The sequence below is a fragment of the Dreissena polymorpha genome, chromosome 12, assembly GCF_020536995.1.
Source record: "Dreissena polymorpha isolate Duluth1 chromosome 12, UMN_Dpol_1.0, whole genome shotgun sequence".
NCBI lineage: Eukaryota > Metazoa > Mollusca > Bivalvia > Myida > Dreissenidae > Dreissena > Dreissena polymorpha.
This window is the reverse complement of record NC_068366.1, coordinates 69,570,709-69,642,797: the sequence shown is the minus strand read 5'-3', so window position 1 is coordinate 69,642,797 and position 72,089 is coordinate 69,570,709. Positions and strand designations below refer to the sequence as shown.

The window sequence follows — 72,089 nt, the reverse complement described above, 5'->3', positions numbered from 1 at the left end:
CTCCGGACTCACAAAAAGCATTTTTTAAAGATACAAAGGGCCATAACTCTGTTATTAACAAATGGTGTACTATGCCATTTGGCGTGCATGGTCCTATTATCCATGTATATACTCATACCAAGTTTCAATGAAATCTGCAAAAGCACTTCCAAGATATGGCTCCGGACGGACGGACGGACGGGCGCACGGAAAGACGGACGGACGGAAGGACGGACGGACGGAAGGACGGACGAACAACGCCAAAACAATATCTCTCCGCCTATGGCGGGGGATAATAAAGTCTTATATTGTGTCCTGAAACACGAATGGAGAGTGTTGAGCAGGAGATTAAACGTTTGTTGATGGTGCATTAGAGTAGAGCAAAGAGGGTGGAAGATCGGGTTTCACGCCAGGATAATAAGGTGTTATTTTGTTAGCTATTTGAAATCAAAATCCATTCATGATAACCTATTTTTTTTCATCAGTACAGGAGGCAGTCGGAAACATTACTGAATGTCCTGAAACAACGGAAGTGATGCTGGGCCATTACTAGGTAAGCTTGTGTTAGATTTTCGAACAAGTAGTAACCTCTCAAAAGATTTTACGTGTGCACCGGACGCCGGGATCGCCGAACAAATAGCACAGTCAGAAAGATTCTTTCAAATTTCGGTTACGTGAAAGACAGGGAAACGGTAACGATGAGTTGGACGGAACTGCGAGAACACACGAGTATTGAACGTGCAACAATCCCAACCGTTAAACTATGTAATAATGCATGCCATTTTGATAAGTGCTCTACAGTCTTTCTCAATGTTTGTTGTTGTGAGAGGAATCAGTTGGCATTGCCATAGTGTCATCAAAATAATTTGCATGTTCCTGTGAATGGCTGCTTGTATGGCATAGTTAAACGCGCTGGGTATTAACAAGTGAGTTAAAGGTATTTTTATTTCAAGGGATTTAAATGTATAAGTGTAATTTGGCGCTATTTGAACATTGTATAAGGTCCCAAGAATGTTGGTGAATTTGTTTGGGTGTTCAACATTTTCCTGTCTCACCAATACTTGTTGACCTAATATTTACTTTGGTTCCTTGCAAGTGTGGTCATTGTGAAGTTTTGTTTGACTTTTGCACCTTTTTTAGCAGCAACAAAAGTGTTCATCTGTAACTTATAATGATGTCGGATCCACCATAACGACAATTGATCTCCTCACACAAAATCCTCGAATTAAAGCTGCTTTCTGTGTTCGAAGAGGAAATGATATCCCACTTCAAAAACGAAGATGTACTTCAATGTGTCCTGTAAGAGTGGTAGTGGCAATAGCAAAGGCCATATAGGTTGCGTGTTTGTAGCATAAAACCCTTTCAGTTGTGAGCAAGTATTTCACTTATGAGCATGATTTTCAAAGCATGTATACATATGCGTCCGGTAATACTCGGAACGGATGGCGAAATAGGTTTTATCCAATCCAAGATAAGCATTCAATAGGTGACTAAATATTCTTGATCAGTGTAAACGATGGTCAACAACTAACCTCATCTTAGTTTCCAAGCACATCACCAAGACTTCTTTAAAATCTCACCACGCATGGAAGTATGTTTGTATACACACTTCTATGTAAATATATTCGAGAGTTCTCATCAATTTGATTTATAACCACTAATACATTTTATTGTTTATAATTTGGTGTTTATGTTATCAATATAGTTCCTGGGAATTGTGGACATCCATATTTGAAACGAATTTGCTACTATGTTCGTCTCAAATTTTAATTTTCGGTGTCAACGCGCCTATTTGAATTTCTGTGGATTTTGGTGTGTAAAGAAAGAAGTCTAGTATCTCAAATTTGCACTTGCTTATCAAATAAAACGTGTTCACCGGTCGATTTGTTCACAAATTTATCCTAAATGATGTGTTAATGCGAAAACACAATAGCTTGGTGCGGGTTTAAATCCTAAATGTAGTATTATCAGTTACACTGTTTGAAACTGATGGTGTATGGGATATACACCCTCAGTACTTTCATACCATACGAGAGCGAAGGAGGTGGTGGTGGTGGTGGTGGTGGTGGTAGTGGTGGTGGTAGTGGTGGCGTTGGCGGTGGCGTTGGCGGTGGCGGTGGCGGAGGCGGAGGCGGTGGCGGAGGCGATGGCGAAAGCGATGGCGGCGGCGGTGGCGGCGGAGGTGGTGGTGGTGGTGGTGGTGGTGGTGGTGGTGGTGGTGGTGGTAGAAGTTGTAGCAGTAGTAGTAGCAGAAGCAGCAGTATCAGTAAAAGTAGTAGGAGTTTAAGTAGTAGTAGTAGTAGTAGTAGTAGTAGTAGTAGTAGTAGTAGTAGTAGTAGTAGTAGTAGTAGTAGTAGTAGTAGTAGTAGTAGTAGTAGTAATAGTAGTAGTAGTAGTAGTAGTAGTAGTAGTAGTAGTAGTAGTAGTAGTAGTAGTAGTAGTAGTAGTAGTAGTAGAAGTAGTAGTAGTAGTAGTACTAGAAGTAGTAGAAGTTGTAGTAGTAGTTGTTGTTGTTGTTGTTGTTGTTGTTGTTGTGGTTGTAGTAGTAGTTACAGTAGTAGTTGATGCAGGAAGTTTACTGAACGACTCCCGACAACAAGTGTACTGAATGCAGGTTGTTATATCTCTGCTTACATAATAATGTCCAATTGTACTTTTTTCATATTAAATAATTATCTATCTTAATGACATAATACAATCAAGTTAATTGTAATATTGTTGACAATTTTTATTAATATTTATCAATGACCACATCATATAGCGTTCAAAAGTATAAAAAGAGGTTAATTCACAAATCAAAATATTAGATGCCTTAAAATATTATATAGTGTGTTCACATTTTCTCGCGCTTTAGAATTATAGTTTATAATTTATCTATTTATATAACGAAGACAATAATCATTCAGATTTAAACAAGCTACACAAAGATAATACAATCTTAAAGTATAACTTTTTATATTTACCGGATAGATACTCTAAATTTAACGGATATTCTCTGTTGAAAGGTGAGCGAATACATTTATTATTCTCATTAATTATTTCTTTTTTAATTCGAAATGGATTTATGAAGTCTAAATGAGGTTTACAACTGAAAAAGTATGCATTCGCGCGAAATAATATGTAACAAAAATGAAATTAAATTTATTTTGTCAAGCTATGATGTATGTGTGTTTCTTTATTTAAAATGGAATTTTGAATATTGAAGATTCTCCCTCGTAAATTCTAACCATTACCTGTATACGTTTACAAAAAATACTTTTATTACATCATTTGTGCTTGTAATATATTTCGGAAAGTAAATGTTCAAGTAACGATCTGAAACATCACTTTTTCAAACAGGAGCCAACCATGTCCCAGTTTATAGAGCTTCATAACGAAACGGAAGTGGTCGAGATGACGTCACAAACAACAAACGTTCCGACATCGGAGGATGCCGTTGACGCAACATTTAAGGTACTACGTATATGCATTATACAGTTAAATTTGAAATAATATAGTTTTGTCTCCGGTTTTGAGAATTGATACAACAAAGTTTTAATAATTTTGACTTTCAAATTATTTTTTAAATACTGCATGTGTTTTGTCTTGGTCTTTCTTTTAGTTTACATGGTTATTATGATGGTTATTAAACGTCAATCTTTGTTTTACACGTCTTGGTGTTTTAAGTGAGTACTTTTAAATGAAAAAAGTATTCCGATTCACTGAGTGAATCAAGCATTTAAATCATATTAATCGTTGTGTATAGCCAATTAGATGGCATAGTGTACAAACATTTATCTAATTCTAGGCGATTAAATATATAAAATTATTATGTTAATAATCCCCAGTATTTTGCTTTCTATCCTTACTTGGGACTACATGTTTACTTCTTGAATTTTATGAATACAGACATATCTTGTCGTCGTTCATCTTAGTTAACCAGTACACAAAGTGAATATAAATGGCAGAAACGTTAATAGTATTGTTACTGCTCACAAATGCTAAGGAACAACGAATCAATTGGAAAACAAATACATGTGTAGTGTGTTAGACAGTTATACATTTCCAATCGTTCACTGTCCGCCTAGATGGGATATTCGCTAAAAAGAGACACCCTTTTACCGAAAAAGACATTAAAGCGGAAAGTCGTCCCCGATTAGCTTATTTGGACTTCACCTGCTTTACCTGAACGACACTTCCGGAAACTGCATTAAGTCCCCTTTTCCCGTGTCTCCCGTATGCTCTATAGTTCACAAATTATCGCATTCCACCTTCCAGAACATGTCTGAGACGCCTAACATCTACGTGGGTAAGCGCAACTTCATCCACCAGTTGATGGACGTCGCCTTGGTGATGGCGAACGTGTCCCAGCTTAAGTCTCTCCTCTCCATGGAGAACAAGGACAAATATTACTACCCCATCTTCGTCTTCATTATAATGTCAATCGGCCTACAGGTAAAAACTTTCGCCATAGTTTTTATGTTCGCTATATATGTATAACGAATCACTATAATATGCGAGAATTGTTTATGCATTGCATAATACGCAAGTATGGCTACAGGAGTGTACGATGATACTAACCGATCATTGTGAGCATAGAAGAATTGCTGATCTATTAAAATGATCGTATTCAAGGATTGTTAATTACGTAATATGATTGGATTTACATATTGTTTATTGTTCTCAATTCGTATATTAGTATAAGGCCACGTTACTATTCTATGAAGTTTTGCTTTGTACAACGTTTGCGAAATACTCGTCAACTACAATTCACAAGTGATAAATATAGTATCCGGCACGAGTTGTCCTATCATACCATATTTTATTAAACGAGTTCGGGAATTGTGTTAGTAAGCGAGCCTTTGGCTAGCTTACTAACGAATTTCCTGGACGAGTTTAATAAAATATCGTTTGATATGACAAAGAGTGTCAGATCTTTTTTATCACATGTTTTTTTATGAGCAAATTAAATAAATATTTACGCAAACAAAATGATAAATCCCGAATGTTGTTAACATTTCTTGACGTCATTTGACCTTGCAACGTAATTTCAGCAAAATAACAAAATGAAATTGGTCAATCGAACAAAAACTAAGCCAATGAAAATGCTTAAAAAGTATATAACACATATTTAAGATACAAATATTCGTAATGGTTATATTACATGGGAAACAGGGTATAGCATGTGATAAATGCGGGTACGCTATTTTGCAGCGTACATCAATGCATGTATGGTTACGTGAGTGTTATAGCTTACTCGCCGCGACACGACTTGACACTCAGAGTTCGACCTCACGATATAACATGATTTACGACATGATTTACTACAACTACTACTGCTTCTTTATATGTCACAATACGACTTGATACTCTACTGCCAACAATGCATTGACACCATGCATCTCCCTCCCCAGGTCATATTCACCATCTGCATGCTGATTATCTGGTCCATAGAGAAGAAACTGGACGAGCACAAGGCCGACACCACCGCCGCCGTTCACGACAACGACCGCCGGCAGCGCCTGATTGAGGAGCGCCTCGATAAGTTCTGCAATATCCTGGTGCTGCTCGTCATAGTGTCTAACGTATTCATAACCGCCTTCGGCGTGGAGCCACACGGGGGCGAGGGCAGTGAGGTCAAGGTTATCAGTGTTGGTGCTGGCACGCAGTTGGGGACCGGTGCGGCCGCTGCGGGGCAAACTTAGGACATATGTGTATATTATTGATACTTATCTTGTTTTTTTATCCCCGGTTGATTCTTGTTGTTGTTTTATATAATTTCTTATTCTTATGCAGTTACGAGTTTTTGTATTGAAAAAATATATTTAAATGCAACGAAGCAAAAAGTAATTTTGACAAAGTTACATAAAGTAACATTTAGTTAAGATTGTTATGTGTGAACTGTTGTTAGCTGGATTTGAAAAAAGGTTTAATCACAAAAGTGTGTCGGACGTTCCTCATGTGTTCATTGATGTGTACATACCAACTCAATTGTTCATTGTTATGCAGAATAAAATTAATTATATGATAAACACACAATAATTACTAGTATATCAGACTATAACCAGTTATGTTTAAATATACTTGTACAGGTGTAGATAGTTTAACATTTACACAAACAAAATTTAATTTAACAAAAGAGTAAATTCGGGCCTGCATAAACGATCTGTGTGGTTAGGTAAATGGCAAAACATGTATGTTTGCACATTGCCTAAAATGGTGATAAAGAAAAACCGGACAATGATTATGTTTCATAGTGTATTATTTCTTGTTACATGTTATTATATGTGACATTGGTATTAAAATTGATGTTTTGAATTAAATGAAACTACCTTACGTATTTAGCTAGTACTTAGTGGCATGTAAGGCTAGCACTGTTGCACCACCCTTTTGTGTCAACGCAAATTATGTGTTAGCATTTAGTTGCGTTCGATGTTTCGTGTTGGGTATTAGAATTCTTACTAGTAGGGGTCGCATAAGTACGTCATCAACATGAGTAACTTAAATACCCGTGACGTTTACGCAATGCAACAAAACATATGCTTTTTGAATCGAGGTCTTCACTCAGTTAAATACGAATATGTATCAAGTTGCACATATATGGCTTCGTTCGTTCAAGTTTAAGTTGTAGAAAAAAGTTTTGCTTTTGAGGAACAGAAACATATACCGTGATTCATTCACCTCATATGCAATTCTTAGAGATCGCTTCATGAGAAGTATTTATGTATGAACACGAATTGCAATATTGTATGAGCCTCGCGCTGGGAGAAGCCGACTTAATGCATGTGTAGTTTGCGTTATCATTTTCATCACGTTCTGCTATCTTTTAACATAAAACCAATTGCAGATCCGGTTATTTCTTTACTATAGCAAGAAACTAATTTCAAACGTTTGTTTTATACGGCCAAACGATCACTCATGTTTATTCTGTGTAAAGATACGGATAAAGAATTGACCGTTGATGTCATGAGTTGATGATGAATGTTTATTGTTAATGTCACTGCGGTTGCTGCTGTAGCGGTAGTAATAGCAATGTAAGTAGTGCTGCCGCTTATCAGTCATGAATGTTTAACCCATTTATGCCAAGTGGACTCTCCCATCCTTCTAAATTGGATCAATTTATTTCCAAAATTAGCGATGTCTAGTATATGTATTTCTATATTTATAATGTTTCTTACAGAAAATACTTTAAGCATCATGCGGCGTCTCATCTTGGTCTACGCTGTTTGCCAAGGTCTTATTTCTAGACGCTAACCATAATTGGTAAATTGAACGACACGCAAGTGTACTGATTGCACTTTTTTCGATTTCAGCTGACATAATGTCCAATTGTTTTTGAAAATATTATGTAAAGAAAATAAACAATATACACCAGTAAACAAACGCAATTGTCATTGTTTACTCAAATAATATACTATCATCTAAATTGTATATATATATATATAAACTAAGGTTACCCTGTTCTTATCATGTATTGATTGTTCGAGTACAAGTTACACTATATATTCGTACTTTATAGTAGATTAAAAGTTTAACAATTCATAAAAAACTTAAACAAGTCATATCAGTAAAACAAATACATGCATGTTTTATCATATAGATCAGAATTATTATTTATTTTAAAAAGGTGAACATACTTAAAAGATAAGATAAGATTCACTTAAAGGGGCTTTTTCACGTTTTGGAAATTGACAAAATTATTTATAAAAAAAAATCAGATTCGCAAAGTTTCGTTTTAGTTATGATATTTGTGTGGAAACAGTAATACTGAACATTTACCATGCTCTAATATATCCATTATCTGCATCTTTTGACGATTTAAAGACACCAAAATTATAAAAGCGTGTCAACGAAAAACGATTGAATAATTTAGAGAGTTCTGTTGTTGCCATTATATTTTGGGATACTACGAGGATTGCTTATATAAAGTATAAAATACATCACTCATTGCATGAGCACGGATAGCCGTGTGGTCTAAGCGATGGACTTTTACTCCAGGGGTCAGTGGTTTGAGCCCAGTTGAGGGTTCCTTTTTTTCTTTCTTAAACTTTATTCTTGTTTGTTTACTGGAGATTTTTAGATAACATGTTTACATATATTAATATATAGCATTTAAAATCTGTGAAAAGGCCTTAAACAATTAGTTACGCGTTTTAACGTAAACATTTACTTGAGTTCGAAATAAAATAACATAGTTTCAAATACCAAACATGAATGTATGTTTGTGTATCAGATATGGTGTATGGCAAACATGAATAACAACAATAAATACACCTAAATAACAAGCGCTGTCGAATTACAGCGCGTTTTGAATGTTCTTTTAATTGTAAATGTTATTGACTGATTTAGTACGTGTGCGATTAACGATGGTTATTCCGTCCGTCCCCCCCCCCCCCCCAATTGAATGTGCAATCCATTGACACAAGTTGTATATGTATAATGTTTAATTGCAATAACTCAATTTTATTTTCAAGTTATTTTGTGGAAACAATTACTCAATATCTTCAAACAGTGACCTTTACCCCAAACACTCCATATGAAATCTCATGCTAGATATTATAATAAGACATTTACTGAAAATTCTCAATACAAAAGTTCAATTGTAAAGAATAATTGAGCAGACATTTTTATCAACATTCAGCAATGGTGTACTATGCCATTTGGCGTGCATGGTCCTATTATCCATGTATATACTCATACCAAGTTTCAATGAAATCTGCAAAAGCACTTCCAAGATATGGCTCCGGACGGACGGACGGACGGGCGCACGGAAAGACGGACGGACGGAAGGACGGACGGAAGGACGGACGAACAACGCCAAAACAATATCTCTCCGCCTATGGCGGGGGATAATAAAGTCTTATATTGTGTCCTGAAACACGAATGGAGAGTGTTGAGCAGGAGATTAAACGTTTGTTGATGGTGCATTAGAGTAGAGCAAAGAGGGTGGAAGATCGGGTTTCACGCCAGGATAATAAGGTGTTATTTTGTTAGCTATTTGAAATCAAAATCCATTCATGATAACCTATTTTTTTTCATCAGTACAGGAGGCAGTCGGAAACATTACTGAATGTCCTGAAACAACGGAAGTGATGCTGGGCCATTACTAGGTAAGCTTGTGTTAGATTTTCGAACAAGTAGTAACCTCTCAAAAGATTTTACGTGTGCACCGGACGCCGGGATCGCCGAACAAATAGCACAGTCAGAAAGATTCTTTCAAATTTCGGTTACGTGAAAGACAGGGAAACGGTAACGATGAGTTGGACGGAACTGCGAGAACACACGAGTATTGAACGTGCAACAATCCCAACCGTTAAACTATGTAATAATGCATGCCATTTTGATAAGTGCTCTACAATCTTTCTCAATGTTTGTTGTTGTGAGAGGAATCAGTTGGCATTGCCATAGTGTCATCAAAATAATTTGCATGTTCCTGTGAATGGCTGCTTGTATGGCATAGTTAAACGCGCTGGGTATTAACAAGTGAGTTAAAGGTATTTTTATTTCAAGGGATTTAAATGTATAAGTGTAATTTGGCGCTATTTGAACATTGTATAAGGTCCCAAGAATGTTGGTGAATTTGTTTGGGTGTTCAACATTTTCCTGTCTCACCAATACTTGTTGACCTAATATTTACTTTGGTTCCTTGCAAGTGTGGTCATTGTGAAGTTTTGTTTGACTTTTGCACCTTTTTTAGCAGCAACAAAAGTGTTCATCTGTAACTTATAATGATGTCGGATCCACCATAACGACAATTGATCTCCTCACACAAAATCCTCGAATTAAAGCTGCTTTCTGTGTTCGAAGAGGAAATGATATCCCACTTCAAAAACGAAGATGTACTTCAATGTGTCCTGTAAGAGTGGTAGTGGCAATAGCAAAGGCCATATAGGTTGCGTGTTTGTAGCATAAAACCCTTTCAGTTGTGAGCAAGTATTTCACTTATGAGCATGATTTTCAAAGCATGTATACATATGCGTCCGGTAATACTCGGAACGGATGGCGAAATAGGTTTTATCCAATCCAAGATAAGCATTCAATAGGTGACTAAATATTCTTGATCAGTGTAAACGATGGTCAACAACTAACCTCATCTTAGTTTCCAAGCACATCACCAAGACTTCTTTAAAATCTCACCACGCATGGAAGTATGTTTGTATACACACTTCTATGTAAATATATTCGAGAGTTCTCATCAATTTGATTTATAACCACTAATACATTTTATTGTTTATAATTTGGTGTTTATGTTATCAATATAGTTCCTGGGAATTGTGGACATCCATATTTGAAACGAATTTGCTACTATGTTCGTCTCAAATTTTAATTTTCGGTGTCAACGCGCCTATTTGAATTTCTGTGGATTTTGGTGTGTAAAGAAAGAAGTCTAGTATCTCAAATTTGCACTTGCTTATCAAATAAAACGTGTTCACCGGTCGATTTGTTCACAAATTTATCCTAAATGATGTGTTAATGCGAAAACACAATAGCTTGGTGCGGGTTTAAATCCTAAATGTAGTATTATCAGTTACACTGTTTGAAACTGATGGTGTATGGGATATACACCCTCAGTACTTTCATACCATACGAGAGCGAAGGAGGTGGTGGTGGTGGTGGTGGTGGTGGTAGTGGTGGTGGTAGTGGTGGCGTTGGCGGTGGCGTTGGCGGTGGCGGTGGCGGTGGCGGAGGCGGAGGCGGTGGCGGAGGCGATGGCGAAAGCGATGGCGGCGGCGGTGGCGGCGGAGGTGGTGGTGGTGGTGGTGGTGGTGGTGGTGGTGGTGGTGGTAGAAGTTGTAGCAGTAGTAGTAGCAGAAGCAGCAGTATCAGTAAAAGTAGTAGGAGTTTAAGTAGTAGTAGTAGTAGTAGTAGTAGTAGTAGTAGTAGTAGTAGTAGTAGTAGTAGTAGTAGTAGTAGTAGTAGTAGTAGTAGTAGTAGTAGTAATAGTAGTAGTAGTAGTAGTAGTAGTAGTAGTAGTAGTAGTAGTAGTAGTAGTAGTAGTAGTAGTAGTAGTAGTAGTAGTAGTAGAAGTAGTAGTAGTAGTAGTACTAGAAGTAGTAGAAGTTGTAGTAGTAGTTGTTGTTGTTGTTGTTGTTGTTGTTGTTGTGGTTGTAGTAGTAGTTACAGTAGTAGTTGATGCAGGAAGTTTACTGAACGACTCCCGACAACAAGTGTACTGAATGCAGGTTGTTATATCTCTGCTTACATAATAATGTCCAATTGTACTTTTTTCATATTAAATAATTATCTATCTTAATGACATAATACAATCAAGTTAATTGTAATATTGTTGACAATTTTTATTAATATTTATCAATGACCACATCATATAGCGTTCAAAAGTATAAAAAGAGGTTAATTCACAAATCAAAATATTAGATGCCTTAAAATATTATATAGTGTGTTCACATTTTCTCGCGCTTTAGAATTATAGTTTATAATTTATCTATTTATATAACGAAGACAATAATCATTCAGATTTAAACAAGCTACACAAAGATAATACAATCTTAAAGTATAACTTTTTATATTTACCGGATAGATACTCTAAATTTAACGGATATTCTCTGTTGAAAGGTGAGCGAATACATTTATTATTCTCATTAATTATTTCTTTTTTAATTCGAAATGGATTTATGAAGTCTAAATGAGGTTTACAACTGAAAAAGTATGCATTCGCGCGAAATAATATGTAACAAAAATGAAATTAAATTTATTTTGTCAAGCTATGATGTATGTGTGTTTCTTTATTTAAAATGGAATTTTGAATATTGAAGATTCTCCCTCGTAAATTCTAACCATTACCTGTATACGTTTACAAAAAATACTTTTATTACATCATTTGTGCTTGTAATATATTTCGGAAAGTAAATGTTCAAGTAACGATCTGAAACATCACTTTTTCAAACAGGAGCCAACCATGTCCCAGTTTATAGAGCTTCATAACGAAACGGAAGTGGTCGAGATGACGTCACAAACAACAAACGTTCCGACATCGGAGGATGCCGTTGACGCAACATTTAAGGTACTACGTATATGCATTATACAGTTAAATTTGAAATAATATAGTTTTGTCTCCGGTTTTGAGAATTGATACAACAAAGTTTTAATAATTTTGACTTTCAAATTATTTTTTAAATACTGCATGTGTTTTGTCTTGGTCTTTCTTTTAGTTTACATGGTTATTATGATGGTTATTAAAAGTCAATCTTTGTTTTACACGTCTTGGTGTTTTAAGTGAGTACTTTTAAATGAAAAAAGTATTCCGATTCACTGAGTGAATCAAGCATTTAAATCATATTAATCGTTGTGTATAGCCAATTAGATGGCATAGTGTACAAACATTTATCTAATTCTAGGCGATTAAATATATAAAATTATTATGTTAATAATCCCCAGTATTTTGCTTTCTATCCTTACTTGGGACTACATGTTTACTTCTTGAATTTTATGAATACAGACATATCTTGTCGTCGTTCATCTTAGTTAACCAGTACACAAAGTGAATATAAATGGCAGAAACGTTAATAGTATTGTTACTGCTCACAAATGCTAAGGAACAACGAATCAATTGGAAAACAAATACATGTGTAGTGTGTTAGACAGTTATACATTTCCAATCGTTCACTGTCCGCCTAGATGGGATATTCGCTAAAAAGAGACACCCTTTTACCGAAAAAGACATTAAAGCGGAAAGTCGTCCCCGATTAGCTTATTTGGACTTCACCTGCTTTACCTGAACGACACTTCCGGAAACTGCATTAAGTCCCCTTTTCCCGTGTCTCCCGTATGCTCTATAGTTCACAAATTATCGCATTCCACCTTCCAGAACATGTCTGAGACGCCTAACATCTACGTGGGTAAGCGCAACTTCATCCACCAGTTGATGGACGTCGCCTTGGTGATGGCGAACGTGTCCCAGCTTAAGTCTCTCCTCTCCATGGAGAACAAGGACAAATATTACTACCCCATCTTCGTCTTCATTATAATGTCAATCGGCCTACAGGTAAAAACTTTCGCCATAGTTTTTATGTTCGCTATATATGTATAACGAATCACTATAATATGCGAGAATTGTTTATGCATTGCATAATACGCAAGTATGGCTACAGGAGTGTACGATGATACTAACCGATCATTGTGAGCATAGAAGAATTGCTGATCTATTAAAATGATCGTATTCAAGGATTGTTAATTACGTAATATGATTGGATTTACATATTGTTTATTGTTCTCAATTCGTATATTAGTATAAGGCCACGTTACTATTCTATGAAGTTTTGCTTTGTACAACGTTTGCGAAATACTCGTCAACTACAATTCACAAGTGATAAATATAGTATCCGGCACGAGTTGTCCTATCATACCATATTTTATTAAACGAGTTCGGGAATTGTGTTAGTAAGCGAGCCTTTGGCTAGCTTACTAACGAATTTCCTGGACGAGTTTAATAAAATATCGTTTGATATGACAAAGAGTGTCAGATCTTTTTTATCACATGTTTTTTTATGAGCAAATTAAATAAATATTTACGCAAACAAAATGATAAATCCCGAATGTTGTTAACATTTCTTGACGTCATTTGACCTTGCAACGTAATTTCAGCAAAATAACAAAATGAAATTGGTCAATCGAACAAAAACTAAGCCAATGAAAATGCTTAAAAAGTATATAACACATATTTAAGATAAAAATATTCGTAATGGTTATATTACATGGGAAACAGGGTATAGCATGTGATAAATGCGGGTACGCTATTTTGCAGCGTACATCAATGCATGTATGGTTACGTAAGTGTTATAGCTTACTCGCCGCGACACGACTTGACACTCAGAGTTCGACCTCACGATATAATACGACACGCAACGACATGATTTACGACATGATTTACTACAACTACTACTGCTTCTTTATATGTCACAATACGACTTGATACTCTACTGCCAACAATGCATTGACACCATGCATCTCCCTCCCCAGGTCATATTCACCATCTGCATGCTGATTATCTGGTCCATAGAGAAGAAACTGGACGAGCACAAGGCCGACACCACCGCCGCCGTTCACGACAACGACCGCCGGCAGCGCCTGATTGAGGAGCGCCTCGATAAGTTCTGCAATATCCTGGTGCTGCTCGTCATAGTGTCTAACGTATTCATAACCGCCTTCGGCGTGGAGCCACACGGGGGCGAGGGCAGTGAGGTCAAGGTTATCAGTGTTGGTGCTGGCACGCAGTTGGGGACCGGTGCGGCCGCTGCGGGGCAAACTTAGGACATATGTGTATATTATTGATACTTATCTTGTTTTTTTATCCCCGGTTGATTCTTGTTGTTGTTTTATATAATTTCTTATTCTTATGCAGTTACGAGTTTTTGTATTGAAAAAATATATTTAAATGCAACGAAGCAAAAAGTAATTTTGACAAAGTTACATAAAGTAACATTTAGTTAAGATTGTTATGTGTGAACTGTTGTTAGCTGGATTTGAAAAAAGGTTTAATCACAAAAGTGTGTCGGACGTTCCTCATGTGTTCATTGATGTGTACATACCAACTCAATTGTTCATTGTTATGCAGAATAAAATTAATTATATGATAAACACACAATAATTACTAGTATATCAGACTATAACCAGTTATGTTTAAATATACTTGTACAGGTGTAGATAGTTTAACATTTACACAAACAAAATTTAATTTAACAAAAGAGTAAATTCGGGCCTGCATAAACGATCTGTGTGGTTAGGTAAATGGCAAAACATGTATGTTTGCACATTGCCTAAAATGGTGATAAAGAAAAACCGGACAATGATTATGTTTCATAGTGTATTATTTCTTGTTACATGTTATTATATGTGACATTGGTATTAAAATTGATGTTTTGAATTAAATGAAACTACCTTACGTATTTAGCTAGTACTTAGTGGCATGTAAGGCTAGCACTGTAGCACCACCCTTTTGTGTCAACGCAAATTATGTGTTAGCATTTAGTTGCGTTCGATGTTTCGTGTTGGGTATTAGAATTCTTACTAGTAGGGGTCGCATAAGTACGTCATCAACATGAGTAACTTAAATACCCGTGACGTTTACGCAATGCAACAAAACATATGCTTTTTGAATCGAGGTCTTCACTCAGTTAAATACGAATATGTATCAAGTTGCACATATATGGCTTCGTTCGTTCAAGTTTAAGTTGGTGAAAAAAGTTTTGCTTTTGAGGAACAGAAACATATACCGTGATTCATTCACCTCATATGCAATTCTTAGAGATCGCTTCATGAGAAGTATTTATGTATGAACACGAATTGCAATATTGTATGAGCCTCGCGCTGGGAGAAGCCGACTTAATGCATGTGTAGTTTGCGTTATCATTTTCATCACGTTCTGCTATCTTTTAACATAAAACCAATTGCAGATCCGGTTATTTCTTTACTATAGCAAGAAACTAATTTCAAACGTTTGTTTTATACGGCCAAACGATCACTCATGTTTATTCTGTGTAAAGATACGGATAAAGAATTGACCTTTGATGTCATGAGTTGATGATGAATGTTTATTGTTAATGTCACTGCGGTTGCTGCTGTAGCGGTAGTAATAGCAATGTAAGTAGTGCTGCCGCTTATCAGTCATGAATGTTTAACCCATTTATGCCAAGTGGACTCTCCCATCCTTCTAAATTGGATCAATTTATTTCCAAAATTAGCGATGTCTAGTATATGTATTTCTATATTTATAATGTTTCTTACGGAAAATACTTTAAGCATCATGCGGCGTCTCATCTTGGTCTACGCTGTTTGCCAAGGTCTTATTTCTAGACGCTAACCATAATTGGTAAATTGAACGACACGCAAGTGTACTGATTGCACTTTTTTCGATTTCAGCTGACATAATGTCCAATTGTTTTTGAAAATATTATGTAAAGAAAATAAACAATATACACCAGTAAACAAACGCAATTGTCATTGTTTACTCAAATAATATACTATCATCTAAATTGTATATATATATATAAACTAAGGTTACCCTGTTCTTATCATGTATTGATTGTTCGAGTACAAGTTACACTATATATTCGTACTTTATAGTAGATTAAAAGTTTAACAATTCATAAAAAACTTAAACAAGTCATATCAGTAAAACAAATACATGCATGTTTTATCATATAGATCAGAATTATTATTTATTTTAAAAAGGTGAACATACTTAAAAGATAAGATAAGATTCACTTAAAGGGGCTTTTTCACGTTTTGGAAATTGACAAAATTATTTATAAAAAAAAATCAGATTCGCAAAGTTTCGTTTTAGTTATGATATTTGTGTGGAAACAGTAATACTGAACATTTACCATGCTCTAATATATCCATTATCTGCATCTTTTGACGATTTAAAGACACCAAAATTATAAAAGCGTGTCAACGAAAAACGATTGAATAATTTAGAGAGTTCTGTTGTTGCCATTATATTTTGGGATACTACGAGGATTGCTTATATAAAGTATAAAATACATCACTCATTGCATGAGCACGGATAGCCGTGTGGTCTAAGCGATGGACTTTTACTCCAGGGGTCAGTGGTTTGAGCCCAGTTGAGGGTTCCTTTTTTTCTTTCTTAAACTTTATTCTTGTTTGTTTACTGGAGATTTTTAGATAACATGTTTACATATATTAATATATAGCATTTAAAATCTGTGAAAAGGCCTTAAACAATTAGTTACGCGTTTTAACGTAAACATTTACTTGAGTTCGAAATAAAATAACATAGTTTCAAATACCAAACATGAATGTATGTTTGTGTATCAGATATGGTGTATGGCAAACATGAATAACAACAATAAATACACCTAAATAACAAGCGCTGTCGAATTACAGCGCGTTTTGAATGTTCTTTTAATTGTAAATGTTATTGACTGATTTAGTACGTGTGCGATTAACGATGGTTATTCCGTCCGTCCCCCCCCCCCAATTGAATGTGCAATCCATTGACACAAGTTGTATATGTATAATGTTTAATTGCAATAACTCAATTTTATTTTCAAGTTATTTTGTGGAAACAATTACTCAATATCTTCAAACAGTGACCTTTACCCCAAACACTCCATATGAAATCTCATGCTAGATATTATAATAAGACATTTACTGAAAATTCTCAATACAAAAGTTCAATTGTAAAGAATAATTGAGCAGACATTTTTATCAACATTCAGCAATTGTTTAATTGATCCCATCTGCAACCTGATTGAAGTTTTAATTGGAACACATTTATGTATTCAGTGTCATGAAAATAGGTATTTTTTGTTTAAATACTACACATATTCCATATTGTAATTTTATTAAAAGGTAACATTGACCTTGATATCATGCATGCAATGTGCATATCTCGCCAGGTATTGATATATATTTGAGCCGTGCTGTGTGAAAATGGGTTAAATGCATGTGCAAAAAGTGTCCCATATTACCATGTGTAGTCTGCACAAGCTTATCAGGGACGACACTTTCCGCCTTAACTGTATTTTTGCGCTGAAGAGATTTTCTTTTAAAGAGAAATATAATTAAATCGGAAAGTGTCGTCCCTGATTAGCCTTTGCGGATATGCATTTTACCCATTTTAACAGAGATTGGTCCATTTATGTATGTTGTTTGATTAGTGCTTAATGAGTTAATAGAGTGTCTTGATCAATGTATCTACATAATTATAAAGTTTGAAGAAAATATCTATTTTGATGTACTGTAAACTGTCTTTTAAGCAAATATGTACGATTTCAAAATGTTAAAAAGTCCTTCCTTATGACAAAGTCCAGACTAGATTTAGAAGACATTTTTTAGATGGGGTCGTGTTTATATGGGGAACAAATGTTTTAGTTTGAATGAAACCCTTAATCCACTGCAAACTAGCTTACCGCGAAACGTTAACCTGCCTTTTCAGTATATATGCAAATGTTTAGGTGTAAACTGGCCTCGAATGTTGACAAATTTTTAACTAGAAAAACCAAAATTGGCATTGGTTTTCATTGTTTTAATATGCAGTAGGCATTTTAAAGTTTTAAAGAAATAACTCAAGCCTACCTTGAGAAACTAGCTAACCGAACATTTTAAACATATCTCGGACTCTGAATGCAGAAATAACATTCATATCAAGGTTTATCAGTAACGACACTTTCCTCATAAACTGAATTGTCGCCAAGATGAGACTTTAAAACGAAAAATACCTTTATGTAATAATCATATTTCCAGCTATTGACCCTCCGGGCCACTGGGAGTTGCAACTGATAATCATCACTTTAATCGTTAATATGAGTCACATAAACAATGTTCTGCCATAAATAAACACAAACAGATCATTAATATATATCCATAATTAAAACAACTCATGTTATATGGTGTGCTCGCCAAATAAAGATTTTAGTCTAATTTCAAACATGTCAAAAGTTCATGGAGGTAAGTTTTTGCAGTGGATAACGCCGAGTATTCCGAATTTGAAAATATGCCAAAACTATGCATAGACTCTCTCCGGAGTCCTCCGCAAGATATATCGCGTGTTTAATCAACCCATCGTGATACATCGCGTGTCTCATCAACCAATCGTGATACATCGACTATCTCCGGCACCTCAATTAGCTAGATTGAATCGTCATTTCAAAACTTTAGCAGCCGATGTGACAAGGTTTCAAGCATTTCTCCACAAAAATACGCTAACAGATGTCGATGGTAACATGTTTGTTACGATGTTTTAGGTTGATTGAACTCGACTTTAAAGACATTCTTGAGACTTATTTTTTACATGGAATTTTGTTTTATCAGGATGAACGTTGAGCGGAACGTATTCACGCATAAAAGCTCAAAGCATTAAAGAAGAACTGGAAAAAAAAACATATTGGTATAAAGTGTCGTCCCTGATTAGCCTGTGCGGATTGCATACATGTTATTTAACATTTTTGTGCTAATTTGCACGTAGGAACACAGTCAAGATCTGCCGCTGAAGCTAACCAGGACTTAAACGGGAACATGTTCGGAAATGGATTAAACGCCCAGCGGTATTCTTTAGAGTTTACGGGTTCTCTATGCGATAACTGCGTATACATGTTATGAGCAAAATGAGGTGGGATACTGGACATAATTATCATTCAGGAACGGATATTATGTTAAATCAGGTTCATTGTCATTAACTATTTGAAGATGGTTACTGAGTGTGTACGTGAAATAGTAATATATTTACCTAATATACATGTATTTTTATAGTCAGAATTTCCCTCCTCGTCAAGGGCATTGAAAGAACGCGCGTAAGACTGATTGAGCTCTCACAGTGCAGTATTGTAAAATATTTTTTTTATTTGTATTTGGTCAGAAGGACATTTCTAAAGATCAAATGGGGTTGAATATTGTTAAAATCGTGAATCGTAAGTGATACGTTATTTTCTCCCATTCTTAAGACATAAGTGTTACGGTTCCTTCAGCTTAAAACAAGTTAAGTTCCTTCTGTTGCTTTGATCAATTATCTCAGAAAACCTATCCTGGCAAAATGGGGGTCCTCCTCATGGCTCTTGTGATCTCCACCACTGTCAGGCTGCTGTTGATGGAAGCTCTTTTCGTTTTTTAGTGATTTATGAATTTTTAATGTGCATCGTTGAATGGATACTTAACAATGGCAAAAAGGCAAATGATATACTATAAACACATATAATCCATTTTGAAACAATACACAGCTTTTAAGAGAATCAATTATACAACATCTTTAAGATTTAACTTTAAATACACCTTAGAAAATCACTCTCTAGAGCAAGAAGAACCATGAATAACTAAGCAAATAATGTAAAATTATGTCATTACATGGTGCACCATGAAAATCCACTAGATTATTACTTAAATAGAGAATTATAGGTTAGTGTTAATTATAGATCAGGTTTATCATGCGAGGCTTAGAAAACAAAAAGCATGATAAATCTGATATATAATCAACACAAAACTATTATTCTGTTTATCCCACTTTTTATTCAGTAAACCTTTTTATTTAAACAAAATTAGTTAAATCAGAATATCGTTCTGTGACAAAGAGTCGTGCGTTATTAATTACAATTGTATTCATATTGAATTGCAAATCTAAAAGTGTCTTAAAATCAATATAACATTTAGTTGTTATAAACAAGGAACTACATTTGTTTACAACGTAGCCTACCACCACACACATTTCACGTTCAATATCAAACTATCAAATCGATCACGAGGTGCAAAATATTTGCCTCTTTGTTAGAATATGTGGTTATTTCGTGACGAAATAAAAATTATAACTCAAATTTAACTAATTATATACATTGTAATTTTGAATGTGGAAAGTGGCTCCAAAGAATTGTGAGGCAAAGTAGTTCGAACGAGAGAAAGACATTTGCTGGTGAAGTGACTGGGTGGGGCGAACATCAACTTGTTCAACGGTAGACGGTGGTTGTCTAGGCTGCATTTCGGCCATAGTTTCAGTTCATAAAGGGAAATAAGAGGAAGCTGTGGGGTTGTTACATTTACTTGACTGAGCAAGAATGTTGGAACACTTTTGCTGCTGATCAACAGATATGGTGGAATAATTGGTTATGGACTGGACATTTTTGTGCCCTGTTATGGCCATGATTTCAGTGGGTGGAATGTTTGCATTGAAGTTTTTGGACCAGGAATTTGCAAACTGAGTGGTTCGTTATTCTCTTGTGCTCGGAAAAGCCGGCGTCTTTTGCAATGGCCTTCGGCATCTGACCTAGCTTGTTGACACCCAATTGTTGACGCAAGAACCACTGGGATGCAGTGTCAATTGTGCGTATTGCCAGGTAGACAGGGTGCTGATCTGAAGATAAATCAGATGGACGCATATCTGAGTACAGCTTCTAAATTAACACATGATTTCTTGGTCCAGAAGTGCCGAACATCTTGGGAGACACTTTTCTTATGTCAGCGATGTTCTCTCCTGTGCGTGTTTTCGTTTGACGCTCGTTTAACTCGAGATTCTCCACACCATTCGAGTCCACACAGAGACGAACGTCTCCCCACCTAACAAGACACACGATTCAAGAATCTTTATTTTACGTCGGATATGAACAACAATAGATGACATAATTTAAGTTGAAGCTGGTGTACTTTGTGAAATGGGGTGCAAAATAATAAAAACAATTGATACATATTTTGTGTGTTTGTGTGTTAAAACGGTTTCTTACCGCAAATTGTATTGCTCCGTGTTTCCTCGCAAGCCGAAATGTTCAACCAGGTTGTATTTAACAAGGCCTTCAGAGACTCGGTGCCAATGATCACTTTCTCCCAGAGCAGATCGATGTCGGTATCACTCAGCAGATTGGCCTCCCTAGAACGGTTTCCCTGACCTTAAATTGGTGATGTATATTTCTTATACTGTTTCATTTACCTTTTCGACTATATTTTTTATTTCAAATTTATTTTTTGTATTCTATCTTTCGTAGGCTTAAAGTTTTACTGTTTAATGTGACTATTCGATTTTTATTTATTAATTGCAAATTTATGTCGCCAGCGTAATAGTTTCGTACAGACTACACTTTTTCCCAATTTTGTCATAAATGGTACGTTTTCTGGTCAATACGATATTTTGACAATTTCGTTTAGTTATAACCGTTCATCTTAATTTTACCTGCCTCTTAAGACTTTTTTCTTTGCATTGTAAGTGTCCCTTGTGAGTGCAAATTGGGCTCCCCTCCCTGGTATGACTGAACATCCATAGCGATGTCGTTTCAGGTGCATATCAACACTAGCGATGATGCCACGGAGGGAGCTTGGTTCGAAATCTGTGCCATTTGACTTTTTAAGGGACAGCAGGAAAGTGGCCAAACACTCATAAAGAAGAGTTGGTTCTATGTGGTGGATTTCTTTTCTTTCAGCTTTTGACATTAGAAACCATTTAAATGTGTTTATGTCAGACAAGGTCTTCGCTACAGTCTTTTTATTTCCATTCTGGACAATGAAATTACCGACATCAGTGGGGTTAACATCGAATAACTCTATAGTGTCAGGCATGTCAAGAATATAATTTAAAGTTGGGAGAATGACATTGAATGACATACTAATTGGTGCATCAGAACTAAAGTAAGTACTGGGGCTGGTTTCATTCTCAGTTGTCAATTCAATCTCATTTGTAAACATATTAGAGGGATCAAATCCATACTGTTCCTGGAACTGGCTTAGTGTTTATTCCATTGTTTCAGTTGCTTATTGATCATTTTCATCATTTAATTCACCCAAAATTAATGAGGAGTTGGTTTTGTTAAATTCGTCAGACATTTTTAAGTATTAGAATTTCGCAGGCGATTGTTTTCTACGGTCAAAGGGGAGCAATTTGAACTGACTCCGTCAAAGGGGAGCCACAACAACAGAACCTATTTGCAACATAGTGACAACTTTACCTAATACTAGAGGTTGAATTACAATACATGACAACAAACACGTTGTTTTACTACTTCTATTTGTTTTAAAGTCATTAACATTGACAAACAGTAGAGATTGTTTTTATTATTGATGCACTTGGCAAATACAGGTGACAAGGTGCGTGGGAAAAAAGTAGTCCCGATTCGGCAGTTGATGACGTCGTTTCGTGCCGTTGATAAAATTTAATCAACGGGGCTTTTATCAACCGAATTCGCTGTTAAAGTGGGATAAAATATATTAAATGAATATTAAAGTGCATTTTAACGGATATAACAGCCACACCATTATTTAGATCACATACTAAGAACTGGCTCATTGCGAGCTTTTTGGATATTGTGATGTATGTTTTTCATGTGTTCATTAATTTTGTCTTCAAATCACTTCCAAACCGCAAAGCAAAATTTGATAAAACCTCACATGTTACTACGGTGGGAGTATTTTATGAAAAGTGTTCAAAATAATTCAAATTTTCTTGCCAGTGCTTTTACTCCTATTTGTTTTTCACACACAACGAGTACACCCTTTATTACATCCTACTTAGTCATTTCAAGTTAACCGTTAAAAGGTCCAAATACAATTTATTTGTGCGAAAATCTATGTCAATATATATATACAGATAAGTACAATTCTAAGAATGCCGTTGAAAATGACAAATAACACATACACAATTTTCAAAATACATAAGTTTGAATTAGTTTTAGTAAAACTAGAACCATTATATACTGTAGTTATTCTTCAATTGGAAAATAGATACTTCACGTTTGGGGGGGGGGGTATTTAACTTTTTTGCCATATATATATATAGATTACGACGCAGATATCTTTTGTATGGAAAAAAGTTTTATATTCCATGTACCATAATATATATTATTGGTAAATTTAATTTAATATCAAATTAAACATTGTTTACGATGTTACCAAACATAAAATATTGCAACAAATTATTTAAAGCTCACAAATAAACACAAGATCAAGTGAATGGCATACAGACAGAAAAAATACCGGTACACATAATGTTCTCATAATGTTCATTTGCGTTATAGGTATTTACACGAAATCGACATCCGAGAATCCCTCAAACTCTTCGTTTTTGATGTCGTAATGGAAGAGCTCGACCAATGCTGGCGGATTCGGCTTTGTAATTGTAGCCATGGTAGCCACTGAAATTGTGTACTCCTCGTCCTCATTATAGTCGTCACGTTTGTTGGCCTTGGCGCAAGGTGGCAGTATCGCCGCGTTTCTGAACCAATTGATGCTGCACTTCACTTTGACTGCTTCTTAAGCCGTCATTACCGTTGTTGTAACTTCGGCGACTTTCTTGATATTATTCCCTTATTAGACATAACGACTATCCGAATAAACCATACACATATTGCGCAGCCGGTGTTACAGTAAAAACAAATCTGCGTGAAACTAAACTGCCGCGTACGTCCTTAAAGCATTGTTCGGCGATAACTGGTTAATCTATTAGGTATTACTTTATGTGCTAAAAAGATGGAAATGGTTACCCTAAGCGCTCTAATAATCGACATCTGAATATTATCACTGAATTATTCTTTGCAAATTGCTGACTGTTGTAGACTATAGTTCCTGTTTCTTATGATTATTGAAGCAGTTTACTTTTGTTGATAAAAAAACGTTGGTTTAATATGCGCATGGCAAGCTAGTCTTTAGAAAAAGTCCGTAAGGATAAAATATACAATTAGATATATCTAAGTTTTTTAAATGGGCGGCCAACCAGATTGCTATATATCTTAAATTCTAAAATACTGTATTGTTTACAACTATTAGTTTATAATGATTAAAATATCACGACTGGTATATTTAATAACTTGAAAAATGTTGTTAAGTTTTCATTTTTTCAGTATTTTCGGTAATAAAATTTTACTGAATATGTCTATCAGGTAATTTGGAGAGTTCTGTTGTTGTCGTTATATATTTGCGAAACTACGAGGATTGCTTATATAAAGTATAGAATACAACGCTCCAGGGTTCAGTGGTTTGAGCCCTGTTCAGGGTAACTTTTTTCAGTTTTTTCCTCTTATTCTTGATTTTTTATTGGAGATTTTAAGATCCAATGTTTGAATTTATCAATATAAAGCATTTAATGACGGTATTTTAGAAGTTTTCTTTTTTCGTTAATCTGGTTGACCGCCGCTTTAAAGTTTCACTCGCATATTCATATCGACATAATACATCAAAAAAGGTTTAGTTATTGCAAAACAATTTTTAATAATTTACAATGGAAACAGACGAACACCACTAAAAGACAAAAGCTCTGCTCCGAAAACAGAATCATGTTCATAACAACGAGCGACGGATACTATAAATACGCCATGCTGCAAGTGGAAGGCCCCTCCGTTATTTACAATTATGTTGTCAAAGAGGATATTTTGGTTGACTCCAATTCCATCTTGCGTTTTCAGTTTGACAGCCGTAAATGCAATGTGAGTTTCAACGCTACGAATAGCCCTTTATCGAAACTGTTTTCTCTGAAACATATTAAATGTCCATTTACAATACGTTAAACTATCCGCGTCTACCATTTGTGTAAGAACAGAGTATACTGTGAAATAGCGAGTACAACGTTACAGTTGTTCGTCAAATATGTGTTTATCATATAATTATCATTATATAATTTACGAATTAAAATAATGTTAAAATTATACAATTTACCATTATGACTAATTAAATAGCGCAGGCTCAATTCACTAGTTAAGAAAAACCATTTGTTGAGATAAAAATTGAATCGAAACCCCGATCCAAATCTGCCATCTCCTCTTTATTTGTATTTTTTATATCATCTCCTAACTGCTTGACCTTATCGCTCATGTTTGCAGAAGCGTCTTAAGTGTATGGTAAATAATCCGGCGTGGAAAATCTTTCGCGTTTTTTTCTGTAATGTTTTGATAGTTTCTAACTGTGTGTCTATGAGTTTTTCCAAGCGGTGTAATCTTTACCTTCGTTACCTTGCTTTCGTTTATTATCTTAGCTAGTGCTTTGTATTTCTCATTTTTCTCATAAATACGTGCGTGTTGTTGCTTCAACATGTCTTCTAGGTTATTAATCCGCATGTGATATAAAAACTGCCATTAAAAACTGATAAGAATAAGTGTACGTATCAATTGTTAATTACACTCTCTACTAGTTTTGTGTTATGTTTGCCGATTGTAAAACAATTGTATAAATAAAAGTGTTATATGAATATAGTAATAACTATTCGGTACTTCAGTCAAGTATATACGGCATTCACACCTTAACCCTGATTTTGTGAATCACCGGTTTACCCTAGTTTTATTGATGTGCGTTTTATTGTGACGATTTGCTGACTTTAGTGCATAATTTCAGTGTTATAATGATTTTCTTTTCAACAACCATGGACCACATGCTGAAATATGTGTAACTCTCTTAATGGTGCAGCCTATTTAACACGTTGCGTGTTTGATATAATTTAATTCTACTTTTGGGGTAGTACCGGGAAATATTATTTTAAGTAAAGTGCGAAAACAAAATCGCGAGTGCTCAAGTGCGAGTGAAAATACTTAACTTTTTGTTCATAGACTATACAGCCCCTAGTATTTTCTCATGAATGTGTATATATTGAGTAACGAAATCAAAATTGCAGTAACCTGTTGGATTTCAATATTCGCCTAGATTTCAAACGTCATTTGTTGGGACTTCTTCTTTCTCCACCAATAGGCATAGCGAGTCTGGCTGCCTTGGGTCGTATTGACCCGATCTTTAACAGGGCATAAACATATACACATTCGGAGTCTTACCTAAAAGTGCATGCTGAAAAACGAAAATGCATATATATATATATATATATATATATATATATATATATATATATATATATATATATATATATACATGTCTGTTAACAATTAAAAATAATGTTTACGCTCATAAACATGCACAACTGGTAAAGCATTTAAATATTTATAATAATATATATCAATATTGATTGTGTGCATGTATTTTAACTTGTTACTGTACTATTAACCGTACACCACGTATGCTTTCTACGAAATAATATAAATACGCATACATTGTTTGCGAGCCGACATTAGCCACTTTTTCTAATGTTTCAAAATTTGACACCAGATTTTCATCTACCCGGATTTCATTAATGTGAAAATCCTTTATAAATAACAGAAATTATTTCGAATCTCATCGTGCAAACTGACGGGCGCATTGAAGAAAGGCAGGGACGTCAACTTCACGTATCCTCATTATTCAAAAGTATTTCAAAATTACACGTCATACATTTCTTTTATTCAATTTAAGCATTCCTACAACATAAATTTGTTATGAAGCATATTGACGGTTAATGTGGAATCACAGGTTAACAAACAAAATGGTGATATGACAATTAAAACTATCACAATGATCTTAAAAAACTATGTGTTAGATGGTTACAGTAGATGATTTCTGGCGTATATTTCTAATGTTTCTGTGTCAATCGAAAAACATATTTGTGGTATTGCATATATGTTTACCAATTTATCACTGTGACTTTATAGATAACTTCTCAAAGGAGTGAATGCGTCTTGTTTAAACACATGTCGATATTAAAGGGGAAATAACGTCGACATGTCTATGCAACTATGTATTCGTCTAGTATGTTGCAATGTCTCGATCTGCCGGCTGTAAGAAGTAGCGCTCTTGAAAACTACAAACAGCCGTGGAAACACACATATGACAAGACTTTATTGCCGAATAAGACAAAAATAACATGCAACATGAACTTTTCCTATAGAGAATAACTGGTTTCAGCCTGATCGTTTTGTAGCATATCAGGCGATGATTAGAATAACATTCGTGTTGGGCAGGATATAAAACAAAACGATCAGGCAGAAACATGTTTTCTGTTTATCATATCTCTACGTCCCAATTTCAAAAGAAGCAATAAATTGTAAGCGCTACGAAGCTGCATTTTTCGCGGTAATGAATATGATTTTATACGTTTGACGTGGTAATATTGACGTTATGAGCACTTGCGTTTTATATTTGTTTAATAGGGGTTAAAATGGGTTGTTTGCTGTATTTGTTGCTTCTAATGTTCAATATATATGACATTTTGATATCGAATTGTCAGTGCTGTTGAATCTGTTTCTATTGTACCGAAAACTGTGACTTTATAGTAAACTCCGAGTAATATGACGTACCTCCAAACATTGAATGATATAACAGATCCTTTTGATATGGTTTCAACAATATATCAGGCATCGTAATGTAAGGAAAATTGAAATGCAATGATATAATAAAAACATTAATATCTTGTTAAAGTCATATATCTTCGCTGAAAAATTGTGGAACCTGTGTTTCTTTGATGCGCCGCTCGTCTGCGTACGGAAAGAATTACCGGAGGCATAAATAGAAGTATTAATAACTTATTCTGAACACATATTTGAATACCGTAGATCTTATAAATAGGTGCGGTTTATAATATGAGCTTAAGGATTTATTTATCGTTGCAAAATCACTGTTTGTTTAAGCGTAGAAAGGTCCATGAAATCAATTGGTGACCCGACAGTGAGAGGTTGTATCACACGTTTTCTTCTTGATTATATTTACTTTTGGTAGAAAAGTACCTTCGAAAGACATTATCTCGTCTAGAAACATTTTAATAGTTTCTTATTTGCGTTTGAACTATTTGACTTTATTATCCTATCCATTAATTATATTATTTATAAAACATTTAAAACATGGCGGATGCATAATTTAAGCATGAAATTATTAAAAAATTGTTTTGTTTTGTGTTTTTATAAAATCTGATTTGAACGTTTCACCAAATACGTGTTCATTTAATAACTTATAAACGTATGTTTCAGTTTATACTACACTATTCATGAAAAATTATTTTTTGATCAAAATATTAGCGGTCAGATTTTAAAATATCAAAAATAGATAAATAAACTGAATCGAACCTTGCGAAGCAATATCAAAATTAATTGTGATATTTCCTGGTAACGCCACGCAAAAGTCATCAAGAATGCAATAGAGTCAATGCATATCTTGTATGTTTATGCCGAATTCATCCTTATATGTATCTCACAATTTAGTACAATACAATACAGAATGTACATCCGTTGACCTATTTAACAGTTTATACACAAGTCATTGTTTAAGTACAAGAATTGCTTGTTCGACCCAGCTTACATTCAGTCATGTTTGCGTAACCATTAACATTATAATCAATGCCAATCTTGCACACCTCTTAAATTGTCCCGCCGGTAATGTGCAATCTTGCGTATCATAACAAGTTAAAATTACCCAATCTAAACAACTAAAAACCCAAGATGGATTGTATTCGTCATTTCGACTCTTTAAGTGGGTGCATTTTGTCGTACAGGAACGAACAAACAAGTATTTTCTTTAGGTTTAACATGCATTCATGATGTTCGATTACCATTAAGTAAACTAACAACACCATTATAGATCATAATCAATCAATTAACAACTTAAAAATAATTCCTTAAACAAAGCTTGGTGCTCCAAATATACATGATTTTATCTAAAAGTGAAATACAATGTATTAAATATTTCCGGATGCTATGAATGTCGTCTTAAAGCATTGTGCCCCAAAAAGACACAAGGCAAAGTAGAATGATGCTTTCGGTCCCATATCTTAACCTAGATGCAATTCTAGTTGTTGGAAATCCTACAATGCATAAAAAATCTTTAATTCCAATATATACTTTCATAAGAGCAGATTGTGAGATAGGTACTGCCATTAACACTACAGAAACGAGTTAGAAATTATGTTTTAATAATACAAGAGATAATGTTTCCAGAATACAGCTTCCCATTAGAATAAGCAACTTATTACGTTTCTATTATTTTTAAATTATATATTCACAAACTTAAACTTTTGTCAAAATTGAATTAACATAACTGCAACAGAGTTCAATTGATGTTTTTTTTCTTTTAACACACTCACTTGAAATTCGAAGTTGCGACAAACAGGAAAGCCAATCGGTGTAGTTGGCTTAGTATCTCCCTCGTCTATCAACCGCGCCACCACGTAGCCGCCTTTATACAACATAACTATGTGAGCCTCGGTCTGGGAAACGGGCCTTAATGCATGTCACAGATGACAATCAGAGTTCATAGATTTTTTAGATTGAAGGAGGTCTCTACTTGAAGAAAATCAAGTACAGCCAAAAGTGTCATCCCTGATTAGCCTGAGCGCACTGCATAGGCTTATTAAGGACAAGCTGAACCGACATCTGCGCCATCTGAGCAAGGACCATGGCTACCGAGATAACCGACAACAAACACGTTGCAAACACCAAGGTCATCTGTAGAGGAGCAATGTTTACTCTACCAACTAATTCAAAATTAAGCATTTGACATTTTCAGAAATTGTGATACATATAACACCTTAAAGGGGCATGTGAACGGCCATTCCCCCTAAATGCAAGTATGTACTCAACATAAAACATTTCTTCTTTTAAAGCAGATAGTTATTTAGCAACAATGTTATATTGAAGAAAACATTATTTGCTCGATTTCACGCCTACTAAAATACGAAAATGTGTTAGCACTAAAGTCCAATTATGGGTTCAGCTCATGATTATAGCTATGCATTACAATTCTCGCCACTGCTAGTCGTGTCCCAGGGGAAGTGTCTTTTTAATTTGAAAAGCAATTATATGCGTTAACTAATATACTAAATTATTTTGACATACTCAAACAAACGTATATATATATATATATATATATATATATATATATATATATATATATATATATATATATATATATATATATATATATATATATATATATATATATATATATATATATATATATATATATATAATATATATATAAACTTTAAGGGATTTTTTCACGGTTTGGTAAATTGACAAAATTGAAAAAGTTGTCTCAGATTCGCAAATTTTCGTTTTTGTTATGATATTTGTGAGAAAACATTATTACTGAACATTTACCATAGTCCAATATAGCCATTATATGTATCGTTTGACGATTTGAAAACCTAAAAACTATAAATAATTTGGTGAGTTCTGCTGTTGTTGTTGTTTAAATTTACGAAACTACGAAGATTGCTTATATAAGGTATACAATACTTAATCTGTGTATACACGATGGAATAGCCGAGAGGGATAATGCATTTTTACTTCAGACTAACTCCAGGACTCCGGGGGTCACTGGTTCGAGCCCTGGTACCGGCTTCTTTTTTTCCTTTTTTTTAATTTTATTCTTGATTTTTTTACAGGAGCTTTTAAGATCCAATGTTTACATTTATCAATATAAAGCATTTAATGACAAACTTCAAAATATGCCAAAATCTGTGAAAAGGCCACTTTAAAAAGAGTGGGTATTGGCTTTTAAACATCATGTCTCCATAGGAAGATAGTCGATGACCTTTAAATTGAGCTATTGATAGCCAGCAACTTGACATGTCTCCCGTCGACACTGGTGAAAACACCTATCTAGTTTCAAAGTTATCGCATAAAAAGCACCCGATAACGTTTCTTTTATCAGCAAAGCTGTTTAAACAAGCTTTTCACCTTAGATGACCTTTGTAACCCTACGACTTAACGTTTCTTTGTACTCAGGATCTTCATAACTCTTGAAACGGGATAATAAATGAACAAAGACGTTCCTTTCAAGTAAACGTGTATTAATAATATATATAATATTATCTTCAGTTCATCTGGTTTCAAATATCAGAAATAAATATCTATGTTGATCGTATAGCGGTAAACAGTTCATTTGTATATACAACAGTTATTTCACAAGTCCGGTTTCTTTAATATATGTATAAAATCTGTTATTCTATATATATATAGAGAGAGAGAGAAATGCAAACAACTCTCTGCAAGTTTTTATGAAACACATGTTTGCAAAGTTACAATAACGCAATACCGGTAAGTTCCATCCCCGATTGCCATGACTTTTAGGGTCAGTGCTGGGTCAGTAAATCGTCAGGGAAAGACGGAATGTACAATCAATTAATGCCGTATGTTGATAACAAATTGTTGCTTTCAAGATATCAAATACAGCGAATTTTAGGGAAAGAAAAGAATGAAAACATATAAGTAAATGTCATTTGTCTAGTATTGTAACACAAAACAACTGAAATAGTAAAGTGTCCATGATAAAGAGGAAATCGTTTAATTAACTAGCCACACATGTGTGGCATCGTGGTTTGATGTTTAATTTACAATACGCAATGAGATTTTTAAAGACCCGCGTCAGGCAAAAATGGGTCTTATGCAATATGTAACCTGCGTAGCTCCAGCCAAGCCTGCGCATCATCGCAGTCCTGTCAGGATATGCATAGTGAGGAGGATATTCAGGAGATACCAAGAAACCTTGCGTGATTTTTGTAGAGGAAAACAAAGCCCATAACATGTCTGCTCAAGTGCTGACTTACACTTTACTTTCGTAAAGAAGTTACGTGTATTTGCCCTCAATAAGCCCCTTTGTATCTATCTTTCTTTTAAATAAATACTCTCTCTCTCTCTTTCTCTTGGCTCTATGGTATTTGTGCTGTCAATATTCAAGACTGTAGACGTCAGATTTAATTTTTTTTAATGAAAGAAAACCGTCAACAAATCTGTTGTTTACTTTCATCACCGTCGAGTAATTTGATAACTAAAATCGCCTAACTGTATTTGAAGCATGTGATAACCCTCACCAAGTCATGGGCATCAAACGTTCGGAAACTTTTGTAAGAATCGGGTTTTAATGACGTTTGGTTATATCCAGAATATGTTAATGTTAACAGATTTATTGTAATGTTCCGCAAAATATTACAAGATTTGATTATTGAAAAATGGAGATTTGATGTAAATGACTCTTCGTCACTATTTTTGTACAAGAAATTAAAACCCATTTTTTAAAAGATCCATTTATTTAGACTTAATTTAAATTTAGAAACATAATACCTAAATTGATAATGTGTTCTCATGTTCTATGTGGGCACCAACACATTCCAAGAAATGAAAGAACATGTAGATTAGTAGTTAAGTTTAGGATTTTAATTCGCAAAGGAGATCGGTGTACTGCGCTCCACAACGAAAACGAATGTTTTAGTAAGCCTTGTACAAAATGTCGTTATATTGTCAGAACGAAATCCCCTAAATCATCGTTCAACACTGTAAACTTTGACCCTGTAAACTTTATAAATATCGACATATATTTGCATACGACCGGGATACGGTATCTACCTACTTCGGCATACAAAGCATTTGAACTTGTAGAAGCGTTTACATTTAAAAGCAATTTACAGTATTTGCGTTAGACTCGCTCAATATTTTCAGCTTTAATAACTCCCCACACCTCGCTTCCAAAATTTAGAATCAAGACTACATGGGCATCAAACAGATTAAACATTGTTTTAACAAGTTCATTAAAATATTTCGTAACAGTAAATACTGCGTGCAACGCCTTAAGCGCTTTGTCTTATAATGTATTGATAACTATTCTTAAATAATAAACATTGTACACGATTGCATTTGGATTATTGTTAAACATCCAACTATGTCCATTCTTGAAATAGCCTTTATAAAAAAAATATTGTCGACATTGACCGTTATATTCCACTTCGTGCAATACTCTAACAAATCGTGTTTATCGTTTTTTAATTTTATTCTATTGACTGACATTGCAGTCAACAAGCTAACTTTGAAAATAAAGCACGACTTATTGCTAAATTTGAATTAACATGTATTTAAAAATAAATTGAAACATAAGACAAGGAAAAACATATATAAATTGTATTCACACTATATAAATGTTAATTGTTTAGTATGCAAAAAAACGCAATGTAGATAAAAAACGGGAAAAGCATATATTAATTTTCACCGAAGGAGGCAGGGTTTCAGCAATCTTTACAAAGGAAGGCAGGGTATCAGCAATCTTTACCGAGGAAGGCAGAGTATCAGCAATCTTTACCGATGGAGGCAGGGTATCAGCATTCTTTACCGAGGAACGTAGGGTATCAGCAATCTAAACCGAGGAAGGTAGGGTATCAGCAATCTTTACCGAGGAAGGCAGGGTATCAGCAATCTTTACCGAGGAACGTAGGGTATCAGCAATCTTTACCGAGGAAGGCAGAGTATCAGCAATGTTTACCGAGGGAGGCATGGTATCAGCAATCTTAACCGAGGAAGGCAGGGTATCAGCAATCTTTACCGAGGAACGTAGGGTAGCAGCAATCTTTACTGAGAAACGTAGGGTATCAGCAATCTTTACCAGGGAGGCAGGGAATCAGCAATCTTAACCGAGGAAGGTAGGGTTTCAGCAATCTTAACCGAGGAAGGCAGTGTATCAGCAATTTAACCGAGGAAGGCACGGTATCAGCAATATTAGCCGAGGAAGGCAGGGTATCAGCAATCTTTGCCGAGGAAGGCAGAGTATCAGCAATCTTAACCGTGGAAGGCAGGGTATCAGCAATCTTTACCGAGGAAGGCAGAGTATCAGTAATCTTTACCGAAGGAGGCAGGGTATCAGCAATCTTTACAGAGGAAGGCAGAGTATCAACAATCTCAACCGAGGAAGGCAGGGTATCAGCAATCTTAACCGAGGATGGCAGGGTATCAGCAATCTTTACCGAGGAAGGCAGGGTATCAACAATCTTAACCGAGGTAGGCATGGTATCCGCAATATTAACCGAGGAAGGCAGGGTATCAGCAATCTTTACAGAGGAAGGCAGGGTATCAACAATCTTAACCGAGGAAGGCAGGGTATCAGCAATATTTACCGAGGAAGGCAGAGTTTCAGCAATCTTTACCGAGGGAGTCAGGGTATCAGCAATCTCAACCGAGGAAGGTAGGGTATCAGCAATCTTTACCGAGGAAGGCAGGGTATCAGCAATCTTTACGAGGAACGTAGGGTATCCGCAATCTTTACCGAGGAAGGCAGAGTATCAGCAATGTTTACCGAGGGAGGCATGGTATCAGCAATCTTAACCGAGGAAGGCAGGATATCAGCAATCTTTACCGAGGAACGTAGGGTAGCAGCAATCTTTACTGAGAAACGTAGGGTATCAGCAATCTTTACCAGGGAGGCAGGGTATCAGCAATCTTAACCGAGGAAGGTAGGGTTTCAGCAATCTTAACCGAGGAAGGCAGTGTATCAGCAATTTAACCGAGGAAGGCACGGTATCAGCAATATTAGCCGAGGAAGGCAGGGTATCATCAATCTTTGCCGAGGAAAGCAGAGTATCAGCAATCTTAACTGTGGAAGGCAGGGTATCAGCAATCTTTACCGAGGAAGGCAGAGTATCAGCAATCTTTACCGAAGGAGGCAGGGTATCAGCAATCTTTACCGAGGAAGGCAGAGTATCAACAATCTCAACCGAGGAAGGCAGGGTATCAGCAATCTTAACCGAGGATGGCAGGGTATCAGCAATCTTTACCGAGGAAGGCAGGGTATCAACAATCTTAACCGAGGTAGGCAGGGTATCAGCAATATTAACCGAGGAAGGCAGGTTATCAGCAATCTTTACAGAGGAAGGCAGGGTATCAACAATCTTAACCGAGGAAGGCAGGGTATCAGCAATATTTACCGAGGAAGGCAGAGTTTCAGCAATCTTTACCGAGGGAGTCAGGGTATCAGCAATCTCAACCGAGGAAGGTAGGGTATCAGCAATCTTTACCGAGGAAGGCAGGGTATAAGCAATCTTTACCGGGGAAGGCAGTGTATCAGCAATCTTTACCGAGGAAGGCAGGGTATCAACAATCTTTACCGGGGAAGGTAGGTTATCAGCAATCTTTACCGAGAAAGGCACGGTATCAGCAATCTTTACCGAGGGAGGCAGGGTATCAGCAATATTAGCCGAGGAAGCAGGGGAATTAGCAATCTTTACCAAGGAAGGCAGGGTATCAACAATCTTTACCGAGGAAGACAGGCTACCGCTTGCGTATTGGGTAATTTTTATGTCACAGAATTCCACCGTATATCTTTGCGACGAATGACCGGGGAGGGGGAATTTCAAAACATTTGGCCTCATACTAGCTTCTTATTTTGGTTCCGTGTATTAGTTTAACAATTTATTATTTTTCTGCTGTCTTGGTAAATTCAATCCACCTGACGCCAGCGTGCCGCAACCCATGCCAACTGGACTAAATGAAAATCCGGCCAGCTCATTAGAAACAACAAACAAAACGTTAAAAATGAATCTATATCCGTACCCCGAACGATCCATGAGTATTAATGCCAGGCTAACAAAGAAACAGTAAGCTAATCGATCAAATGTAGTACATGGGAGAAAAACAGTACATCAGTCCGACAACTTTAGGACCCAAACCGGGAGAATGCTTCTGTGTGACAACGAAATATTGTGTCGGACGATGAGAGACAATGATTTGATCTATGATAATGATGTCCTTGCATGGGAAGATTGTAACGTTAAGTGGACTTTTTGAATCCACCGCCGTGCTCTTTGTTCATAGCGTGACAAAGTAACGTGACTGCAGAATCCATTTATTAATTTACTTTAAAAATATTATTAATTTTTATTAAGCTTCCTGGCTGGTGATTACTAACTTTTACTAATCTACACAATTTAATTATGTTCAGTGCGACGTCCAGTGGACATATGTCCCAATGAGCTTAAGGCTTTAATGATACAAAATTATACATCAAATCTGGTTAAGTTGATTAAATATTCAAAGCGATACTCGAATTTATTTGTTTGATTGCATTGGCTTAGTGCATATTTGATAATTTTGACAGAAGACACTCTAAAAAAACAATGTTTTCTACAAATGTTCTTATTTTGCATTCGACCCAGTATGGAATATATGATTAATTGTTAAGCTTCAAGTCATTAGCTCAAAGGAATATACATATTGATGTAAATGTTGACCTACATACTTAACGCTTACACCTGGTGTGCGTAATTAAATGCATTTGACGGTATTATTATCACAGTGTATTTTTATATAGACCTTAAGAATGCCAAGCCTAATAAAGCGTTACGTATGTTCCGCTCTAGAAATCTTGTGGTACAGTGTTTATCAAAACTGTATAATGTTGCGATACAACACAAGTTAGAAAATTCAGATAATCTAAAACACTCGGTTTTAAGGCATGGTCCAGATATTTGAGATCTTCAAAATAATTCACACACTGTCAGACTACATTTAAATATTGTAAAGAATTGTTAGGATTTAGAAGACAAATGCAGAATAACTTTATATTTGGTAATCCGGGAAAAACCAGGAAAAAGAATTGTTATGAGTTAGTCATTGTTTAAAGGTTATTAGATATTGGCTAAAGGTATTAAACATGCATTGGCTAAAGATATTCAACATCAACACGGTAAAACATGTTTGAATTGTTAATGATATCATGCACATGTAGTTTTATTTCAATCCGAAAAACATGGATGTATCTTGAATGAGCTTACAAGGTGTGGGTTTAATGAGCTGTTGTCATACCAAGTTGTTGGGGATGATGATATATTGTTTGATGTTAAAAATACCATAGTTACTGATGTCTTATACAAAGATGGGCATTCAAATTAAATGAGTCAAGTAGATTTACAATGTATGTACTGTAATCAGATTTTGCTATTCCAATCCCATTTAATTGTGTAACTATTTAACTGTCTAACTACACATTTGCCCTCTCAAGTCTTAAAATCTCTGCACATATACTTAGAGATGAAACATGTCGATCACATTAACCACTAGCAATAATATACTTCGAAGAAAGGAAATGCACCCTTTGTACTGATCTCGAGTATGAAAATCATTTTACTCTTGAATAAAGTACACTTAAAGAAAGATGATAAGCCAGATGACCGCGGACCGACCTTCAATATTACAAGTTGTTTTGAGTTTATCTGCTACATAAATAATAAATGATTAAGCATAAAATTTTATGCGATACAGAAAAGCACAAGTGAAAGAGACCATTGATGCCATGTTTTTGCGATCCACCACGAATTCCATGATTGGTTACCCGTAACTGATTCTGGTACTTCCACAATATTTTAGTCTTCGATATGATGTGATGCGTGATTATGAGCCATCATACCCAGCTTTGGTCTGTTCACGATTTGGCGATAACTACAGTGTCATGGTTTCACCCGGTCCGATCTGACCTTACAACTGTCCACTGGAGCACTGCGGTAACTGTGATTCATATGGGTGTGCAATTCCATAATATTAACAGCAGTTTTAAGCAGGATTGACATCGTGACTTTTTGTTTCTATACAGCTCTTTCGATTATCTTTACGGAATATTCGGATTGTTTCATCTGTCGTCAACATTTAATTCCTGGAAATCGAAATACACATCATTAAATACGCTGTTTTACAAAATTCTGAAGTAAAATATAGTATAAAGGTAGTCTCCTAATACATCGACCGAAATTTTAATTAAGTAACATTCACTTACTTTTGCGTAGTATGAGTACACTTTTTGCTAAAATAATGAAATGCAATTTACATCATACCCCCGCTACATACGTTGTATTAGATTTACCATAAACGTCTGTCCGTCTGTCCGTCTGTCCGTCTGTCTGTCTGTCTGTCTGTCTGTCTGTCTGTCTGTCTGTCTGTCTGTCTGTCTGTCTGTCTGTCTGTCTGTCTGTCTGTCTGTCTGTCTGTCTGTCTGTCTGTCTGTCCGTCCGTCCGTCCTTCAGTCCGTCCGTCCGTCAGTCCGTCCGTCCGTCCGTCCGTCCGTCCGTCCGTCCGTCCGTTCGTCCGCCCGCCCGCCCGCCCGCCCGCCCGCCTGTCCGTCCGTCCGTCCGTCCGTCCGTCCGTCCGCCCGCCCGCCCGCCAGCCTGCCTGCCTGCCTGCCTGCCTGCCAGCATGCCTGCCTTCCTGCCTGCCTGCCTGCCTGCCTGTCTGTCTGTCTGTCTGTCTGTCTGTCTGTCTGTCTGTCTGTCTGTCTGTCTGTCTGTCTGTCTGTCTGTCTGTCTGTCTGTCTGTCTGTCTGTCTGTCTGTCTGTCTGTCTGTCTGTCTGTCTGTCTGTCTGTCTGTCTGTCTGTCTGTCTGTCTGTCTGTCTGTCTGTCTGTCTTTATGTCTGTCTGTCTGGCTGTCTGGCTGTCTGTCTATCTGTCCGTGGGTTTGTCGGTAAGTCAGACCATAACCAGACACTTGTCCGGAGGCGTTCATCTAAACTGTTCAACGTGTGTCATTCAAATGTGCACGGATTGTTAATAGGGGTGTGCATATGTGCATTTGCGATTGTTATCATCTCATATTCCAAACTCCAAAACTATTGTTGTAGTTTTTTCAACTTATGCATTTGATAAAATCATTATAGTAGTCAAACACAATTTTTTTATTGTCTAAGAGATTAGGAATGTTATATTTTATGGTTGTCCTTTATAAAGTTTTCTTAAATAATGGAATGAAGGCTTTCCGTGTTTATTCATTTTTTACAAGTTTTCTGTACATTGTTTTTCAGTTTTACGTCAAATGTAATTGATGTAATAACATTACGGAATGCAGTACGGAATAAATTTAAATGAGCACACAGCATAAAGAGTTTATATTGCATGGTGTAATATATAATCAAAATATGATCTCAACTAAGAATAGTGGAGTGTAACCTGCGTGGGGTTCACCTTTCTTTTAAGAAACAAAAAAAATCACTTACTAACTATTCTTTTCAGCAGAGAAACCCTAAACCTCTTTGTAAGATCAGGTATTGAGGCAACTTACACAGAGTGTGCCAGTATTTTCCATTCTTACTGCCATAACAGATCTTGGCCCACACTTTGTTCTTCTGTCACGTATTTTCGCGACCTTCAAAATTTTCTTCGACCTCTAAATTTTCGTACTTGTACGATACCTGAAGACAATTATGTCTGCATATACTCTGTGTGTGTTGGGGCTATTGCTTATCCCTCTTCATATTACAAGACCCTGCATCTAGTTACATGAAAAATATTCATGAAGTGACAGACCCATCTCACAGTCACAGTCTTTGGTTAAACTTTGCTAAACAGATACCGACAAAGCATGCAGTTGCTTTATTGAACCAAGTTTTCCAGTTAATTAACCATCATAAACCAAATCCAAATCTTAAGTTGTATTTCGGGCTGTGTTCAAGTCTGCTCACTAGAAAAAAGAGGCAACTTTTTGGCAGGAACCGTCTCACTTTATTCTACTTATGTGTACTACTCATCCTATTAGGAAGTAATACAGAATCAAATCCAGGTCCAGTAAGTTCAGACTTATGTGGCACTTGCAATTTAGCAGTTAAATGGCATCCAGATAGAGGAGTCTTTTGTGAAGACTGTAATACATGGTTTCATGCAGAATGTCAGGGCATGAGTTCACTTACATATCAGTATCATTGTGATCACTCAAATGAACCGTGGCAATGTACAAACTGTGGTGTATTTCATTTTAACTCTACTTTCTTTGATCACACAAAGTCTATGCAATCAGATCATTCATTATCACATGTCAGTACAGACAACTCATCCGTCCTTACATGTATGCAATCCCCAGGCTCTGGGCAGCAAGCACCCTTACACTGTAGCACACCAGTCAGTAAACAAACATGCATAACTACAAACTCTCAATCTTTGAGACACAACAAATTACCAATTCAAAATCACAGTATGTACAACACTTAAAAATTGTGACTGTAAACTGTCAGTCTGTTAAGAAGAAAAATTTGGCTTTCCAATCTACTGTAAAACCTGATGTTGTTTTGGGTAATGAATCATGGCTCAAGCCTAAAATAAAAAATTCAGAAGTGTTTCCATCTGATTACGATGTTTACAGGAATGATCGAAAAGGCAGGACAGGAGGCGGGGTTTTTGTACTGGTTTCAAATAAGTTTAGAAGTCATGCTCCTGTGGAATTAAAATCTTCATCTGAAATTATTTGGGTAAATATAAAGCAAAATGGTAAAAAAGACCTGCTGGTCTGCAGTGCATACCGACCTGACAGGGATTTTACATGTATAGACGAGCTGGATCGTACCATCAGTCTGACTGATAAATTAAATAGTACAACCCTAATTGGGGGCGATTTTAACCTTGGGGAAATCAATTGGAAAAATAAAACTGAAGACTCTAATGCTTCACACCCAGAAGAATGTAACAAAATTTTAAACTTTGCAGATACTCATTCATTAGACCAAATAGTTGATGAACCAACAAGACTCTCTGATACCACTAAGAAATGTCTTGACCTGTTTTTCTTGTCTAATCCTTCTTTAGCCGAAACAGTTAAGGTCATTCCAGGTTTTAGTGATCACTGCATCCCTTTTGCTGATATTTTATCTTCTGCTAGAATAAATCGGAAAGAGAAACGGAAAATACTTCTGTTTGAAAAGGCTAACTGGTCGGAAATCAAAACTGGTTTTATAAATTTTATAGATGTAAACAATATTAATGATATGAATGTCCAGCAGCTTTGGGACAGATTCAAAGTCTGTCTTAACACACTTGTTGAAAAATACATACCAACTAAAACCGTTTCTGGCAAGCAGCATCTACCATGGCTGAATTCTGACATTAAAAAGCTAATGAAAAAACGTGACCGGACTTATAGCAAAATGAAAAAGACTAAAATTACATTTTACTTCCAAAAATTAAGAAGATCAGATCATCCATACAAAAGAAAATTCGTAACTCTTACTGGGACTACATGAACAACATAATATGTGATGAAACAGAACATAAACATGGGACAACTAAACGTTTTTGGGGTTTCATAAAAAGCTTAAAAAATGACTCCTGTGGTGTAGCACCTTTGAGGGATGATGGGGTCTTAAAATATAACCCCAAGGAAAAAGCTGAAGTCTTAAATAAACAATTTTCTTCTGTTTTTACTAATGACACAAACAGCTCATATCCAGATCTTGGTAATAGCCCGTATAAAAGCATGCCATCAATGAATATTACGGTAAATGGTGTTAAGAAACTCCTACTCAAACTGAATCCTTACAAGGCCGCAGGGCCAGACCAAATCAAACCCAGAATCTCACGGGAATGTGCAAATGAAATTGCACCTATTTTTAAAATTCTTTTTAACAAATCACTTATTTCTGGTTCTGTCCCTTCTGACTGGTCCATGGCTTTTGTAGCTCCTATTTTTAAAAAAGGTAAAAAGTACCAAGCTAGTAATTATAGACCAGTCTCTTTAACATGTATTGCTTGTAAATTGCTGGAGCATATCGTTGTTAGTAACATCTTAGACCATCTTGACAACTTTAATATCCTGGTGGACAACCAACATGGCTTTCAAGCCCGGCGGTCTTGCGAAACCCAACTTGTGGGCTTTATCCATGACTTAGCTTCTACCATGCAGAGAGACCAGATGGATGTTGCCATCATGGATTTTAGCAAAGCCTTCGATGTTGTACACCACGGTAGACTGTTGCTTAAACTAGCCCATTATGGCATCACGGGCACTACACACTCTTGGATTAAAGCTTTTCTTGGTAACCGTACTCAACAGGTTGTTGTAGAGGGGGCAACTTCCACCATGGCCCCTGTAATTTCTGGCGTACCCCAGGGATCAGTTCTTGGGCCTCTTCTGTTTCTGCTCTTCATTAATGATCTACCTTCGTCTGTGAAGTCAAACGTCCGTCTATTTGCGGATGACTGTGTCATGTACAGATCCATAAAAACTTTGGCTGACACTATTCAGTTTCAGAGAGATCTAGATAGTCTATCATTGTGGGAGCTGAAATGGAAGATGTCTTTTAACATAGAAAAATGTCATATCATGCATGTTACGAGAAACCGTAAACCATTAAAAACAACCTACACTCTTCACAATCAACCTATGTCTGTTGTAAACCAAGCCACCTATCTTGGCGTTGAAGTAAGCTCAACTTTAAACTGGTCACCTCACGTAAATAAAATTAGTAGTAAAGCAAGCCAGAGCTTAGGTTTCTTAAAACGAAACATTCATTCCTCTAAAATGGAAACTAAGGCAGCAGCATATAACAGCATTGTTAGACCATCCTTGGAATATTGCTCTAGTGTGTGGGACCCTTACCATCAGAAAGATATTGATAAAATTGAAAATGTTCAGCGTCAAGCTGCCAGATTTGTAACAAATAATTACAGCAAGACACCGGGCACGGTCACAAATATAATTAAGGATTTGAATTGGAATACCTTGCAATCAAGAAGACAACAAGCTAGACTCGTTTTGTTCTATAAAATAGTATATAACCATGTTGATGTCAATCCCCTTCACTATCTCACTCCATACATTAGACACTCACGCCATCACCATCACATGGCATACCAAATACCACCAAGTACAGCTGATTACCACAAATTTTCTTTCTTTCCAAGAACAGTTGTACAATGGAACACACTTCCATCTTATGTAGTCAGCGCTGATACGATCCCTGGATTTAAATCAGTGCTGTCTACATCAGTGTTCCTTCCTTAGATCACATGATTCTGCTTTTATCCTGTTTTTAACTCTACTTATATTCTCACCACATGCACAGTTGTATATGTATATATCTAAGTCTTAAGGGCTTAAGGTGTTAGGTTTTGCACCTTTTTTTATCACTGTTGATAGGATTTTCCTGAGTGGATTGAGGAACTCGGGAAACCTATCAATCTATTTCTTTTTAACCCCCCACGCATGGCCATAATGTATCAGTATTGAACATAGCCATCATTATAAAAGAAGAAGAAGAAGAAGAAGAAAAAGAATTAAGACGTACTTTACAAATGATCTGTGTTTTGGAGCATTGATCTGTTTCTGTGTCAAAATGTTAACAAGTTTTTAGTTTTCATTGATGTCTCCCATAATCGTTGACATTATAACCTAACACATCAACCGAATTTTGGGCGTATTAAGGTCCATTTAGCAATAGTTAAACATTTTTTAAGTAAAAACAATCCCCAAAATATTCAATGTTGGTGCAAAGACACCACCGTTGCGATACACAACAAGTGCGCAACACAGGGCCGTCATTCCTCCTATACCTGATACGTACTAAACTATAGTTGATTTTTTCTCTTCGGTTATTTTATTTAGTGATTGAAATAACCAGAGACGTAGATAACATATTCGATACAGGGCGGGATAGAAAATAATGCATAAAATTCTTTAGAAAATCTAAACAAAATATTTACTCTATGTATTACGTTACAAATTCATGTTTCTTCTTCGCGCTTGCATAAATCTTTTTAAAACGAACCGGCATTTTCTACTTCACATCTACAAAACCTAAAGCCTATACAATAAGTTAACCTTTATGTGATATAAAAATTCAATTTAGTACCTTTCAACATTTTTGTTCTTTTTTACAATCCAGTTCTTTCTCCTCGGTTGAATAAGGAAAAAGGAACCAGTTCCTTATTCCTTATTCAAGCCGAATAAGTAACTGGCATTTTCTTACTTAAACATCAATGCAATTGATCCAAAGTGTACCACATATAAATGACCATCATTGTATTAATAGGTAAGATATTTAAATATTTACTGCAATACATTTCTACTTAATTTAAATTCATGACAACCTAGTACCTTATTCGGTTTGAATAAGGAAACATGTACTGGTTTCGTATTCCTTATTCAAATCGAATAAGGAACTGGCATTTTCTTTTTTCTTTTTTTTTACTCAAAAATATATTCCAAAGAATCAAAGAGACACATAAAACAATGAAAATCAATATAACTGTAAGTTGGGTATCTTAAACATGTATTGAAGTTCATTTCTGCTTTGTTTTATTTAATGATTACCCAGTTTATTATTCGGTTGGAATAAGGGACTAGGAACTTTTCCTTATTCCTTATTCAAATCGAATAAGGAACTTACATTTAATTACTAAACAATAATTAAAATAACCAAAAAGACAATCGAATCAATGAAAATCATTTTTAATATAGGTTAGGTATTAAAATATTAATTGCAGTACATTTCTACTTAGTTTTATTTCATGATATCTCAGTACCTTATTTGGTTTGAAGTAGGAATAAGGACCTGGTTTCTTATTCCGTATTCATATCGAATAAGGAACTGGCGTTTTCTTACTAAGAATAAATTAAAATGAACCAAAAAGAAACATTAATCAATTAAAATAATTGTAAATGTGGGTTGGATTTCACAATAGTTATTGCAGTACATTTCTACTTACGGTAGTTTTATTTTGATGTTAATTCAGTTCCTTTTTCGCGACTGAATACGGAAAAGTAGACAGTTTCTCTTACTTCGGAAAAATAAGACTGGTTACCGCCGAGACCAGAGCCATTGTGTCGGCCCTTCGACCTTTCATTGTGCGCCAATGTTGAAGGTCCCCGGATGTACCGTTTGCATCCAAGAGCGAAAAATCTCCATCGAAGATTAGAAAAACTATTGTAATAAAAACACTCAATATCAGCAGGCTAGCACACGACTTGGTTTTTTTTTTAATTTAAAGAAAAAACATAATATAGTGGTATCTCGATGATACTTTCCTGTACCGTTGCTTCCGGTACAGTCTCAACTTTAACGTGACGTCGCACTGACGACAGCACTGTCCGAAATATTGGCCTTCGGTACGAATACAGAGAGAAACTGCTACCCTAAGATGAGCGAAAGACTGTTTACCATCGAGAGCATCGCCGTTTTGTAGACCCCACGGTAAATAATCGTGTGCCGCGGTGTAAGTACACCGGATGTACCGTTGACCTGCATGATCATAAAATCGCGTATTCGCGCTTAAACAAATCTATGAAGAAAACACAATTATACAGCTAGTATGCGCGCAGGTGTTTGAATTTGAATTATTAAATAAAATATCGATACATCTCGATTAAACTTTATAGTCTACTCGAGGCACCTGGACCGCTGCTTCCGGTGCAGTCTTGCGTTCATGTTCACGTATGTGAACGGAATGGAATTCCTTAAATATGTCTTATATTCAGCTATCGGATAATGTTCTCCAGAGGTTAGGGCCAGATAAAACTTCAAGAACTGTATCAGATATATCAATAAAAAGATAGCCAATAATTACGAATATAAAGCTGCTATATGCTATAATGATCCGAATTTAAATATCCGAAATAATGACTTCCGAATAAAGAAGGGTGTTAAATTAATTCCTTATTCGGAAACCTGTATTTCGGACGGTCACTTGCGGATGTGTTATTTTTAGATGCTTGGTGTGTTATTTAAGCTTGGTTATGTGATATGAAAATGTTCTTTTACATGTCTACTGTATATTCTATTTGACGATAAACGCTAAAAAAACTAGTATTTTAAATACGATAATAAGAAACAAGCATTTTCTTACTCAAACATAAATTTACAGTACTAAATGTCGATGAAAATCGTGGAATATATAAGTTGGAAATTAAAAATTCTCATTGCAATACATTTTAACCTTGTGTTATTTAATGATAACCCAATCCCTTGAATAAGGAATAAGGAACAGGTTCTAAATTCTTTATTCAAATCGAATAAGGATCTGACATTTTTTAGCTAAAAAAATAATTAAAACGAACCAAAGAAGCTAATAAATAAATATGTTTTTAAGTAACGGGATTAAGTCGCTCGTTCAATACTTTTGAAAACAATTCAGAGAAACAACGTGTTAGTGTAATCCTCCTACAATAATTAAGGTCGGATTGGTCACTTTTTTATGAATGGGAATAATACTGCCGAAGGCCTTATCACGTGGAAATGACCTTGAGTTTAATATTTGATTGGAAACTGTGTTTTGCGGGCGGACTATTCGTGGTGAACATACCTTATGAAAAAGAAAAAAAAAATATACCTTAAAATATGCGTATAGAACATTGTCGATTGAAGGTGATTTGTTTACACCAAGCATCTTAATACAATGTAGCTTTTAAATGTAATCCGAAAAAAATCCGAAATTGGGCTATCTAGGCATTCAAATGTCAAACTAAAGTATTGGTCATTATTAAACTGGCGAATAAAGTAAGAATAATCGTCATTTATGTGTGTGTAGCCGCCAGACATGAGAGTACTAAAATAGTTTTTAAATTCTTCATTAGATATATCATATAATTATGTTATCATGTAATACTACGATTCAACATTACCATTGACGTTCCGACACACAGTGCACACTGTAAAGGAAAATAATAGCGGCGCATGATTTAAAAATGACAAAAACCCACCAAGTAAATCAAAATTATTACGATGTGTAAGTAATTACTCTACTACGCTGTACCGTTATGGGTCATGCATGTGAAATGTCCCGACAATTAACCGGTTACTATCAGCTGATTCGTCGCTTCACACATATCGAGTAAACAATCACCGACACGATTTGAATTAGAATCATGAGAAATCCGAGGGGTGGGAGTATCAACGGTAATAACTTCATCGACACCTATATTTTGTTTAAATTGGATATAATCCGGTTTACTACCGGTTCTACAATTTAGGTCACAAGCTACAAATATTTTCCCACGATCGTTGACCAAAAAAATATCTTGCTCTAGTTGGATGAAAATATCTACATTACACTTGTTAGGGACAGGGGATGATTCTGGGGCAATATAGGTAAAACAAATAAATACAGTATCATCCCTATTTAAAACAATATTGTCGAGTTTAACCCAAATAATACAGTCGATTGTGTTTTGGACTAGAGTTACACCTTTTCTAACAATACTTTTAATGTAAACAATAAGGCGACCACTTGGTCGTTAAGCGCGGTGATTTTGATATTTTCGGAAAGAATGTATAGAGTTAGAGTATCTTGCAATATAAATGCTAGAGTTACTGTTTGTCCATGATTCACTAAGGCATATAATATCGTACTCACAGAGAAAGTTTACAAAATCGATAGACTGCTTTTTGTCGGACGTAAGTCCTTCCACGTCCCATGAAAGGCTACGACACTCTCACTTTTGACCCAGCACTGTCCACGGTAGACTTGTGTGTTTATGTATACTTTGTCCTCATTGAGATACGCGTCCTTCCCGGCCTTGCGAGCCTGCAGCATTATGGGTACCAGCTGCCGGCGCCTCTCGGCGACTTCTTTAGGGTATTGTTGCAGCTCGTCGTACGTTTTCCCGAACTGGATAATCGCTGAATTTGGCGACAATATGCCTTTTCTTGCTGGGGTTGAACGGGCCAATACGTTGGGCTCTTTGTAACCGGACCACTTGTTCCTCAATGTTAAGTTGTTTCTTTAATAAATCATAACACTTTTTGCACACAGTCTTCCTTCTTTTCCACGGAAAAATTATGAAATAAAAGATTGTCACGCATACTGCGGCATTTAAGGTATTGTATTACGTTTTTCAGATCGTTGAACATTTCTGAGTGTTCGTGATCATTTTGTTTGTGATTTTTCACAATGTTTTTAGACGTATTTGTGTGTATTGTTTATATCTTAAATGGTTTGGGTGTCAAATGCACGACCTTTTTCAATTTCACGCACGGCAAGATGAAGTTATGCCCCGTTTGTTGTTTTCCTTATTTATACAGGACTTAGATATCTTTTTTACAGAATGACGCCTCTTCGGTCTTAGTTTTGATGACATTGTATTGATAATGTTGCTATTCGCAAATGATAATATTATAATTGGTAAATCGCTCGGGGTAGTGCAGAAACTATAAATGCTGAGGATCAAAAGTAAATCCTGATATAAAAAAAACTAAAATAATGGCTATTAATATTCAATCAACAAATGTTACAAGTTTGACTTGAAACCAAAACCACAATGCCAGCTATTCGATGCTTTTACTGGATCTTCAAAATTAAGGAACATAATAGCAAAATTTAGATTTTCTTCTCATGTTCTATTTATTGAAATTGATAGGCACCAAAACACTCCAAGAAATGAAAGAATATGTAAATGTTGAACACTACATGAAATTGAAGATGAGTACCATTTGGTCGTAATGTACATTATATTATACTATTTAAAATACACTTATACCTGATGTTTACAGGAAAAATACCAAGTTTGTTTGATTTTTTACAATTTTTGAATGAGACAAGTAAATCTATATTTATGCGTTTAGCTAATTTCAGTATTTAAGCATTTCAACTTAGAGCCGAAATTATATAGCTTTATGAACCTTTTTTTTCAGAATTGAAATAGTGTTAATCTAACTGTAAAAATGTTTTCTCAATTAATAACAGATTTTAGATATTCACTTTACTTTGTAAAAACAAATAAGGGCCTTCTCTTACATATAATAGTATCACCATAATAATATATTAAAAATAAATGCATAGACTATATGTTGTTATTTTGACGCATGTGTATTTATGATTGCTGTATTGTTTGGGTTTTTTGACGATGAGCTATACATGCTCAAGTCGCAAATAAACTGTATGGTCTGTTCTGATAACGTAATTCGTATGTGTCAATTAAATTAAGGTCACAACCATTTACAATCTCGTCACAATGTGGTCATGTGTACTTACAAGATTGTACAAATCTAATCATTTTTTTAACAAGTTGACACCAATTATTTGACTGCTAGACTCATACAAAGAACTAATCCAAAGTGAATAGTCTCCCATCAACGACATTTTTTAAATATATGACACTTAACAATATGTTTTATATTTTAGTTAATTGTGTTTATCAAGAAGTATATGTGTTTATTATTAATAGATTTTAATCGTAATTGTTACGCAATATATATATAGATTTGAATTCCAACTATAAATATGGTGAAACTGCACGTCCCGAATATCGTTTTAGAACAATCGATAAATTATTCCGTCGTAAATATGATTTAAATCATTCATGTCAAACTGGTGTTTTTTTATTCAATAGTGATACCCCTTTATTCCGGGCAAATTTCTCTTTAGGAAGATTGGTATGCAACTAAAGGTAAAAATGTTTTCAGCCGTGTTTTGGCATCCGGCATGTCAAATATTTTTTTTATTTGATAGTTTTCAAAAATTAATGTATTTGGTATGACCACGTCACGTGTTTCTTCACAACAATAGCTTAACGTTGTTATAAACGATAATATATTTAATTTGCTTGGATGCGCACTACATTTTTTATTCTTTAGATGTAGTCTGTATTAGATTGCTTTCCATTCAAATTATGCTAGTGATTTCCATCCCTTCATTTGATCATCAAGCATTTGTCATTCCTTTTTTTTTGAAAAAAAAATCTCCTTAAATGAAAAAATAATTTTATCCCCTGTCCTCCCGCAAAAAAAAAACAAACAACTGAATGTTTTGTCAAATAAAGAAGCTCTGTAACGAGGTTAAGATCATTATAATTGGTAAACGCAATCCCAAATTGCAACACATATGTTGCACATGGACTTGTGCATTTTAGACTTTAACGTCCAAAATAAATTAACAAAAAACATCTGGTGTAACCTCCAGACCTCTTTAAATTGCCAGCGCGGTTTGTAAACAAGGAACATTCCTCTTCGCATCATAACATCTTATACCCACGCGCGCACATCTTCATTTGTGTATTTGACAGTTTTTACAAAATTTTAGGCCACGTTGATAATACGGCAGACAGTCTGTCTGTCTGTCTGTCTGTTGATAACAGGAGATAAGGATAACATCGCATCTATCTATGTCGACGGGCTTGCTGTGTAATAGGCGATAACAAACTCCATGAAAATCAAATGCAGCTATCGGCGCAGTTGCGATTCAAGTCTTCATTTAGGGATCTTATGTTCATGTGAAAGGTAAGCTCTGTTTTGCTTTTTTATTATTTTTTAAATAGTACATGTGAATGTGACGAGAATGTAAGGTATTTTTATTGTTTTTCTTTATTGAACATTTTGCAACCACACCAAGAGTTTCAATTCAAAGTGTTTAAGTAAACAAGTCAATGCAACTATCGTTTTTCTTTTTCTTTTTCAAAGTATTCAATTGTGCGTAAAATATATATATATATATATAAATATATACATTATATATAATATTAAATAATTATGTACCTAAAGGACCAAAATGCAATAAAAGTTGATTGTATTATTATCAACTATTTTAGCTCATCTATTTTTTGAAAAAAAATTATGAGCTATTGTCATCACCTTGGCGTCGGCGTCTGCGTCGGCGTCAGCGTCGGCGTCAGCGTCGGCGTCAGCGTCGGCGTCGGCGTCCGGTTAAGTTTTGCGTTTAGGTCCTCTTTTCTCATAAAGTATCAATGCTGTTGCATTCAAACTTGGTACACTTACTTACTATCATGAGGGGACTGGGCAGGCAAAGTTAGATAACTCTGGCGTGCATTTTGACAGAATTATGTGCCCTTTTTATACTTAGAAAATTGAAATTTTGGTTAAGTTTTGTGTTTAGGTCCATTTTATTCCTTAAGCATCAAAGCTATTGCTTTCATACTTGCAACACTTACTAACTATCATAAGGGAACTGTGCAGGCAAAGTTATGTAAGTTGACTGGCATTTTGACAGAATTATGTGCCCTTTTTATACTTAGAAAATTGAAAATTTGGTTCAGTTTTGTGTTTATGTTCACTTTATTCCTAAAGTATCAAAGATATTGCTTTCATACTTGCAACACTTACTAACTATAATAAAGGGACTGTGCAGGCAAAGTCATGTAACCCTGACTTGCATTTTGACAGAATTATGTGCCCTTTTTATACTTAGAAAATTGAAAATTTGGTTAAGTTTTGTGTTTAGGTCCACATTATTGCTAAAGTATCAAAGCTATTACTTTCATACTTGCAACACTTACTAACTATAATAAGGGGACTGTGCAGGCAAACTAATGTAACTCTGGTTGTCATTTTTACGGAATTATGGCCCTTCTTTGACTTAGTAACTTTGAATATATGGTTAAATTTTGTGTTTAGATCCACTTTACTTCTAAAGTATAAAGGCTATTTGCTTTCAAACTTCAAATACTTTCATGCTATCATGAAGGTACTGTACCTGGCAAGTTGAATTTTACCTTGACCTTTGAATGACCTTGACTCTCAAGGTCAAATTATTAAATTCTGCTAAAATTGCCATAACTTCTTTATTTATGATTAGATTTGATTGATACTTTGACAAAACAACTCTTACCTGACAAACCACAATAGACTACACCCAAACCATCCCCCGACCCCCCCCCCCCCACGAATCCCCCCCCCCCAAAAAAAGTTGTTTTTTTCTTAAAGATCATCTAATAAATGACCACCACACCCTAACACTATACCCCCCCCCCCACCCCCCAAAAAAAGTTTTTTTAAACATGGTTAAAAAACACATTTAAAAAAAAACATGGTTAAAAAACACAAATATTTTTTTTGTATTATTTTATTTTTTAAATACCGTCCAACCATCCCACCCAAGACTCCCCCCCCCCTACCCCTCCCCCCCCCAAAAAAAAATGACCACACCCCCACACTTTACACCCCACTCTACTCCACCCCTCCCTCCTTTGTGATTGAACTTGAGATAGGTCCCTTCATCTTTAAAAAGAAAAATAGATGAGCGGTCTGCACCGGCAAGGTGGTGCTCTTGTTATATTTATATTAATCAATGACCACATCATATAACGTATAAAAGTATAAAAAAAAGTGTTTGATTCATGAATCACCTTATTAAATACCTTAACATATCATATGGTTTGTTCACATTTTCGCGCTAATTTCAGCATAATTTAATTAATAATATAAATTATTTATAAATATAACGAACACAAGAATCATTCATATTTAAATATGCAAAGAGGATCAATTCGTTTTACATCAAAATTTATACTTTAAGATTTTATTATTGAAATAATGTAGTTTTATTTCCGGTTTTGAGAATTAATGCAACAAACTTATAATAATTTTGACATTCGAATTATGCTCTAAATACTGCATGTGTTTCGTCTTGGTCTTTCTTTCGTTTTACATAGTTATTATGATGGTGATTAAAATTCAATCATTTACTTGTCTTGGCATTTTCAGTGAGAATTTTGGTATGAAAAAAGTATTTCGACTTACTGAGAGATTCAAGCATTTATATCACTTTAATCGTTGTCTATAGTCCATTAGATGGCAAAACTTACAAACTTTTATCTAATTTTAGCGGATTAAATATAGAAAATTATTGTGTTAATAATTCCCAGTATTTTTCTCACCCGCCTGACTAGGGACTACATGTTTACTTTGTGAATTTTATGAATACATGTATGTCTTGCCATCGTTCATCATAGTTAACCAGCAACATAATTAAATGCCTTAAAATATTATATAGTTTGTTCACATTTTCGCGCGCACGTCAGAAAGTTTATAAATTATTTATAAATAAATATAACGAAGACAAGAATCATTCAGATTTAAACAAGCAAATATAATAAAACCAAAAAGCATAATTTTTAATGTAACACGGATTGATACTCTAAATTTAAAGGATATTTTCAGTTAAAGGTGAGCGAAAATGTTGATCATTCTCAGGAAAGATTTTCTTTTTTTATTCGCAACTCATTGATAAAGTTTAAATTAGGATTACAACTGAAAAAATATGCGTTCGCGTGAAATAAAATGGAACAAAAATTCAATGAAATTTATTTTTTCAAGCTATGATGTATGTTTATTGCTTTTTTTAATTGAATATTGAATATTAATGATTCTCCATTTTTAATTCTTAGCAATACATGTATACCTAAAAAAATAATTCAAGAAATGATGCTTGTAATTAATTTATTTTAGCAAATAAATGTTCAAGTAACGACATGAAACATTACTTTTTCAAACAGGTGCCAAACATGGCCCAGACTAGACAGAGTCATGACGAAGCTATCGAGAAGGAAAATCAACCCGGGCACCTGTCACAGCCGCCAGTAGCTTCAATCTCGGTATGGTTAACTTTTTCAAAGAAGCGACGCGATTTTTTGCGTATGATCGTTTAGTGAAAACTACGAAAAATAGTTGCGTTAGGTTCGACCTTTTAATAAACGTTAATACGAAAGTGTATATGTACAACATAAGATGTGACTTCGATAGTAAACATGACGCCGCGTGCATGTTAACGGAAAAATCTCAACGTAATGAATTCCCGACATAGTCCGGGCCTCGAAATAATATCAATTCTAACAACAGTAAACTATAACATGAAATAATGTATAAATATTTTTTAGTATTATTAAATTAACGCAAGTGTCTGCCAATCGCAATATTCACATAAAGTCTCTATTATCACATTATATAAACAGTCTTTAGATATTGTTCTCACATTCATCAATTGGATAAAGTTTCACTATTGGTAGATGCGTGAGTCCATTTTTTGTTTTAACTTTCGCCGAACGAACGAGTCCGTCATTTCCCGGCACGAGTTCCTCCACAATGGCCAAGCGCCACTGCGTCCTCGGGCAGTCATCTTGTATCTGTACGACGTCGCCTACGAATATCGTCTGGTTGTTATTGCCCCGTACTTGACTTCTTTCTCTGAGTGCCGTCAGGTATTCACGGCGCCATCTTTCGCGGAAGTTCTGTATGAGTTGCACTCGTCGAGTACCTTGCTTCACAAGCGACGAAAGATTGATGCGATAACCTGCTGGCAATGTCGCAAGCTCGACAGGAAGTGACGTTATTCGTCTTCCATATAGAAGATGGGCAGGCGTCAGTGTTTCCGGCTTTCCTGGCTCGCCGAAAGAGACGTAAGTAAGGGGGCTGTCGTTGATAACGGCTTCTGCTTCAGAGACAATAGTCTGTAGTGTTTCATGTGTCACGTACGCTTTACCAAGTACCTTCTTTAATACATTTTTGGTGAGACCGATCAATCTTTCCCACCAACCCCCAAACCAAGGGGCTCTTGTAGGAATGAATTTCCATTCGATTAATCGGTTGTTGAATTCATCACGCACCACCGCAGATTCACACAAATCATTCAAATGTCTAGCAGCAGCCGTGAATGTCGTGCCGTTATCAGACATCATAATTTTTGGTGTTGATTTGCGACTACAGAAGCGCCTAATTGCAACCAGGAATGACTCCGCCAACAGATCTGGTACCAGTTCCAAGTGAACGGCTCTCGTACTGGCGCATGTAAACAGACATATGTATGTTTTTATGTCGTTTCCGTTATTGTCACGTACACTGAGAGCTACGGAATAGTCAACACCTGTATACGTGAACGGGGCTACGTCTGACACTCTTGTCCTCGGTTACGGAGGACGGTCTGGTGCTTTGTATAGTCTACCAGAAACCTTTCTGCAGGTCACGCACTTTCGTAATACCGAACGAACGCATGGACGTATAGCTGGTATCCAGTATTTTCCTCTCAGAAGTGTTATAGTTGAGCTGGGTCCGGCATGGTGTAACCGCTCATGTGCCTCCTTGACTACCAAGTGCGTGAATGCATGCTTTGCCGACAGCAACATCGGATGTATCGTCTCTTCTTCTAAGGCTGCATTATGATTGCGTCCACCACAACGAATCACATTGTCCTTCATGAAAAGCTTAAGCTGTTTAACAAGCGGCGATACCTTCTTGTTATATAATAAACACTGGATTTCTTAAGCATATGATGTCATCTGGCAGGTTCGAATACATACTGTTTCAGCTTTTGTCATTTCTTGAATGATCAGCTCTATGCCTGCTGGTTTTCGTCCATTGCATTTTTGGACGATAATGTAATAAATGACCACACCCCCACACTTTACACCCCACTCTACTCCACCCCTCCCTCCTTTGTGATTGAACTTGAGATAGGTCCCTTCATCTTTAAAAAGAAAAATAGATGAGCGGTCTGCACCGGCAAGGTGGTGCTCTTGTTATATTTATATTAATCAATGACCACATCATATAAAGTATAAAAGTATAAAAAGTGTTTGATTCATGAATCACCTTATTAAATACCTTAACATATCATATGGTTTGTTCACATTTTCGCGCTAATTTCAGCATAATTTAGTTAATAATATAAATTATATATAAATATAACGAACACATGAATCATTCAGATTTAAACATGCAAAGAGGATCAATTCGTTTTACATCAAAATTTATACTTTAAGATTTTATTATTGAAATAATGTAGTTTTATTTCCGGTTTTGAGAATTAATGCAACAAACTTATAATAATTTTGACATTCGAATTATGCTCTAAATACTGCTTGTGTTTTGTCTTGGTCTTTCTTTAGTTTTACATAGTTATTATGATGGTGATTAAAATTCAATCATTTACTTGTCTTGGCATTCTCAGTGAGAATTTTGGTATGAAAAAAGTATTCCGACTCACTGAGAGATTCAAGCATTTATATCACTTTAATCGTTGTCTATAGTCCATTAGATGGCAAAACTTACAAACTTTTATCTAATTTTAGCGGATTAAATATAGAAAATTATTGTGTTAATAATTCCCAGTATTTTTCTCACCAGCCTGACTAGGGACTACATGTTTACTTTGTGAATTTTATGAATACATGTATGTCTTGCCATCGTTCATCATAGTTAACCAGTAACATAATTAAATGCCTTAAAATATTATATAGTTTTTTCACATTTTCGCGCGCACGTCAGAAAGTTTATAAATTATTTATAAATAAATATAACGAAGACAAGAATCATTCAGATTTAAACAAGCAAATATAATAAAACCTAAAAGCATAATTTTTAATGTAACACGGATTGATACTCTAAATTTAAAGGATATTTTCAGTTAAAGGTGAGCGAAAATGTTGATCATTCTCAGGAAAGATTTTCTTTTTTTATTCGCAACTGATTGATAAAGTTTTAATTAGGATTACAACTGAAAAAATATGCGTTCGCGTGAAATAAAATGGAACAAAAATTCAATGAAATTTTCAAGCTTTGATGTATGTTTATTGCTTTTTTTAATTGAATATTGAATATTAATGATTCTCCATTTTTAATTCTTAGCAATATATGTATACTTAAAAAAAAATAATAAAGCAATGATGCTTGTAATTAATTTATTTTAGCAAATAAATGTTCAAGTAACGACCTGAAACATTACTTTTTCAAACAGGTGCCAAACATGACCCAGACTAGACAGAGTCATGACGAAGCTATCGAGAAGGAAAATCAACCCGAGCACCTGTCACAGCCGCAAGTAGCTTCAATCTCGGTATGGTTAACTTTTTCAAAGAAGCGACGCGATTTTTTGATTATGATCGTTTAGTGAAAACTACGAAAAATAGTTGCGTTAGGTTCGACCTTTTAATAAACGTTAATACGAAAGTGTATATGTACAACATAAGATGTGACTTCGATAGTGAACATGACGCCGCGTGCATGTTAACGGAAAAATCTTTACGTAATGAATTCCCGACATAGTCCGGGCCTCGAAATAATATCAATTCTAACAACAGTAAACTATAACATGAAATAATGTATAAATATTTTTTTAGTATTATTAAATTAACGCAAGTGTCTGCCAATCGCAATATTCACATAAAGTCTCTATTATCACATTATATAAACAGTCTTTAGATATTGTTCTCACATTCATCAATTGGATAAAGTTTCACTATTGGTAGATGCGTGAGTCCATTTTTTGTTTTAACTTTCGCCGAACGAACGAGTCCGTCATTTCCCGGCACGAGTTCCTCCACAATGGCCAAGCGCCACTGCGTCCTCGGGCAGTCATCTTGTATCTGTACGACGTCGCCTACGGATATCGTCTGGTTGTTATTGCCTTCTTGACTTCTTTCTCTGAGTGCCGTCAGGTATTCACGGCGCCATCTTTCGCGGAAGTTCTGTATGAGTTGCACTCGTCGAGTACCTTGCTTCACAAGCGACGAACGATTGATGCGATAACCTGCTGGCAATGTCGCAAGCTCGACAGGAAGTGACGTTATTCGTCTTCCATATAGAAGATGGGCAGGCGTCAGTGTTTCCGGCTTTCCTGGCTCGCCGAAAGAGACGTAAGTAAGGGGGCTGTCGTTGATAACGGCTTCTGCTTCAGAGACAATAGTCTGTAGTGTTTCATGTGTCACGTACGCTTTACCAAGTACCTTCTTTAATACATTTTTTGGTGAGACCGATCAATCTTTCCCACCAACCCCCAAACCAAGGGGCTCTTGTAGGAATGAATTTCCATTCGATTAATCGGTTGTTGAATGCATCACGCACCACCGCAGATTCACACAAATCATTCAAATGTCTAGCAGCAGCCGTGAATGTCGTGCCGTTATCAGACATCATAATTTTTGGTGTTGATTTGCGACTACAGAAGCGCCTAATTGCAACCAGGAATGACTCCGCCAACAGATCTGGTACCAGTTCCAAGTGAACGGCTCTCGTACTGGCGCATGTAAACAGACATATGTATGTTTTTATGTCGTTTCCGTTATTGTCACGTACACTGAGAGCTACGGAATAGTCAACACCTGTATACGTGAACGGGGCTACGTCTGACACTCTTGTCCACGGTTACGGAGGACGGTCTGGTGCTTTGTATAGTCTACCAGAAACCTTTCTGCAGGTCACGCACTTTCGTAATACCGAACGAACGCATGGACGTATAGCTGGTATCCAGTATTTTCCTCTCAGAAGTGTTATAGTTGAGCTGGGTCCGGCATGGTGTAACCTCTCATGTGCCTCCTTGACTACCAAGTGCGTGAATGCATGCTTTGCCGACAGCAAAATCGGATGTATCGTCTCTTCTTCTAAGGCTGCATTATGAATGCGTCCACCACAACGAATCACAGTGTCATTCATGAAAAGCTTAAGCTGTTTAACAAGCGGCGATACCTTCTTGTTATATAATAAACACTGGATTTCTTAAGCATATGATGTCATCTGGCAGGTTCGAATACATACTGTTTCAGCTTTTGTCATTTCTTGAATGATCAGCTCTATGCCTGCTGGTTTTCGTCCATTGCCGACAATAATCAATAAATCGCAGAACATAGGCAGTCACTTTGATCAGTTTCTGAAACGAACTGAATATTTTCATGTCAATAAATTCTTGCGAGTTATTTGTTGCCATTACTGTTGCCACAGTAACCATGTCACTAGTATGTTGCCACTCAGACCAAGCTTCGGTTGTAGAAAGTCACGTCGGTCCTTTGAACCACAGTTCACTCAAGTGGAGTTGTTATGTTGATAAGCCTCGCGTCAATAAATCGGCGGGATTTTCATGAGTCCCAATACCTCCACTTCCGGTTCTAAGTCAAACTTTGTATTTCTGTAAGTCTGTTCTGAACAAATCGTGGTAGCGTTTTCTTTGATACTAGCCAGTGCAAAACGATCTGGCTATCAGACCACAGGTACTCCTCGGAAAGGCCTGTCTGTTGTATGATATGTTGGCACAGCCGGGCACCTGTCACTGCCTCCATCAACTCCAATCTCGGTATGGTAATTTTTTTTTCAACGGAGCGACGCGATTTTTTGACATCATCAGCGTGGCCTCGAAACCCTTGGAAATGTTTGCTGTCGCACCGTTTGACGACATACCGGCGTCACAGAATACGTGAAGTTTTTTTTTTTCAGCAATGACGTTATGGTTGCCATTAAAGTAGCTACGTCGGAAATTGATTTTGACTGTAGAGTTCAGGTCCGACGCAACATTACGCCATTTGTCTTGTACATAAATTGGTAATGGGCTGTCCCAATTAAATTTCTGTTGCCACAATTCTTGAAGAATAATCTTCGCCCTTACTGTAATAGGACTCAGTAATCCGAGTGGATCAAATAATCGTGAGATTTGTTGTAAAATTGCACGTTTGGTAATCACGCCTTTTGTTTCTATCTGTCTTCCCGCAAACGTCAATGTATCTTCATTACAGATCCATTGCATTCCAAGAATTTTTGTGCAAGTGTCCGTGTCTAGCAATTTCTCTTCGGATGCCTTAGCGCGAAGTTGTTCACTATTTGAGTTCCAAGCACGTAGATTGAAACCTGCCGCTGACATCAGTTTTCTCGAAGTTGAATAAAACTGAAGTAGATCTTGTTCATAAGAGAAACTTGATAACACGTTGTAAACGTTCAAATCTCTTGTCAAATAATTGGTCACCCATTCACTACTGTTTAGTTCAAAATGCATACGAATTTTGGCACTTACAATGAATGGCGAGCACTTTGCACCAAACAGAACAGTACTGAATATATATGTGGTCAGTGAACTGCACGGGTCACTCGGGTCACTCAACCACAGGAAGTGCGTGGCGTCTCTGTCAGATTAATGAAGACCAATTTGTAAAAAACGCCTTCTCAATATCAGTGGCTACCGCATATTTGTGCATCCTGAACCATACCAGAATCCCCGTTAGGTCATTCAATTCAGGTGGGGCGGACATGGGACAGTCGTTGAGGCTTGGTTGGACACGTGATTGGCAAAAACTGCAGTCATATACGATACGTATAGGTGTAGTTACCGAGTCCTTTTTCACTCCATGATGTGGGTTGTAATGCACTGTGTGTACGTCTTGTTGATCTACTTTCTCAATCACACCTCCTTTTAGCTGATCGGCGATTATCTCTCGGTACGTTTTTAACACTTCCGGTTCTTTAGATAATCGGCGTATGGTAGCCTCTCCATGGTAATTTGCCACAAACCGATCATCTTCGAATGAAATGTTGTTGCTCATGTTTTCTTGAAGGTTTACGGATGTACCGTCTGTTGACTCTTCTGAAGATATTCCCATAGACTCAAGCTTCAAAAACTTCTCAATTTCAAATGTACTTGGTGGAGCGCTGATGACATTCATCATGTGTAGGTCATTGGTTCGATGTCCTGATACCGGAAGTGGTCCCATCAACAATTAACCAATCTTCGATTTGACCGCTGTTGGTTCGTTGCCTCTGATTACTCGGTCTCAAATTATATCCCTATAATAATCCGCACCAACCAGAAGCGAAATTTCAAATAAATCGTTGTTGTGTTCCGTGAGCGGGTGGGCTAATTTCAGACCTCTCAGATACTCCAAATGACGTATTTCTGTGGGTATGTTCTGTTATGGCACGGCTATTGTTGGCACTACAAGAATTTCCAGTTTTATCAAATCCCTCGACTCGCTTTTCAGGTAAATCTCGCGTGAAGGTATGGACCGAACCCCTTGTGACATTTCTCCGAACGAAGCCAGAGAAATTGTATCATGTCCGGTAACATGGAGATGTAAAACCCTCGCGAGGTCCTATGTAATAAAGGATCGCTGTGCACCCTCGTCAAGTAAAATGTTGGCGAAAGAACTATGACTTTGAGATAGAACTTCGGCTACAGCAGTCTTCAATAAAACGTTTGTTCTATCATGGGAGGCAGTGTGTAAGATTGCACTGTTGGTCTTAGCCGACTTGAAGGGAATGACTTCCGTTTTCATGAACGAAGCGGGTGTCGTCTTCTTTGTGCAAATGCTGCTGTGGTGTTTACTTTTACAATGTCGACATCGAAATTTAGGTTTGCATTCCGACACCTTATGGTGGTTCAGGCAATTGAAACACAGGTGTTTGCTTTTCACAATGTCAATTCTCTGGTTAATGTCTATAATCTTGTTGCAAACCTGGGGTTGATGATTTTCACTACAAAATGGACATATCGGCGGTTTTACATTACTTTTCATGGGACGGCTTACCTCCCTTTTTGAAGCTGTGATGAATGTCGGGAGATAAAAGTCTTGATCGTTGCTATAGCCGGCGTCTATGATTCTGATTTCCCGCCCGATGGCCACACGTAGCTCCTGAAGCTGCCACTTGTCATCTCAGTAGTTCCTGATAAAGGTGCGTCGCACATCCGGTGTAGCTTCTTCATTATGATTTGAACAAGTAGATCTCCGAACGAATCTTGTGACTGTCCCAGTGACTCTAGACCCCGGATATAGGTTTCCATTTTGTCGTGAAATTCACGAAGACTATGTACAGAATTGCGGGGTGGCGGAAGTTCTAATAATAATGTCATGAAGTTATCAATGATTTTGTGCGTCTGCCCGTAGCGTTCCCGCAATAGTTCGATCGCACTCTGGTAGTTTCTGCCTAACTACCGATCGCCAAAGCTGCGCTCCCTTCGATTAAAGATGGAAGATAAGAAAACTTCTGTACAAACCACCGATTGCCATAGCTGCGCTCCCTTCGATTAAAGATCGAAGATAAGAAAACTTCTGTACATCCGTAAGTGTTGGGTTCTGGTGCACTGCTGAATCAAATGAGTCCCAAAATGTTTGCCACTCGCTAATGTTACCACTGAAGGTAGGCAATGTCAGTTTCGGGAGTTTCGTAGACGCAGTTACGTTATTGGCTCTATTAGATGTTTGGGTTGGAACATGTTCCTTTTCCGGTTGCGTTGAATGTCGTACTTCGCTCGTCGTGAAATGATTTTGATTTTCATCTCTTTGTTCAAATGTTGTCTAACCTAATTTCTTGATTTTTTCTTGATATCTGTGTATGCTCATTTCAAGTTCAATGGAATATTCCTCACTGTCGAATAGTTCAGTTTCTATATCTCCGAGGTCTGCATGGTTGATGATCTTTTTATTCAATCCTCTGATCGTAAGATCTTTCTCTTGAATGATGTCCAGTAGTTTCTGCGACTCGGAGGTTGAAGAAATTTCTTCAAGTTTCTCAAATTGTTTCGCTATTATCCGACGCTGAGCTGCACGCAACGAAATGTGTGTGTTGAGTTGCATTGTGCTTTTAGTCACGGCACCAAAATGTTGCGTATGATCGTATAGTGAAAACTACGAAAAAAAGTTGCGTTAGATTCGACCTTTCAATAAACGTTAATACGAACTTGTATATGTTCAACATAAGAAGTGGCGTCGATAGTGAACATGACGTCGCGTGCATGTTAGCGGAAAAACGTCATGAATGAATGTTGTTGTAGAAGAGGATGTGTTTTTTCCTGGCTTCACCATGTTCATGTTAAGATTTTGTAAAGTTTTCATTGTTTTTGATTCAGCTATTGCCTTTTGTAACCATATATTGTTTATTTTCTTATTAACTGTTCTCTTCCAGTGGTGCTTTTCTGTTGGAGACTCGAGCAAATCGTCTTGATCGCCAAGTTCGCACAGCCAGAATAACTAACGGATGTCTACAAACCAACTAGCGCTCTTGTTGCCCTTTACAGCCAACTGTCTAACAGCTATACGACGTTCCACTGCACTTTCATTTTGTAGACACACAATGTTATACATGATTAGAGCTCTCTTGTGTATCTGGATTTGTACAGGCAGGAGACCACTTATTGAGTAGATTGCAATGTCAGGTGTACTACTAGGTAACACAAATAGTTGCTTGAGTATTCGTTTTTGAAAGGTTTCGAGTTTAACTATTTGTGTCTTTTTAGGTAAGATTACTTCTAGTCCATATAACAGAATGGGAATGATATGCATTTTTAAAATATGTAGAACTGATAGGACGTCCAAACCACCAGCACCATAGAATCCTGACGGCATAAAGCTATATGCTGTTCTTCTTGCCTTTTGAATATTGTTATCGATTCTGTTCCGCTGTAGAACTGATAGTGTGAGATCGTTTCAAACCTAGATGAGTACTGGTATTAGTATTTGTAATTTTATTTCCATATATTTCAAAATCTTCTTCGACTTTCTAGAACTTGTAACCACTTTGAGAGCTTCCGTCTTCGTCTGCTGTAAAACATATCTTTCACAGTTTGCAAATGTTTCGGCCATACTTATAAGAACTGATGTTTCTCCTGGTTTTTCAGAATTCAACGTAACATCGTCTTCACATGCACTTGTGTTACACCTGACATCACCTATAACACATCCTTCGTCCGCCATCTCCAAACGTTTCAGCAGAGGATTGATGTAAATCTTGTATTGGTCAGTACTGGTGATCCCTCCTTGTCTTACACCTTGTAGAACCTCAAAGGGGTCTGATCTTGAATTTGCCCATTACACAACACTAGTTGACTGCTTATGAATACTGTTAAAAATTGTCCAATGTCTATCATTAACGCCAGAGTGATATAACCTGTGTAGTAGGTGATGACGATCCACAACATCAAAAGCGGCTTTTGCGTCGAGGAACATAAGATCAATGTCCTGTCCGTTATCTTTATACTCGCGGGAAACCTCCTCGACTATCAACGCTGAGTGAAGTAATGAGGTTTTGGCAGTGAACCCCCGTTGGAAAGCACTCTGTTTGTTTTAAAGAGTTGGAACAAGTTGTTGTTTTAGAACTATTTCAAGAATCTTTTCTATAACAGGTAGCACGGTAATTCCTCGGAAGTTACTAGCGTCATTCATAGAACCCTTATTTTTGTATACCGGTGTTACGATACCGATTGTCATACACTCAGTCACGTATCCAGATGACATGATAGAATTCAAGAGTTCCAAAATCACATTTTGTAGAATAGGGCCTCCATTTAGAACACATTCAATAGATAGCCCATGGTAGTCGGGTGCTTTCCCGCGTTTTATTCCCCGTATTGCCCTTTGAAGTTCCTCAAGAATAATTGGCTGTATTTCTGTTTCAAAAACTATATCGCTTTGAGGTTACACTCTTTGATTACTGTTTTGTGATATTCATTGTCAAAATTCGGATTGTCTGAATGTTCTGCTAGCGCTTTGAAATGCTTCTTGAAACCATCACCTATCTTCTCGACTCCTGTAAAATTTCAGCATTTACAATCGCATTTTGTTATTTTGCTGAAATGACGTTGCAACGTCAAATGACTTCACGAAATGTAAACAACATTAGGGATTTATCATTATGTTTGCCTACATATTTGTTTAATTTGCTCATTTAAAACCATGTGATAAAAAAGATCTGACACTCGTTGTCATATCATACCATATTTTGTTAAACTCGTCCAGGACATGCGTTAGTAAGCTCGCCAAAGGCTCGCTTACTAACAAAATTCCTAAACTCGTTTAATAAAATATGGTATGCTATGACAATTCGTGCCAGATCCTATATATATTATACAGTTAAAATTAAAATAATATAGTTTAATCGCCGGCTTTGAGAATTGATACAACACACTTATAATCAGTTTTACATTCGAATTATGCTCTAAATACTGCATTTGTTTTGTCTTGGTCTTTCTTTAATTTTACATAGTTATTATGATGGTGATTAAAATTCAATCATTTTCTTGTCTTGGCGTTCTCAGTGAGAATTTTAAAATGAAAAACGTATTCCGACTCACTGAATGATACATACAGAATATTACGCTAGTCAATTGTTCCATGTGTTGGAAAACTAGCGAGTAGCATAATATTTCTGGAATTATTCCTATGCAGTTGTATTTTACCGATTGATACAATTTGTATTTTTGGGGAGCATAAAGCAGGTATATAATAAAAGCATTTATATCACTTTAATCGGTGTCTATAGTCCATTAGATGGCATAATTTACAAACTTTTATCTAATTGTAGGCGATTAAATATAGAAAATTATTGTAATAATAATTCCCAGTATTTTCCTCACTAGCCTTACTAGGGACTACATGTTTACTTTGTGAATTGTATGAATACAGATATGTCTTGTCATCGTTCATCATAGATAACCAGTAAACAAAGCGAAGATAAATGGCAGGAGCGTAAATAGTATCGTTACTGCTCATATATGCTAAGGGACAACTAATCAATGAGAAAAAAAATGAATGTGAGCTGTGTAAGATCGTGACACATTTTCAATCGTCCACTTTTCCGCTTAACTGAATATTTGCTCAACAGAGACTTCATGTTAACGAAAAAGACCATTAAAGCGGAAAGTCGTCCCCGATAAGCCTATGAGGACTTCACCTGCTTATCTGTCACGACACTTCACGCAAATGCAAAGTCCCGTTTTCCCGTTTCGCTCATATGCTTTCATAGTTTACAACTTATCGCATTCCACCTTCCAGAAAATGGCTGAGCAGCCCAACATCTACGTTGGTATGCGCAACTTCATCCACCAGTTGATGGACGTCGCCTTGGTGATGGCGAACGTGTCCCAGCTAAAGACTCTCCTCTCATTGGAGAACAAGGACAAATATTACTACCCCATATTCGTCTTCATTCTAATGTCCATCGGTCTACAGGTGAGTACGTTCGCCACAGTTTTTTTGCGCCAGCATGTGTATGACTAACAAGATAAGTATTGATGCAAAGCATTAAAGGGCGTCGGGAATTTCAGTGTAAAAAGGCATTCAATGAAGTTACATGGAACGATTTTTTTTCTACTGTAAATATGAATATATTGGCCGATTATTTTAAACAAAATAGAAAAAGATACTGGTATAACCATTATCTATAATTTTGTGTAATAACCCCCAAATAACCATTATTTATGATGTTGTGTTATAACCCCCAAATAACCATGATCTATGATTTTGTGTTGTAACTCCCAAATATTTCATAGTTCATTTTATTTACATTGGTTTCCTTTTTTACTGGCATCCGTGTGTAGTTTTCATTAACGGAACAGAACTGTGTAGGTTTTAAAAATCTGCTTCATCTTGTAAGCGTAATTTAATATTTTTCTCAACTTCAAGGGGAGATGATTCTGAACTTATTCTTACGTTGCTCATTTACGATAGGGGTTGAGTACTCATTGATATGAAAACACTGTAAAAGTTTGAAAAAAAATGAATGAAAACTGTTAATTGCATAAAGAAGCTGCATTTCACAATAATTTGAAATTCAGTAAAAGATCATAATAGATATATTGCTCCGATATTCATCATTTTCAATAGGGTTCAGTAATACTGATATAAAAACACTTAACAAGTTTGGAACGATTCAGACGAAAGTTGTGAAATCTTTTAAACAAGTGGAAATTGTTTATTTTGTCAAATTTAATAGAAAAAAATCTGGACTTATTGTCCCGATGTTTTTCATTTATTGATAAGCGGCTGCTTCCTTTATCGCAACTCATTGTTACAATCAATAATATGTGTCGCCCTTCGGGCTATATATGTGGTAGGGATAGTACTTAGGGCCTATGATAGACAACCATAAAAATACATGGATAATAGATGTGTTGATTGCATTTATTTGTTAATATAAAAACACGTGTATTTTTTATAAGATATTTAAGTGATGTAAGAACTTTTAATTAACGTTGTCACCACGCGGCATCCATTAATTTTAATAAAAATGTCCAATTGTAGTAAAATGGATTTTAAAATGTCTACATAAAATAAACCTTTATTATATTAATTAACCTGACTGAAAAAAATTGTCAGCCGCCGAACTGTTCCGTTCGTGCCGGAACCCGGGATTGAACCGGGGGCATTTAGATGATTGTTGCGTAAACAACTTCAGTCTAACGCTCTCCCAACTGAGCTATTCCGGCTGACATCATTTATGTACTGCTATTTGGTAAAGTTGTGTATAGCGATCGTTATTATATGTCTATTAATAAACTAATACATTGTACGTTTTCGTACCACTACGCCTTCCAATAAACTTGCTTGCGCGATAGGTCGTCAAATATGGTACTGTATTGATTATCAACTAAATAAGCAAATTAGAAAAACCACAAAATAAATATATTTTGATTATGTTTTGTTTTTATACAAAACCAGAAAGTTTCGCGTAATTGCCCAGTCTCTGTGATCTTTCCCCTGTGATCAGTTGTGGATCAGTTATTAATTAAAACAATTAGCTTTGCATTATTGGCAATAAATGTTGTAATAAATGTGATAGGCACAAATGCAGTACTTATTTACACTAATTTACACAAAAAATCACCACTATGCAAGATATTCTTAAAACAAAAATATATACATTGATCCGTAAAATAACTTCTCCTCCCATAAGCGAAAACAATGCATTACATACTATAAGCCGCTCTCCAGAGCGACGCCAATCACTACAATATACGAGGATTTTTTAATGGATTGCAAAATACGCAATTATGGCTAAAGAACTATACATGAATAATAATCCATCTTTTTGAGCATAGACGAATTGCTGATTTATTGAAATGTTTGTATTCTAGGATGGTTAAATACGTTATATGATTAGTTTTACATATTATTTAGTGTTTTAGTGTTGCTTACTCGCCGCCACACGACTTGACGCTCAGGGTTCGATCTCACGTTGAATACGACACGTAACGACATGATTCTACTTTATATAGCACAATAAGACTTGACACGCTACGACCAACAATGCACTGATAGCATATGTCTTGTCCCAGGACATATTCACGATCTGCGTGCTGATGATCTGGTCCATAGAGAAGAAACTGGACGAGCACAAGGCCGACCACAACGCCCACAAAAACGACCGCCGACAGCGCCTGATTGAGGAGCGCCTCGACAAGTTCTGCAATATCCTGGTGCTGCTCATCATCGTGTCTAACGTATTCATAACCGCCTTCGGCGTGGAGCCACGCGGGGGCGGGGACAATGAGGGCAAAGTTATGAGTGTTGTTGGTTCTGGCACGCAAAATGGGACCGACGCGGCCGCTGCGGGGAAAACTTAGGACATAGGTTGCTGCTGTTGTGTAATATTATTTCTTATTCATATGCAGTTACGAGTTTTTGTTATGAACAAATAAATTCAAATGCAACGAAGCAAAAGGTCATTTTGACACTGTAACATAAAGTAACAGTTAAATTACAAATTACGATATCGGTTAATGTACTGTATTGTGTACTGTTGTTAGTTGGATTTGGAAAAATTTGACGTTTAATCACAAAATTGTGTCGGACGTTCTTATGTGTTCATAGATGTGTACATACCCATTCAAGTATTCATTGTAATGCAGAATAAAATAAATTATATGATTTGATAAGCATCAAATATACTTGTGCATGTGTAGAAACCCTAAGTTTTACATTTACAAAAACTAATTTAACAAAGGGGGAAATTCGTGCATTAAAGACTTTGCGCGGTTACGTTAAAGGGATCTTTTCACGGTTTGGTAAATTGACAAAATTGAAAAAAAAGTTGTTTCAGATTCGCAAATTTTCGTTTTAATTATGATATTTGTGAGGAAACAGTATTACTGAACATTTACCATGGTCTAAAATAGCCATTATATGCATCTTTTGACGATTTAAAAACCTTAAAATAATAAAGCGTTGCAACGCGAAACGATTGAATAATTTGGAGAGTTCTGTTGTTGTCGTTTAAATATGTGAAACTACGAAGATTGCTTATATAACCTATAAAATACGCCTCTTATGTACGCTTTGCAGGATAGCTCAGTGGGCTAGTGCGTTTACTCCAGGATTCCGGGGTCACTAGTTCGAGCCCTGCTATGGCCTACTTTTGTTTTCCTTTTTTAAATTTTATTTTTGATTTTTTACTGGAGTTTTTAAAATCCAATGTTTACATTTATCAATATAAAGCATTTAATGACAAACTTCAAAACACGCAAAAATCTGTGAAAAGGCCCATTTAATGGCAAAAACTTGTATGTTTGCCCCATTGCCTAAAATGGTGATAAAGAAAACCCGGACAATCATTTCGTTTCATATTTTCTTATTCCTTGTAACATTTTATTATAGGTAAAATTGGTAATAGAATTGATGCTATGAATTAAATTAACCACCTTTCGTATTTAACTAGGACTTAGTGGCATGGTAAGCTACCACTGTTATAAGCACACTTAAAGGGGCCGTCCAATAGATAAAGCGTCGTATCAACGCGAAACGATATTTTGTGAAACTACGAGGATTGCTTATATAGCTAAATCAAAGCGCTGAAGGCACTGTATGTGTTTGCTGTTGTATAAGTTTAGACGCAACTCAGTTATAGCTTTTTATATTGCAAGTTTTAAATGAACACAACCCATTCAAATTTATAAAGAGTGTGTCTTAAAGCACAGGTCCAGATATGTTTTGTTTTAATCACTAATAAAAAATATAATTTTAGCTTCATTTTGGGAAAACAGAGCTTAATGCATATACATACATTGTCATCCCAGTACCTGAGACTCTCTTTAAACGAAAACATTATAAAATCAGAAAGGTCGCCCTTGATTAGCTTGTGCGCATTGCACAGGCTAATCAGTATGCACAGGCTAATCTTATTTGACATGCATTAAGCCCCGTTTTCCCTGAAAGCAGTCAATATGTACAGATTTCAATGATAAACACTAGACTGGCCAATCTCGTCTTACAAGCTGTTAAACACTATTAATCATATACACCCACTGCAGTGTACCAGTGGTGAACTATAAACATTTGGTTTTCCTAGCAGCCGCTCATAGCATTTGTCGTCTGCTGCAACAGGCAGTGGTTGTCTTTCCATAGCGTAGCCAAGGCTTCTCAGCATATACCGATTTGCAAAATATATATGCTCTGTAACATTAATGTGAGCTATCGCCAACACTTAAAATACATCCGCTCTTAACATGAGCGTGGATGGTCGAGTGGACTAGGCGGGAGGCATTTTACTCCAGGAAACCAGGGGTCAGTGGTTCGAGCCCTGTTGAGGGTTACTTTTTTTACTTTTTTTTAATTTGTATTCTTTTTTACTGGCGATTTTAAGTTCAAATGTTTAAATTTATCAATATAAAGCATTTAAAGCATTTAATGACAAGCTTCAATACATGCCAAAATCTGTTGGACGGCCCCTTAAAGTGTCCAACGCATCTTTAATAGTTGCGTTCGATGTTTCGTGTTAGGTATTATAATTCCTACTAGTAGAGGTCGCAGTAGTACGTCATCATATTTTGTTAATTTAAATAGCCGTGACTTTTACACGATTCAACAACCCATATGCTATTTAAATCGATGTTTTCACTCAGTTAAATACGAATATGTATTAAGTTGCACATATATGTCTTAGTTCGTTCACGTTTTAGTCGGTGAAAACTGATTTCCTTTTGAGGAACACTTACATTTACCGTGATTCATTCACCTCATATGCACTCCTTAGAGATCGCTTCATGAGAACTAATTATGTATGAACACGAATTGTAATATTGTATAAGCCTCGCGCTTGGAAAAGCCGACTTAATGCATGTGTAGTTTGCGTTATCATTCTCATCATGTTCTGCTATCTTTTACCATAAAACCAAGTACACATCCGGTTATTTCTTTACTATAGCAAGAAACTAATTTCAAACGTTTGTTTTATACGGCGAAACGATGACTATTGTTTATTCCTTGTAAAGATACTGATAAAAGAATCGGCCCTAGATGTAATGAGTTGATGAAGTAACTATGTTTATTATAAATGTCGCTGCGGTTGCTGTTGTAGCAGTAGTAATTGAAATTTAAGTAGTGCTGCCGCTTATCAGTCATGAATGTTTAATGGAACGACACGCAAGTGTACTGATTGCACGTTTTTCGTTTTCAGCTGACATTATGTCCCATTGTTTTTGTAAAATTATTATGTAAAGCAAATAAACAATATACATCAGTAAACAAAAGCAATTGTTCACTCAAATAATATACTACCATTTAAATTGTGTTGGTTTATCGTTATCTTAATTTGAAGCAGTAAAGAAAATTATCAAATATATATATATATATATATATATATATATATATATATATATATACTTAGTTTACCCTGTTCTTATCATGTATTGATTGTAAGAGTACATATAATATTCTATGTTTGTCCGTAATTGATAGTTAAAAGTTAAGCAACACATACACAAATATACAAGTTATATCGGTAAAACAAATACCTAAATGTTTTATCATATAGATACGAAATATTATTTACTTTAACAAAGTAAGCATACTTAAAAGATAAGATAAGATTCAATTTAACGGTAAGGTAAGTAATTTAACGTTTACATTCACTTGAGTTTGAAATAAAAGAAACGAAAATATATCAGACATGAATGCATGTGTTTGTTTTTTGTATCAGATATGGTGTATGGCAAACATGAATAACGGCAAGAAATACATTCTTATAGCAAGTGCCGTCGAATTACAGCGCGTTTGAATTTCCGTGTTCTTGTAAATGCTATTGGCTGCTTTAGTACGTGTGACATCAACGATGATAACTCCCCCCCCCCCCCTCCCCCCATTTAATCTGCAATCCATAGGCAAACGGAATATATTTATTATGTTCCATTGCAATTGCTCAATTTCATTTCTAAGTTATTGCGTACATACAAAATGAAACAATTATTCGATGTCTACAAACAGTGACATTGACCCTACACATTCCATATGAAATCCCATTCTAGATACTAAACAAGATATGTACTGCAAAGTCTTAAAACAATAGTTAAAATTGTAAAGAGTTATTGAGCATAAATTGTTATTAACATTCAGCAATTATGAAATTGACCTCATCTGCAACCTCACGGCCCATGTATAAACTATTGTTTGATTATTATAGCTAAATGAGTTAATAGAGTGTCTTGATCAAGTTTGAAGAAAATATCTATATCTGATGTGCTTTAAGCTGTTTTGAAGCATATATGTACAATTTCAAAATGTTAAAACGTCCTTACTTATGTCAAAGTCCAAACTAGATTTAGCCAACTGTGTTGATGGGGTCATGTTGGGGAACATATGTTTTTAGTTTGAATGAAACCACTTATTCCACTGCAAACTAGCTTACCGCAAAACTTCAACCTGCCTTTTCAGTATATATGCACATTTTTAGGTGTAAAATGGCCTCGATTTTTTACAAATTTTAAACTAGAGTAACCAGACTTCGCCTAGGTTGTCAATTTAATTACGAAAGCATGTTAAAGTTTAAAAGAAATAACTCAAGCCAGTAATGAGAAACTGGCTAACCCAACATTTTAAACATAGTTCGGACGCCGAATGCTTGCCTTTTCTTCAAAGATTTGTGCTTTAAATGCACAAACGTACATTAATATCAAGGCTAATCAAAGATGACAGTTTCCTCGTAACTGGATTATCTCAAAGAAGGGACCATAAAACGAAAAGTACATATGTGCAATAGTCCGACACCCAGCTGAGAGTTGCAACTGATAATAGCTTTTTTCATCGAAATTAGCCGCTTGGAAAACAGGTAATATCAGCCACAATTTTCTGCCATAAATAAACACAGACAGATCAAAAATATATCCGT

At 35.9% G+C, this 72,089-nt stretch overlaps 4 protein-coding genes and 1 non-coding gene across 6 annotated transcripts; 3 read left to right on the top strand and 2 right to left on the bottom strand.

Moving 5' to 3' along the window:
* Positions 1 to 2,768: 2,768 nt before the first annotated feature.
* LOC127853258 (ninjurin-1-like) lies at positions 2,769 to 6,298 on the top strand. The gene is made up of 4 exons (XM_052387604.1): positions 2,769 to 2,984; positions 3,319 to 3,432; positions 4,237 to 4,413; positions 5,373 to 6,298. The coding sequence occupies exons 2-4, from the start codon at positions 3,328 to 3,330 to the stop codon at positions 5,661 to 5,663; spliced, it is 573 nt and encodes a 190-aa protein (XP_052243564.1). The 5' UTR covers positions 2,769 to 2,984; positions 3,319 to 3,327; the 3' UTR covers positions 5,664 to 6,298.
* A 5,019-nt stretch (positions 6,299 to 11,317) lies between these two features.
* LOC127853259 (ninjurin-1-like) lies at positions 11,318 to 14,861 on the top strand. Its single transcript, XM_052387605.1, has 4 exons — positions 11,318 to 11,532; positions 11,867 to 11,980; positions 12,785 to 12,961; positions 13,936 to 14,861. Exons 2-4 carry the CDS (start codon positions 11,876 to 11,878, stop codon positions 14,224 to 14,226), a joined length of 573 nt encoding a protein of 190 aa, XP_052243565.1. The 5' UTR covers positions 11,318 to 11,532; positions 11,867 to 11,875; the 3' UTR covers positions 14,227 to 14,861.
* An 18,502-nt stretch (positions 14,862 to 33,363) lies between these two features.
* Positions 33,364 to 47,274, bottom strand: LOC127852708 (mucin-4-like). The gene is made up of 4 exons (XM_052386660.1): positions 47,224 to 47,274; positions 34,505 to 35,218; positions 33,698 to 34,231; positions 33,364 to 33,603 (listed from the first exon to the last, which is right to left on the bottom strand). Exons 1-4 carry the CDS (start codon positions 47,272 to 47,274, stop codon positions 33,364 to 33,366), a joined length of 1,539 nt encoding a protein of 512 aa, XP_052242620.1.
* A 2,392-nt stretch (positions 47,275 to 49,666) lies between these two features.
* On the top strand, positions 49,667 to 70,459 carry LOC127854055 (ninjurin-1-like). Of its 2 annotated transcripts, XM_052388994.1 has the most exons (5): positions 49,667 to 49,955; positions 52,967 to 53,065; positions 56,200 to 56,298; positions 64,985 to 65,161; positions 67,267 to 70,457. In XM_052388994.1, the coding sequence occupies exons 2-5, from the start codon at positions 52,976 to 52,978 to the stop codon at positions 67,552 to 67,554; spliced, it is 654 nt and encodes a 217-aa protein (XP_052244954.1). In that variant the 5' UTR covers positions 49,667 to 49,955; positions 52,967 to 52,975; the 3' UTR covers positions 67,555 to 70,457. The 2 variants fall into 2 exon arrangements, with proteins under 2 accessions (XP_052244954.1, XP_052244955.1); XM_052388995.1 differs by lacking the exon at positions 56,200 to 56,298 and having other exon boundaries at positions 67,267 to 70,459.
* Positions 66,328 to 66,417, bottom strand: Trnaf-gaa (transfer RNA phenylalanine (anticodon GAA)). Its single transcript is given in 2 exon segments — positions 66,328 to 66,363; positions 66,381 to 66,417. It is a non-coding gene; the product is annotated as a tRNA-Phe (tRNA).
* Positions 70,460 to 72,089: the final 1,630 nt, after the last annotated feature.

Excerpts from the sequence above, each read along its gene's own strand:
- LOC127853258 (XM_052387604.1), top strand. The coding sequence starts at position 3,328 with ATGTCCCAGTTTATAGAGCTTCATAACGAAACGGAAGTGGTCGAGATG. Across the intron at positions 3,433-4,236 it reads CCGTTGACGCAACATTTAAG|AACATGTCTGAGACGCCTAA; the intron begins GTACTACGTATA and ends TCCACCTTCCAG. Across the intron at positions 4,414-5,372 it reads TAATGTCAATCGGCCTACAG|GTCATATTCACCATCTGCAT; the intron begins GTAAAAACTTTC and ends CTCCCTCCCCAG.
- LOC127854055 (XM_052388994.1), top strand. The coding sequence starts at position 52,976 with ATGGCCCAGACTAGACAGAGTCATGACGAAGCTATCGAGAAGGAAAAT. Across the intron at positions 56,299-64,984 it reads CGCAAGTAGCTTCAATCTCG|AAAATGGCTGAGCAGCCCAA; the intron begins GTATGGTTAACT and ends TCCACCTTCCAG. Across the intron at positions 65,162-67,266 it reads TAATGTCCATCGGTCTACAG|GACATATTCACGATCTGCGT; the intron begins GTGAGTACGTTC and ends GTCTTGTCCCAG.
- LOC127852708 (XM_052386660.1), bottom strand. The coding sequence starts at position 47,274 with ATGCTGCAGGCTCGCAAGGCCGGGAAGGACGCGTATCTCAATGAGGAC. Across the intron at positions 35,219-47,223 it reads CGTATCTCAATGAGGACAAA|ATTGCTAATTCCCCTGCTTC; the intron begins GTATACATAAAC and ends TCCTTGGTAAAG. Across the intron at positions 34,232-34,504 it reads CTGATACCGTGCCTTCCTCG|ATTGCTGATACCCTGCCTTC; the intron begins GTTAAATTGCTG and ends TTCCTCGTAAAG.
- LOC127853259 (XM_052387605.1), top strand. The coding sequence starts at position 11,876 with ATGTCCCAGTTTATAGAGCTTCATAACGAAACGGAAGTGGTCGAGATG. Across the intron at positions 11,981-12,784 it reads CCGTTGACGCAACATTTAAG|AACATGTCTGAGACGCCTAA; the intron begins GTACTACGTATA and ends TCCACCTTCCAG. Across the intron at positions 12,962-13,935 it reads TAATGTCAATCGGCCTACAG|GTCATATTCACCATCTGCAT; the intron begins GTAAAAACTTTC and ends CTCCCTCCCCAG.